Source organism: Gossypium hirsutum, chromosome A01 (genome assembly GCF_007990345.1).
Source record: "Gossypium hirsutum isolate 1008001.06 chromosome A01, Gossypium_hirsutum_v2.1, whole genome shotgun sequence".
NCBI lineage: Eukaryota > Viridiplantae > Streptophyta > Magnoliopsida > Malvales > Malvaceae > Gossypium > Gossypium hirsutum.
The window spans coordinates 1,223,851-1,277,961 of NC_053424.1; the positions used below are offsets into that span (position 1 = coordinate 1,223,851).

At 31.1% G+C, this 54,111-nt stretch overlaps 6 protein-coding genes across 7 annotated transcripts; 3 read left to right on the plus strand and 3 right to left on the minus strand.

The window, feature by feature from the left end:
• Positions 1-9,244: 9,244 nt before the first annotated feature.
• LOC107900978 (monosaccharide-sensing protein 2) lies at positions 9,245-13,757 on the minus strand. The gene is made up of 6 exons (XM_016826784.2): positions 13,334-13,757; positions 13,094-13,206; positions 11,611-12,177; positions 10,454-11,394; positions 9,897-10,084; positions 9,245-9,797 (listed from the first exon to the last, which is right to left on the minus strand). The coding sequence occupies exons 2-6, from the start codon at positions 13,170-13,172 to the stop codon at positions 9,368-9,370; spliced, it is 2,205 nt and encodes a 734-aa protein (XP_016682273.1). The 5' UTR covers positions 13,173-13,206; positions 13,334-13,757; the 3' UTR covers positions 9,245-9,367.
• A 1,077-nt stretch (positions 13,758-14,834) lies between these two features.
• On the minus strand, positions 14,835-18,742 carry LOC107900977 (uncharacterized). Its single transcript, XM_016826783.2, has 4 exons — positions 18,310-18,742; positions 16,681-17,312; positions 15,858-16,055; positions 14,835-15,143 (listed from the first exon to the last, which is right to left on the minus strand). The coding sequence occupies exons 1-4, from the start codon at positions 18,572-18,574 to the stop codon at positions 15,099-15,101; spliced, it is 1,140 nt and encodes a 379-aa protein (XP_016682272.2). The 5' UTR covers positions 18,575-18,742; the 3' UTR covers positions 14,835-15,098.
• A 1,949-nt stretch (positions 18,743-20,691) lies between these two features.
• LOC107900975 (glutamate--tRNA ligase, chloroplastic/mitochondrial) lies at positions 20,692-25,608 on the plus strand. The gene is made up of 13 exons (XM_016826782.2): positions 20,692-20,955; positions 21,057-21,175; positions 21,313-21,434; positions 21,716-21,898; positions 22,104-22,222; positions 22,330-22,378; positions 22,498-22,599; positions 22,749-22,851; positions 23,043-23,106; positions 23,523-23,637; positions 23,724-23,824; positions 24,454-24,610; positions 25,084-25,608. Exons 1-13 carry the CDS (start codon positions 20,738-20,740, stop codon positions 25,312-25,314), a joined length of 1,683 nt encoding a protein of 560 aa, XP_016682271.2. The 5' UTR covers positions 20,692-20,737; the 3' UTR covers positions 25,315-25,608.
• A 5,002-nt stretch (positions 25,609-30,610) lies between these two features.
• Positions 30,611-34,199, plus strand: LOC107900974 (3-hydroxy-3-methylglutaryl-coenzyme A reductase 1-like). Its single transcript, XM_016826781.2, has 4 exons — positions 30,611-31,726; positions 31,825-32,006; positions 32,420-32,766; positions 33,658-34,199. Exons 1-4 carry the CDS (start codon positions 30,741-30,743, stop codon positions 33,898-33,900), a joined length of 1,758 nt encoding a protein of 585 aa, XP_016682270.1. The 5' UTR covers positions 30,611-30,740; the 3' UTR covers positions 33,901-34,199.
• An 853-nt stretch (positions 34,200-35,052) lies between these two features.
• Positions 35,053-39,349, plus strand: LOC107900973 (histone deacetylase 19). Of its 2 annotated transcripts, none has more exons than XM_016826779.2 (8): positions 35,053-35,260; positions 35,388-35,956; positions 36,625-37,065; positions 37,774-38,004; positions 38,448-38,518; positions 38,615-38,669; positions 38,803-38,877; positions 39,003-39,349. In XM_016826779.2, exons 2-8 carry the CDS (start codon positions 35,429-35,431, stop codon positions 39,099-39,101), a joined length of 1,500 nt encoding a protein of 499 aa, XP_016682268.1. In that variant the 5' UTR covers positions 35,053-35,260; positions 35,388-35,428; the 3' UTR covers positions 39,102-39,349. The 2 variants fall into 2 exon arrangements, with proteins under 2 accessions (XP_016682268.1, XP_016682269.1); XM_016826780.2 differs by having other exon boundaries at positions 35,099-35,260; positions 35,385-35,956.
• Positions 39,350-40,161: 812 nt separating this feature from the next.
• Positions 40,162-48,031, minus strand: LOC107900972 (katanin p80 WD40 repeat-containing subunit B1 homolog KTN80.4). Its single transcript, XM_016826778.2, is given in 21 exon segments — positions 40,162-40,716; positions 41,395-41,463; positions 41,545-41,661; positions 41,870-41,982; positions 42,093-42,167; positions 42,285-42,422; positions 42,523-42,641; positions 42,717-42,776; positions 43,630-44,135; positions 44,235-44,304; positions 44,616-44,829; positions 44,935-45,078; positions 45,183-45,257; positions 45,412-45,482; positions 45,660-45,762; positions 46,326-46,486; positions 46,489-46,551; positions 46,674-46,791; positions 47,077-47,207; positions 47,355-47,521; positions 47,644-48,031. Coding segments are annotated over 20 exon segments (2,439 nt in total). The 5' UTR covers positions 47,383-47,521; positions 47,644-48,031; the 3' UTR covers positions 40,162-40,652.
• Positions 48,032-54,111: the final 6,080 nt, after the last annotated feature.

Consider the following 54,111-nt stretch of genomic DNA (forward strand, 5'->3'; position numbering starts at 1 on the left):
CTTCAAATAACCTTATAAATTTCATTTTATACCTATTTTAAACAAGTTTCAACTCTTAATATTCAATATAAAACATCAATTCTACAATTTAAACAATTTAATCCCTACTATAACAAAACTTATATCTATCTTTACAATTCAATCCTTTTCCCACTTCTAACTTGAATTTCTATCAATTAAACCAATAATTCTTTCATTCACTCAACTTAATCAACCCCTCAAAATTCAATAACTTTCTAAATTTCAACAAAATTCAAATAGTATTTCTTCCTAAGATTCCATAGACACCAAAATTACAAGAAAAAGGATTAAATTGACTTACCACTTAAAGCTTCAACCTTAAAACCCTATTTTTCCTTTCTTTTTCTTTCCCTTTTTCTTTCTTTCTTTCCCTGTTCTGTTTCGTCCTTCTTTCTTTCCTTTTTCTTTATTTTATTTCTTTATTCTTTTATTATTTCTTTTATTATATTATTAACTATTATATTATTATAATTATTAATTTCTTAAATAATAAGTAAATAAATTTATTTACATACATTTGTACCAATTATAATAATACAAATGTATTTATACTTACCACACACTTGTCACATAAGGCTTATTTGCTAATTTAGTCCTTTGACTTTTCTATAGTTAATAATTAAACCTTCACACTTTATTCAATTTAGTCCATATACTTAATTAACCCTAATTAAACTAAATTTACTTAATTAAAAATCTAATTAACCTCTCACTTAACTTCGTAAATATTTCTAATAAATATTTATGAATCTAATTTCCAGAATCGAAGACCCAAAAACTCACTTTTCCAATGACCTTAAAATTTGGGTCATTACATAATTTATATGTCGTATTTGGTGGCTCATCCACATATATATGTTTCTGAAGGGTTATAGCATTTTGATATTGCAGCTAGTCTGCATATATTCTGTAAAGTGACAAATGATCACTTAGCGGTCTGTAGGGCTAGATGGGTATTTAATACCCTAATTGGTGTATAGGGATGGTCGGAGATAGTGTGTAGCAAATAGGGGTAAGATCTGAATCTGTATTTATTATGCATTTGAATCTGTGACTGATATGCATCTGAATATGTATCTGTTATGCATCGATGTCTATATCATCTTCGTAATCTGTTAAGCATGTGTATCTAATTTATTGTATGTAATGAGTTACACACTGGGCTTGTAAGCTCAATTTCTGTTTGTTTGGTTCTCAGGTAATCCTCAACCATAGGACGAATCGGTGTGATGGAAACTCAATTTTACATATTTGCTTTGCATTTCTTTAAATTTTGTCTAGTTTAATTTATTTTCGTTTCATTGGACTATTTTAGACTTTTGGAACTATTTTTAATTCCGATTTTATTTTTATTTTACATTTAGAATAGTTTAAATGTTTCTAGATGATACCAAACCTATCTACAAATGTTGGATTTCAAAATCAGATCGTTTCCAAAACTTTATTTAACTAAGAAATTCCACGCAAAACAAAGTAATTTTATAAGTGATCGTCGGCAAAACTAATAAATTATTTAAAATGAAGTTTTCCTCAAATAAACTGGAGTTTTATTCACTTCATGTTAGCTTTATAAGTTTTGCAAAATGGTTTCTAGATTTTTGAATGAGTTGGTAACATCTATAGATATGGTCATAACGCCTAGGCTGGGCTTAGGGTTACAAACTCCATATAATGTAGAGTGATATAAACATGCAGAAAAGAAATGGTTCTCGAATCATAAAAATACAAACCAAAATTCAGAGCTACTCGTCAATGACTTTTGATTTCAGCTTCCTTCTCAACGAATACAAGTCGACGTTAGATACAGATTGACATAAAACATATAGAACAACCAATAATAAACAAATTCCCAATCAATTATCAATTTATACAAAATTTTTACTTTTTTCTATTTAGCCTCTAAAATCAAGACTAACATAACTTTGAATTTAAAGTTGTGGGTTGAAATTCAATTTCATTATTACTCATTAGGGACCTCCTATTTCTTATTCCTACTTCCAATTTTACATTTTATTCAATCTTTCCCAAATATACAAAACTATCAATTAAGCTTTACAATTTAGTCCTTTTTCTTAAACTAAACTTAATTTCTATCAATTTAACACCTAAAACTTCAAGAAATCAACAATGACAATTTTCTAAACCTTCAGCAGTTTTACAAATTGGTACATGGGCTAGCTACATCAAGCTCCCATGATCTCAAAAAAAATTACAAGAAAAGGACTTAGAAATGCTTACCAATTAGGGACCGAATTGATTGAGCTTAAAAAGTGGTTTTTTTAAAGTTTTTAGGCTTTGGACGGCAAGGAAGAAGAAAGATGACCAAATTTCCACTAAGGTTATATATTTATCCTTTAATCAAATCCTTAATTATCTAATTAACTTAATTTAATCATACTTTATTAACTTAATCTATCATTAATCAAAATAAGTGGATTCTTCCATCATAAAGCACTACCTCATATTTCAAAATTGTTTAATTGCCATTTTGGACCTTTGGTTAACTACAATTTAATTCCTCAAGCCCATTTCTAATTAAAAATCTATAACTATTGAACTTTTATAATTTAGTACCGATATGATGGTATTGCTTTTTTTTTTAAATGTTTGTTAAGAATTTCACACACTCAAATATCAATTTTTAATTTAGATTTCTAAGTTGTCTTATATATTCTCTAAATACAAGTATCATTGTACTAATATCACTTTGAAACACTATATATGTACTCTTGAGATATATGAAATATTTAGTATTTAAAAGTTTTGAGGAAAAATATTTAAAATATTAATTGACCTTAATTAATATTCAAAATTTTGTATAGTGCACGTGCTTAAAATAAGTATACTATTCATAACATTTGTTTTCTTTAAAACACATCAACGATCACCCATAACGTCTTCAAGTGAAACAAAGAGAAGTAAATTTAAACCACCAATAATAGTGATAAACATGGCTATCAAAAATGTTGAGAGAAGTTATATATATTTTTGTTGTGTATGGCTATTAGACACTAGACTAGTCAACGGCCCCTTAAATTCGCCAAAAATATCTCATTTTCAACTCTTTAAATTTTGCCTTGTTTTCATCCTTAAGCACCAATAAAAATATATCTTACTCTTTTCCTTAACCTTTTCAAAAAAATATAAAAGATGGCAAAGGTTCCTTTTGTTGTGTTCTCATTGGCTTTGGTGCTCTCAATCCAATTCGTAGTGGGACATGACGAGAAGGCTTTAGATGAGGCAGCATCCTCAGAAGCCGAAGATGCACTTTTGAGTTCAGGGGTAGCTAAACTCGTTGAAAACTTTAAAAGCTCTGCTGGAGATGATTCTCAGAGTGTGGATGGGCCAACTTCTAGCTTAGCTGATGAGATTGCAGCTGCTCCAGAATCGGATGTAGAAGTTGCTACTGAATATGCCGATGGGCCAACTTCTGGCTTAGCTGATGAGATTGCAGCTTCTCCAGAATCGGAAGTAGAAGATGCTACTGAATCTGCCGGCGGGAGGAAGCGTAAAATGGCATAGTGGACCCTGATAATGTTTAGAAAGCAACATAGACCCAATTTTTTTTAAAGAGGTGGCTAAAGCCATTAAAAATAATATAAACAATGCAAAAATAATAATAAAAGCAACATCCATAGTTTTTGTAAAATATGTCATGCAGTAATTTACTTTTAAAAATAAAAAAGTTACTTTCACATTTGTTCGCACATTTTTTGTCACTTCTTTTCTCAATTATATACACGTTCCCAATAGATATATTTATTTTTCATTTTAATAAAGTAGATGACATTTTATTTTAAGCAATTAATATTCTTAAATTTACAAAATAATCTTTTAATTCCTCTTTTATACAATTCAATTTATGCTTTATCGTGCTTATTTCGTCATTAATTTATCAATTCAACATACAATATAACATATACCAACTTAATTTCATAACAATTTCATATATCAGGTAAGTCATGCAATTTTCTATTCTATTCAGTTTAGTCTTTGTTTTGATATTTAATATAAATCATATCAATTTAGCTCAAGCAATCATCAATAACGCACCTCCAACTCCATATAATGTAGAGTGATATAAACATGTAGAAAAGAAATGGTTCTCGAATCATAGAAATGCAAACCAAAATTCTGAGCTACTCGTTAATGAGTTTGAATTTTCCTTTCCTTCTCAACGAATCCAAGCCGACGTTAGATATGGATTGACATAAAACATATAGAACTATCAGTAATCAACCAATTCCCAATCAATTATCAATTTATACAAAATTTTTAATTTATTGAATTTAGTCCCTAAAATTGAAACTAACATACTTTAAATTTAGAGTTGTGGATGGAAATTCAATTTCATTATTACTCATTAGTGACCCCCTATTTCTTATTCCTACTTCCGGCTTTAAATTTTATTTAATTTTTTCCTAATATAAAAAACTATCAATTAAGATTTACAATTTAGTCCTTTTCTTAAACTAAACTTAATTTCTATCAATTTAACACCAAAAACTTCAAGAAATCAACAATGACAATTTTCTAAAACTTCAACAGTTTTACAAATTGGTAAATCAAGCTCCCACGACCTCAAAAAAAATTACAAGAAAAAGACTTGGACATGCTTACCAAATAGGGACTGAATTGATTGAGCTTCAAAATTGGTTTTTTTTAGGTTTTTAGGCTTTGGATGACAGAGAAGAAGAAAGATGAACAATTTTCCACTAAGGTTTTATATTTATACTTTAATCAAATCCTTAATCATCTAATTAACCAAATTTAATCAAAATTTATTAACTTAATCTATCATTAATCAAAATAAGTGGATTCTTCCATCACAAAGCACTAACTCATATTTCAAAATGGTTTAATTTCCATTTTGGACCTTTGGTTAATTACAATTTAAGTCCTCAAGCCCATTTCTAATTAAAAATCTATGGCAATTGGGCTTTAATAATTTAGTACCGATATGATGGTATTTTTTTTTTCACAACATGTGTTAAGAATTTGTCACAAACTCAAATACAAGTCTCATTGTACTAATATCACTTTGAAAAACTATAACTATCACTCTTGAGATATATGAAATAATTAGTATTTAAAAGTCGAGGAAAATATTTTAAAAGATTAAATATTCAAAATTTTGTATAGTGTAGGTGCTTTAAATAAGTATTCTATTCATAACATTTTTTTCTTTAAAACACATCAACGATCATCCTCAACATCTTTGAGTATAATAATTTTAGCTTGAATTAGCTCCATAGCTCATCGATTTTGCAAAATTAAGGTGAGATTCTAACTTTTTATGATTAAACTAAGTGAGTTGTTATTTCAATTCGAGATTTAAATGATTTAATCAAGATCTATATATATTACTTGATTTTAAGTTGATTTTTGGCTTGAAAATGGTAGATCTCGTATTTCTTAGCTAAGCTTTGGTTTTAAAGTGATTTCTAACTCATTTTTATCTAGTTAAAAGGTATTTGATCTTAATTTAAGCAATCCTTACTGAATTTAAGCAAATTGAATGTTTTCCCCTTTTTTAAAATTACATAAGCTTGATTTTTTCGAAAAAATTAGATTGGTTTAATTGGGTAAAATTGATGGTTTAGATCTGTAATTAGATTATATTTAGGATGTCTGGAATCAAAATTAAGGTTTAGAAACTAGAGTTGAGTGGTGAAATCGCATTTCAGGAAAACTAGCTAGTTTTCAATAAGCATGATAGATGAGTTGTGGTATTTATTTTTTTATATGATTTAAATGTGTTTGAGGCTGTTTATAATGTTTTTGTAATGTATTTAATGTGAATGCAAACTGTCAGACTCGTTGGGAGGTTCTACAAGCAAGGACAAAGGCAAACAATGGCTTATTTGAGCTTTTGCCATTATAGTCAAGGTAGTAAGGTGAGTGGTTTGGTGTGCGACAATTAAGCACAAATCAAAGTGTTAAAGGGGAGCTTAGGTAGCCTAATCACCTATACTAAGTTCAATGAGTAAGTGTTTCTTCTTAATCTAATGATGATTTGCAAATGATCCGTAAATGTGATATGTTATGTGATGTATATTGAGATGACAATGAAAATGTTATGTGTTTATGATTGAATATGACATGAGACTTGAAAATGTGATATGAACATGAGTTGTGTGATATGTGACAGTGTGCATAAAATAGTAAGTATACATGTTTAAGTGGATGTGTTGGGAGGGTATATTTTGTTGTGTTGGGAGGGTATATTTTGTTGTGTTTGGTGGGTGATAGCTTTATGCTACACATTATATTGGTCGTATTTGGAAATTCGATTATCCAATGTAATATATTTTGTATATATACTTCATGATCACATTGTGCCAACATATCAATGAGAACGCCATGAATTACGCTTGATTGCTTACCATGACTAATTGTGATAGTATGCTTTCCTTTAACTTTGAATATTGTGACTACTTGTGGAAATATTTGATCACTCACTGAGCTTGAAAAAGCTCACACTCTTTTATGTTTAACAACACAAGGATATAGCTGAAACGAGGAGGAGAAGTGAGCTACCAAGTCATCCAAAGCAAGGCAATTTACCTTGAGTATGTTTTATGTGCTTCCAACTCAATAAGGAAGGCAATGTGGGACTTATTTTAGAGGGTTTTAGACTTTGAATTGTTAATGGTTTGTAATTGGACATTAATAAGTCTTTAATCGGTTTGATTTAGAGTTTTTATTACTGCTTCAGATAGATGATTGAATAGTAGATTATGAATGGTTGATGAATTGTATGAGTAATTGTTGGACTAACTAATAAGCATAGTTTGAAGAGTCGTTGGTTATTAAGGTAAGTTTTATATATTTTATGTGAAATTTGGAAATTAATCATGAGTCTAGTATGCATGAAATATAAAATTGGACAAATTACGTAAATAGTAGGTGGCCTGTGAACTAATTAAATGATGATGATTTTATGAAGAGATGCATGACGTTTTAATGAATCTGCCTAAACAAGATTATATGTATTATTACCCTACTTTACTATTTTCAACCTTATAAAATGATGTTTTCCAACATTTTACTACATTACGATTTAGATCTAATCATTTGTTTTTAAATAAAATGGTTTCTAAAACCCTTTCAAATATAACCTTTTAAATACCCTGTCACTTGCATTAATGTTCAATTGAAGCTTTTAGTATATTTGCTTGTTAAAATTCAATTTACAAATTATGCAATTGAGATCCCACTTTGTTTAAATAATTGATTATTGTACATGTTGGTCTATGTGAAAATAGAATGTCAATAAAATAGAATGTCAATAAAATAGAATGTCAATAATGGCAATGTATCGCAAAGAAAAGAAAGAAAAATATAACACATAAATTTTACATGAAAACCCTTTTGGAAAAAAATCACGGGCAAAAGAGAAGAAAATTTACTATGTCAAATTCAAATAATACAAAAGGAGAGACGACTACATCTATATATAGGTTTGTAAAACCATATTCTAATAAAAGTCAAATAAAAGTAATGCAGTAAGGTTAAAACACCTTATTCTAATCAACATCAAATAAAGATAGTATACTTCTATATGGATTTCACTTGTGCAGCTTGTACCGTGTATAGCTATTAGGCGTCGGACTAGTCTACGGCCCTTAAATTCGCCCAAAATATCTCATTTTAAGCTCTTTCAATTTCATCTCATTTTCATCCTTAAGCTTCAATAAAAAAATATCTTACTTTTTTTCTTAAACATTTTTAGAAAATAAAAAAGTTGGCAAAGGTTTCTTTCATTGTGTTCTCATTGGCTTTGGTGCTATCGATCCAATTTGTAGTAGGACAAGACGAGAAGGCTTTTGATGAGGCAGCATCCTCGGAAGCCGAAGAGGTACTTTTGAGTTTAGGGGTGCTAAACCCGTTGAAAACTTTAAAAGCTCTGCTGGAGATGATTCCCAGAGCGTGGAGGGGCCAACTTCCGCCTTAGCTGATGTAGATTTTGATGAAATTGCAGCTTCTCCAAAATCCAAAGTGGAAGTTGCCAGCGGGTTGAAGAAGAAAATGGCATGGTAGACCCCCGGTGATGCTTAGAAAGCAACATCAGACCGAAATTTTAAGAAAAAGGTGGCTAAAGTCGTTCAAAATAATAAAAAAAAAACAACGCAAAAGACAATGCTAACATAGAAAATGAGAAGAATTAGTGAAGGGATGATACAGCATATTACCATAAGCAAATTACCATAAATATGTAAACTAATCGCAATAAGCAACCTTAGGCAATGTACGTAATTGAATAAAAGAAACACATGCAATGTGTGTATATATTTATATATTATAAGGGCAACGAAATTTTCTCAAACGCCAAAACAAAACTAATTGTTAAACAAGAAATTCAATCAAAAACAATAAATTGAAAGTTTAATTGAAAAGAAATTAGACTTTCTGAAAATTTTGCATATAGAAATATATTTGTATCTTCAAATTAACTAAGAGACATTTCAAGTCCTTTGTCGAAAGCTTTTTGGCCATATGAAAACTTTGATTCCTAAAAGGGTATAACAATTATAATAATATTATAGATTCTATAATGTTTGCTAATATTAATTATAGGTGAAAATATCTCTTCAATCTCTTTTAATTTCGAAATTGAGTAAATTAGTCCCTCCAAAAAACACTAAAGTAATTTAGTCCCTATTAATTTCAAAAGTAAGCAACTAAAAACAATTAATCAGGACATTAATATTTTTCATCAATTGTATATAATTTAGCTTTGTACAATAATAAATTTAGCTCTCAAAATTTATGCATTCTATCAATTTGATCCTAATTTAACAAATTTATCCTGCAACATTTGTGCAAATGTGGAGTCTGAATTTGTTAAAATTTTTAGAATTAATGTCAAAATTACAAAATATATAAACATCAAAAGCTAAATTTGTTACTATACTAATCAAAATATATACAATTGACGAAAGATATTAACGCCGTGATTAATTATCCTTAATTACTCACTTTTGAAATTGATCGGGATTAAATTGCTCCAATATTTTTAAAACCAATTTGCTCAATTTCGAAATTGAGAATGAGTACATATGTCTTTTTACCTTAATTGTATACAAAACATTAAAAAATTACATGTATTATTATAATTTTTACATTTGTCAAGTTCAAAGATGAAATTTTACAAAATACAAAAACTAAAAATAACCAAATTATAATATAAAAACTAAATACTCAGCTTCCACACAGAGAATAACAGTAGAATTTAACCAATTTTATATCATTATCAATATTTTTTTTTCCTGTTCTGCCTAAATCAAATCAAAAGACTATTTGCAGACACCTAATAAAAAAATTTGAACACACATATATTCCTTCAAGATGTTCTTTTTGCACCAACAGAGAAGACATCCATAATGACTTCAAGAGGCATGCCTTTGGTTTCAGGAACTTTGACAAAGACGAACACCCACGATACGGCACATACAACGGCGTACATGCCGAAGAGGCCACCAAGACCGATAGATTTGAGCAGTACGGGGAGTGAATATGTGACAATGATGTTGCAAATCCAGGAGATAAGAAAGCATACAGCAATGCAAATGCCACGAACACGCGTTGGGAAGATCTCGCTGCAGAGTATGTTTGGGATTGGACCAAACCCCATAACAAAGAAAAAGAAGCAGAGCACGACACTAATGGTTGATAATGCAGCGTTCGTGACGTTCCCCATTTTAACGATGGCTCCGATGACTAATACGAGGAGAGATATTATCAGGAGTGGGATCGTAGTGAGTAGCAAACTCCTGCATGCACAGGAAGCAAAGAACAAACGTTGATAGAGCTTCAACATGAACTCGGATATATGATACTCCAAATACACGGAAAAAAAAATTTCAATCTACCTTCGACCAGCAATATCCATAAGCCGCATTGCAACAGCTATACTTGGAAGCATCAACAAAATTGTAATACCACTTATAAGCAGTGACGCAGAAGCTGAACTGATTCCCATGTTGGAAAGAAGAAATACGACTCCGGCCTGCTTGAGAATTTGCGGAGTGTAGTATAGAACACCGTTTATACCCGAGAACTGCATTTGAAAAACGAAGGATCGTAAAGAGTAGGAAAATAACTTTGCAACAGTACTATACCCCAATCACATTAGTGCATCAGCTTCAACAGAGGGTAATAAGAGATCGCAGGAGTTTGGTCAAAAAATCAAGAAGGCCTACTCTTCGAACAGTAAAGCAAAAACCCTATACCGTAACAGTAATATTCTTTGAAAACAGTAAAGCAGGCAGTAATGCAGCCATAAGGAAATGATTTTAAGATGAGAAACAAGAACTTTATAAAAATACTTCATAATTCAGCAAGCACAAGCTGGAAAGCTTATACGAACTGTTTCCGGAAATGGAACAAGCAGATTAATAGAAGATTATGGTAAGGCTTTCGACATTACCTGCTGAAGTATTTGAATTCCCACCCCTACCAGTAAAGCATGCTTGACTCCGGGTTCAAAGAGATCACTCCAACTTGGACCCTGCGCAGTTTCAGTTGGATGGATCATAGCTGGTCCAACCGGATGCTCCTTCATAAGCTCCTTGGAAAAAAGAGCCGGCTGACTCACTAAAGCAACAGCCTTGACATACTTGCTGTCCGAAGGGGCAACAGCACCAGACAAAGAAACTAGTGATCCACGTATAGATCCAGGGGTACCCTCTTGGCGCAAATAAATTCTTTTAAATCCCTCTTCTTTTTCTTGGCTTTCTTTTTTGGACCATTTCCAAACCAGTTGCCAACCACCACCGATCCCTGTGCTACCAACCAGTTCTCCATCATTTCCTTGCATTAAACTAATTAGTCTCAAGTTTGCAAAGCTTCCTTGTGCAGGTGGAACAATGCCTGTCTCCACAGTGGTTGTCTGCCGAGAAATCAAAGGACTATGCAAGTTGTCATCAGAATCACCAGCAGCAGCATCAGACAGATAGTCCTCGCCCTCTCTAATGACACTCTCATCCTCATCCCACTCTTCATGTCTAGCTTGATTACCTCCCACACTGAACATGCTGCCAAAGTGTGGAAACAGCACGCTTTGCATGCTTCCTGTTTCGGATAGCTTGGCATGGATATTTCCAAAGAGAGTGACAACAGGATCCACAGGAACAAGGGCACTCTGGCTAGCTATGCTTCCATGCCGAGACACAAGACCAAGGGTACTACGTCCAGTAACCGGCCTGGCTACCCATGAAAGACCTGGTTCTGGTCCATATAGCTTGATTTGATCTCTATCAGCCGATATATCAGGGTCCTCAATGTCTTCATTGGCTGGACCGACTATGTACTCCTCTATTGATGTTTCACCTCCAACACCGAGCCCCTCAGCTAGCAAAGCCATCTCAGCTGTTCATCTAAATACTATCAGTACAATCTAAATATGCATCATCATTCATCAAATAGATAAAAAGAGCACATATTCTTTCGAAAAATACCTATTTTTTTTGAGTTCTGGCAAGCACAAATGAACAGAGCACAAACACAAACACAATACAGGTGGCAAGTACAATGTGCATACTGAAAAAAATGAAAACTTGAAAGAGTGAATGCTAATGAACTAACCGGTAACGTCTTCCCTGTCACGGAGCCTCTGCAAAACCTTTATTGCCTCACACATTCGCCCTTTACTTACTAGCCATCTCGGTGACTCAGGCAAGAAGAACACAGTTAATGCAAAATATACAAGGGAAGGAATAGAAAGAACTCCAAGCATCAATCGCCAATTCGGTATTGTTGATAACGACATTCCAAAAACCATGCAATATGAAAGAAACATTCCAATGGAACCAGTAAATTGTGGAAGGGTATTCAACAACCCCCTTATTTCTGGTGGTGCTGTCTCAGATATATAAACCGGGACCAGTGTTACAGCCAAACCAACTCCAAAGCCATCCATAAGTCTTCCCAGAAGTAGGATATAAACATTAGGAGACCATATCATTACGATACCGCTAAGAAAGTAAAAGACCGATGAGATTATTAGCAATAGCCGGCGGCCAAGCCAATCCGATATGTATCCTGAGCATGTAGTAATGCAGGTGGCTCCAATAAGAGACATTGCAATAATCAAGCCTTCTATAGTTGGTTCACTTTCCAATTTGAACTCTCTCTTAACATATAAAACAGCACCTGCAGAAAAAAAAGAAAATGACAAAGAGGGTATATATATAAGCGTGTGTATATATATATGTATTGTATGTATATATATAATCCAAATTTAATCATAAAATGAAGTTTGCCATAGATATTTGATAGATAAAAAGGTAAAAGTAGCATAGAGGTCATTGTATTAGGATTAAGACTGTATTTTATCCCCTCTGCTCAAAAAAATGGATAAATTAACTCCTATACATTAATCAAATCAAAGAGCAAACTAGTCTTTTTCATAAAAAATTTCATCTATTTCTACTTTTAAAAAATCAGTCCATGTATGTCAGAATGAGGTATACGTGGCATGTCACGTGTAACTATCTAGTTATTCACACCAATTTTTAACACCAAAAGAGAATGAAATTTTTAACAAAGAGAACCAGTTTGTTATTTGATCTATTATGTAAGGATTAATTTATCATTTTTAAGTAAAGAGGATAAAATGTAATCTAAATCTTAATATAGGGATCTTCATGATACTTTTACCTAGATAAAAAAGATTATTTTAGACCAAATGGTTGGAACTTTTCAATGTTGGACTACATGTATATGACCTATGTTGCTTTGACACTGTTATTTATTGGCATTGACGTGATATACAAGTATTAAGAGTCAAATTATATTGCGTGCTCTCTATTTAAAAAAAATAAATTAATCCCTGTACATTACAGTTTTTACTATTAAAAACTGGAGAATAAGGTACAAATGGCACCCATCAATAATTTTCTGGTTATTTTGTCATTCAGAAATGGATAAAATTTAAATAAAAAAATAGACTTTGCTCTTTGATTAAATATAGAGGGACTAATTTGTTTTTTTTAGTAGAGGACTATGTTACTTTTATCTAGTTTATACCACTCTGAAATTAGTGAAGAACTGAAAAGGAGTAAATTACCTGCAATGGTGGCGGTATCCCATCCTTGCAAAAAGTTACCAATAGCTGCTGCAACAGCTACAAGCACAGGTCCACCCATTATTACTGAAAAAGTGAGCACTAAATCAAGTACCCTGAAAGTTAAACAAAGAAAAACCCAAATCAAAGATCAAAAACCGATTCAAGCTAGTTATCAAAGATTCCATACAGAACCATCAAAAGAAAAAAAAAAGCAAATTAAAAAAACAAGGGTCAAATTACCTATGGTAGCAAAAGCAGATATAGAAATGACCAATAAAGCTTCTTCACTGCAAATTCCCATAAACATTTGGCAACAAAGAAAAAAAAAAAAGAAGAGCTTATTATTGGGGCTTTTGAAACTAAGCCACCTGCCCTTTTACACTTCTCTCGTTATCTAGCACGTATTCGAATGAAACGTATCTTTCCTTGGGTCTCCATCGAAATTTTGTAAAAAAACACAAACAAACAAACCAAAAAGGAGAACATTATAAATTATAATTGCATAATTAGCTCCCCAGTCTTTTCAAGTTCCTTTGTTTTGATTGGGTGAAAGAAAATTAAATCATAAGGTGGAGAGAAAAGAAGAAAAGAACTTTGATGGGAAAATTATTAGTGGGAAAACTAATTGTTTAATTAATGGAGGAGCGAGGTTGAAGAATATGCCGTGTTGGATTGACTCATTGACTGTGTCTTTGTTTTCTTAAGATATTAAAGAAAAAATAAACAATGATATTTTGAATCAAAATATAAAGTTGGGTTAATATATATTTTATCACTCGTGACTTGTATATTAATTTTCTTTTTAGATTTAATTGGTATTTAAACTTTAAATTTTAATTTTGTAAATATTTTAGTAGTAATATGTTGACATGATTCTAAAGATCAATAATATGATAGCGATAGTTTCTGTTTTGAAACATTGAATATTTTTGAATAATTTATAGAAAATTAAAAATATAAAAATATTTCAAAATGAATCTAGAGAATTGATTGTCTAAATATTTTTAAATTTGGAGAATAATTTGTTCAAATTCATTCCTGACATACTTTTAATAATTTTATATATTTTTAATTTTTCATAAATATTATATTTTTATATTATTATGAATTAATAATATATATTTATGAAATATACAAATTGAGCTTGTGACTTTCGCATGCTAAGTATTAAAAATTTAAAATTATAATAAATATAAATTTAATAAAAGAAATTTAACGATTTTAACAATTAAATGTATAAAATGTACATCCTTCAAACATATTTTAACTTAAAGAAAACTTATGTAAGGTTTTGAATAATTTATGTTTTATTGATTTTTTATACAATCATATCTGCACACCCAAATTTGTAAAATATATTATATTTTATTTTTAAAATTATAAACCCTATTACCCAAAAAAAAACACAATTATTAAACCCTAGCATATTATATTCAAATCTTAAATTTATAATAATTTTTAAATTTTCATTCTTTTTTAAATATCCATTTTTTATTAATTATTTGGAGTCTAAATCCCTTTAAAAGTAATAAACAACATAAATTAATAATTTGATATTTTCAAAATAAAAAATAATGTCTTTTAAATGGATTTCATTTGGATTTTTCAATTTTAGAATGAAGTTTGTTTGGTTTAGATTTCTAAAAAATTAAGTAAACCAATTTTTTTTTAAATTAAATCAATAGTCATAAATATTTAAAAAGAAAATTACTAGATTTTTCTATGACTTGACATCAAATGATATAAAAAAAATATACATTAAACACGAATATCAAATACAAATACAAGAACCTCTTAAAGTATCATCAACCTACAACAACCAGCATGGACTACTGTAAATTATAAAATTTGTAGAACCAAAACAAGAAAGATTTTTACATTTTAATATTTATAGACATTTTCAATTTTTTATGAGATTTAATTTAGCTTCATCTATAAGTAAATGTGTCATTTAAGTTTCACTAAGATGTAAATAAAATTACAAACTTATTTAAATCCTCTGTTGCTATACACCTTCCAAAACTGTAGTTTCACGAGCTATAGAAACTTCCTGCAAAATAAATAGAGTATTATTATGACAAATATGACTTGATCTATCCATTTCACATGTCATAGTCATGTTTAAGAAGTTATCTTATACCATGTACTAATAATTTATATGATATAATAAATTTATCATATTATACGCTTTAAAAGTAAAATAAACATGTTATAATAACATGAATAACAAAATTTTAAGCTCTGATACTATATATCAAGTTAAATATTCTATATAAAATCAATTAGCAATAGGTAAAGTGACTCAACTTGAATATAAAGACACAAGCAATCTTGGGCACTCAACTTGAATATAAAATTATAGACAATAGATAGGGGCTTTGTCTCCCTTTGTTTAAATGAAAGAATAATACTTCTAATCATTTATCATTATTTATAATTCAATTCAAGTCCTTTTACAGTAAAATTTTAAAATTTGACCTCTCAAATTTTTATAATTTTATTTTAACCCCAATATTAAATTCCAAACTTTGTCCCTTACCATAGACAATCTAGAGTTCAATTAATGCAGGATAGCACTATTCTTGACAATTGGTAAGTACGATATATCATGAAATTGAATCATATTTCTGTACGTTGTTAGTGAAACAAAAAACTTCACAAACAAATTTAGGTAGCAGTCATGTCTCATTGTAATTATTATTTTATTTGTCTAAGAACATATGATAACGCATACACGCATACATAAGTTGTAAATAAAACTTACTTTCAACTTCCCCTCACTTGAGAAGCAAAATCTTGATGTAATAGCATATCCTTGATCATAAAGCCACCCCACCTCACCGCAAGTTTCACCTCCACTGTCCTTTAAGGAGCACCATAATTGTTTAGGGAGCAATATGAGATTGCTTCCATCTCTTATTGACTTCATTACCCCATTATCTTTGAGCTCTTCAAGACAGTTCTGAAGTTTTTAAAAACAAGTTCACAATTAACAGTGATCAGACTATATAACAATCTATTCGTCAAAATCTTGTATATGTTACTCCGACTCTCCATTTTTCTTGAAATACTTATATAGATGCATACCCACACGTCAATATGAGATAATGATATGACCCTCTAGGGACCCTTTCAATAAATAAAAAAAGTGAAATTGAACATAACCATATTGGACATATAGCTTTATACAGCAATTACACTCAAATCCGAGTAACATAGCCCGTAGGAATATACACAATAAACTTCTCTTGGTGACAATGTCAAAAAAAACTGTTCTGAAGCTATAATTCTTAGAAAATCATCTATTTAATATTCACTCATCATTACTCAGTTTCGAATAAAGGGAGATCCGAATAAAGGGAGAATGCCAAGCTAATGTTCACTCATCTATTTAGTATTCATATTCAAAACCCGTACCCAATGCACATTCTGATAAGGGCATAAGGCTATAATCTTCCAAGACATACACGTACCTAACGCTCACATCCAACAAGGTTATAGATAAAACAAAAGGATATTAAAAGCATAATTTGAATCTAAAAAATCAAAAAAAAAAGCTTAAAAAGTGAAGGAATGTTTACACTCACATCACCAGAACTATCAAAACTGGCAACAGCATTAGACCCTTTCCATACACCACCAACATCAGAGGCATTTGTAGCAGCTCTTGAGGCAAAAGCAGAATCACGAATAGCACATCCACCAAGTTGATCACCGTTCCTAAATGGACCATACCATTGTTCGCAAAAGACCCTAACATTTTGTAACACGAACTTTGTACCACCGACTCGAAAAACCTGAATAATCCTCACACGAGACTCCCTATCTCGAGGATTAATCAAGCAATGCTCCAACTCCAACAGATTTTTATCTGCAACTGACCAGATAGCAGTGTAACATCCACTAGAATGATATGCAAAGGCAGAAACTTCATTGTCCACACCCCCAATGTTCTTCTCTTCGATGCTATATCGTGTTGCAGCATCGGCTTCACATCCAACGGTTGGGAGTAGTTTTATAGTTTTGTAAGTCATGGTGTTCTCCACTGGATCAGCAAGGGTAGGGCATTGAGTTTGCCAATCATAAACCTTGACTTCCCATTCCCTGTAAGCTTCAGGTACTACAGATTCAGGAAGTTCAATTGGTTTCCCTTCAATGGTGAAATCAGCTCCAAATCCATCCCATTCACCTGATACATTCTTAGCAAATTCTGACCAAGCTTCACAAATGAAAGAACAATATCAATTTTTCGCTCACAATTTACAATCTACAACACTAACATTACATTCATTGTGTCTTCTGGCCTATATTGCTCCGAATCTTCATTTTTCTTGGAGTATTCATATATGACACCTACACCTGATACATGTTCGGACATAGGCATAATATATAATCCTTTAATCATAGAGTTGAGACCCTGTTCATTAATTTTCTATCCATCATTTCTATTGGATGGTAATAGAGGAAAGCTCAGCTTCAAGAATCCTCCAAAAATACGAAAAACTTAAAGAATCCTCCAAAAATACGAAAAACTTAGGGAAAGAAACCATTACCATATTGGATAAATACTCATGTTGAACACGGTTGAGGGGTCAGTCAGACCCTCAACAAATCCGGTAGTTTCTCCAACCAAAGTTTTATCCCCTGACTCTACCAAAAGCCTTGTGGATTAACAGAGCACCTCATAGTGCCTAAACAGATAAAATTGTGAAAACTAAAGAGTTTGTGCACGGTTGGACTCGAGCCAATGGCCTATATGCTCATGAAGGAGAATGCTACCACTTGAGCTCGCTTTTTTTATTGAGAGTCCAACCTCAATAAGTATGGTATCGTCCCTGACAAAATTGTCTCTCCACTCTATCGAGAATCTTGACGAGTCCACGAAGTGGAACGTCTCGAATGCCTGAACAGGAGAAACCATGGCAAATTAAAGAATTCGTACATGGTTGAACTCGACTTCATGACTTTTATGGAAAATACCCCACCGCCTGAGTTAATTATATCCGACACTTATAATATAGCTTCCAAGTTCCAACTAATACTTAAAATAAGTTATTGAAATAATGAACTTGTTCAATAGAAAAAGGGAACCAAAAGGAGAAAAAAAACAGCAAAGTTTCTAAACTGGGTTTCATTTTGATGGGGTCATACATTAAATTAAGCATAAAAATAATGAAAAACAATAAATTAAAGGAACAAATAAATAACAAACTTACTATCATCAGCAGCAGCATCTGTGGTGAAATCGGAGTTGTGAACCTCAACATCAGAAACAACAGTCTTCGCTAAGCAAGATGGGGTAAATTTTCCACCATTTCTACTCTGATGAACGTACGGAGGGTCCGAAAATGAATGAAAATTGATCCTCGAATGGAGTTGCTGATGATTTACTGCTAAATTCCCATGCTTTGGCAACGAGAAAGCTAAGCAATTAACGGCTCTGTTATGGGATATTAAAGTGCTTGGTGCTGATAATGCCATTTTCAACCTTTTGATGATCCTTGATTGATGAACCCTTTTATTATTACCTTATCTTCAGCTTAGTCTCAGAACATCAATGGCTTGCTAGTTCAAAACGATGATACGAAATCTCAGCCATTGCAATTAATACATACAGGGACCTGGGCTTATAACTGAAAAATTAAAGCTGAGGTTCCATTATGGGGTAAGTTTTTGTAGGCCATTAATTTTCCTTAATATTAGCCCAATAGTAAAGCAGCCCAATCATTGACTTCATTCAACAATAGTTAAATAATAAAGGTTAAATTTTTCTATTAGTCCTTGTACTTTTCGAATTGGTCAATTTTAGTCCATTTACTTTTCAAATTTTGAAATTTTAGTCTTGACCCTAATAGTAGCAGTTAAATATGTTTGGTTAAATTCAATTACTAGTCATGTACTATTCATATAGTTGTAGATTTAGTCCCTCTTCTCCAATTGAATTACTCTAAGCCCCTATACTTTTTGAATTTTAAAATTCAGTCTTAACGCAAGTTAATCCATTAATTGGATTTTTAGTGAGTAATATGTAGAAATAATAAGCTAACATGACATTACAAATATAATAATATATTTGGCACATCAAATTTTGAAAATAACAAAACTTTACTTAATGAATTTAACTATTATTGTTTAGTGAGGACTAAAATTTTAAAATTTAAAAAGTATAATGATTAAAAATAACTAAATAAAAGTATAGAGATCAAATTCACAACTTTTTCTAAGTACAAGGAGTAATAGCAAAATGAAACCAATAATAAATAATATTTTAGAAAATCATAAACTAGTTCAACTGATTAAACACTTTTTTTTTTGTATTCTAATTTTTGGTTTTTTACCATTCACAATAGCACCTGTCAAATTGATAAGATTAATTATTTTTATTTATGCTCTTAATCCAATTTGGTTCTAACATCATTACTTTTTTACTTGTATAATAATTTATAAATATAATATTATGAATTTATATCTAATGCACTGATAGTGTATAATTCGAAATATAATTAGTGAATCAAATAATAATTAAACATATAATAAATACATTGTTTAACAAAAGTGAAGTTATATGTTTAATTATAGTTTATTTTTTAAAATAATATTATTTATTATCATAAAATATTAGTTCAAATTAAAAGTAATTTACTTTAATTAAGGTTTATCGAGCGATATTTATTAAATAATTTATAAGTTAAATATGTGTAGATGGATAATAACTAATTTTTAATTAATGCTGAGCTTAATAAAAAATAAAAGTAACAGTTATATGTTAGAGTCATCATCCTCAAATATAATATTAATATATATATTATTTAAAATTACTCTCATTATTCTTTTTTAACACGATTAATAATATTTAAATTAAATTTCATAATAATCTATATTTATTACTTAAACATATTTTGTATATTGTATTAATAGAAAACTACATAAATGATCACCTAATTATTAGAAAGTTTCTTGTTAGGTCATCTAACTTTAAAATTTTATAAAATGATCACCCAATTTATTAATTTATTTTTTTTAGTCTAAAACCATAAACTATTAAAATGTTAAGAGTTTGTTGACTCATGGCATGTATTTTTTTAACTAAAATAATGGTTAAAAAAATACATATCATCGAGTTAACGGACGAGTCAACAAATCATTAGCATTTTAACAATTTTAGACTAAAAATAAATAAATTGATAAGTCAAGTGACTATTTATGTAGCTTAGCCATTTTTAATTAGTAATAACTGAATTTAATTTTTTTAATTTTTGTAGAATATAATAATTGCGAATTAAGATAAAAATTATAAAGTAAGAAGAGTTGAATTGACTGTTAAACCACCTTTTAAATCCTATTTCTTAAGCGAGGGAATCGTAATCGTAGACGGGAAGTATAGTGAATAGGTGGACGGTCACGATCATCGTATATATATTTATTCAAAAGTTGAAAAAAAAAATTCACTTATTAAATTCACCCGTCAAAAAAAAAATCACCCGGTTAATTTATCGTAGCCGTTCATCTCTCATGAAATAGACTTAATCAACGGCTGAAAGTGCAAGCCTGTAAACACCAGCTTAATTATATCAGACTCCTATCCTAAGTCCTGTCCTACTATTTTTTTTAGTTTCTATTCGTTCTCCATTTTTCCTTTCAAAAATGGCGGCACTCGTTGCAGGGACGCCATGGATGAGAATCAGAGTAATCCCTGAATTCGCTTCTCCGTTCATTTTCCGGCGCCATTTCCGTCGAAATTTCTCTGTGCGTGCTTCAATTGACAGTGATGCACCGGTCAGAGTCCGTTTCGCTCCTTCTCCGACCGGCAATCTCCACGTCGGCGGAGCCCGAACTGCTCTTTTCAACTACTTATTCGCTAGGTTTTTCTCTTATTTTGCACGTAGTATATTATTTTCGGGTGTAAAACTTTGTCAATTTTGTTGATTTCTGTTTCTGTTTCTGGTTTTTTTCTTGTCTTAAGATCGAAAGGAGGAAAATTTGTGCTGAGAATCGAGGATACTGATTTGGAGAGGTCGACGCGGGAATCGGAGGAGGCTGTGCTTCGAGATTTAGCTTGGCTTGGTCTTGACTGGGATGAAGGTACTGTTTATACGTGCTTATCATTGTCTTTCTGGTTTAGTTAATTTGATTTGAAATTTATTGCTTCAATTTCACATGTATGGTGCCATGGTGTTTTTCACTTTTAGCGTTAATTGATTCTATCTCTTGCATTGTAGGCCCTGGTGTGGGTGGGGACTATGGTCCTTATCGACAATCTGAAAGAAATTCTATGTACAAACAATATGCTGAGAAGCTCTTAGAATCTGGTCATGTTTATCGTTGTTTCTGTTCCAATGAGGTAATCGAATTCAACTATAAAGGTTACATTACATGAATTTGGTCCTAAGTTAGTAGTAAGACATTTCAAATGGGAGATATTTGAACTTTTGAATTGCCTTTTCTTCTTTGGTTTCATCTGATTGCCTGTTGAAATTGGAAGAAAACTATTCCTTTGGAGACAAGAAAGTAAATTTTGTGTCCAGGAAAATATAACCTTTGATCCAATAGAACTATGATTCTGCATTTTGAAGTATGGTCGGTTTTAACAGTCAACTTATGAGTTCTTTCGTAATCCTATAGGAACTTGAGAAAATGAAGGAAATTGCGGAGCTAAAGAAACTTCCACCTGTATACTCGGGGAAGTGGGCTACTGCAGCAGATGGAGAAGTAGAAGAAGAGCTAGCAAAGGGAACCCCATATACATATCGATTTCGAGTTCCCAAGGAAGGGAGCTTGAAAATTAATGACCTTATTCGAGGCGAAGTAAGTTCAATTGATTGAAGTATTTCTCCCCTAACAGCCTTGTGACCGGCAAACTGCAAATTGTTCTGTTAATTTGAGCATTTTTGGCTCAAAGTATCATCATGTTTAAGTTTCAGCAGTGCCTAAACTAGTAACAACAGGATGTATAAGACATAACTGTAATTTTCTTTTATAGGCACTAATTTTGTTTGATAGTGTCATGAAGGTTAGCTGGAAATTGGACACAGTTGGGGATTTTGTTATAATGAGGAGCAATGGTCAACCTGTTTACAACTTTTGTGTTACAGTCGATGATGCTACCATGGCTATTTCACATGTTATAAGGTAATGGGGAAAGTCTAATTTTTTTACCATTTTGCTAGATATAGTATATGTTTTGTTTGTGGCTTTTGGGTCATTTCTTCTCACACTCTCATATACTGGCATTTCAGAGCGGAAGAGCATTTACCTAATACTCTAAGGCAAGCCTTGATTTACAAGGTGATTTTAAAAGGCATCTATTATCTTTTTTGTTACCATTTGGTGACTTTTAGAGTTTCTGATTTCTTTCAACAAAATGAGGAAGCTGATCTTTGGATTTAAAAATTATTTTGCCACAGGCTTTGGGATTCCCAATGCCGTCCTTTGCCCATGTTTCATTGATTCTTGCACCTGATAGGAGCAAATTGTCAAAACGCCATGGTGCAACTTCAGTTGGTCAGGTAGGTAGTTATCTTCATGCTACCTTGTTTCGTGGCAAATGTAACAAAATAATTGTATTATCTCCTCTAATTTCCATGGGTCCTACAATTTTATCTTTTTAAATTGAGGATTGAAACTTCCCATGTTTAACAAAATTACTCTGTTCCAGTACAGAGATATGGGTTATCTGCCTCAGGCGACGGTGAATTACTTGGCACTTCTAGGTTGGGGTGATGGAACTGAAAATGAATTTTTCACCATTGATCAACTTGGTTAGTTTTTCCTTTGACTTCATTTGATCCATATGCACCTCTATTCTAAGTCCTAACCAATTTATCATCCCTCCTCCCCATCTATGAAAAGAGAGCATAAGAAATAGAATGAGAAAATGGAAAATTATAATCAGCTTTGACAGATAATATTTGGATGATTGTAATTTGAATATTTATTATGCAATTCACAGTTGAAAAATTCTCAATTGGTCGCGTTAACAAAAGTGGCGCTGTTTTTGACTCTACCAAGTTAAGGTGACTTCTCTGTGCTTTGATACTGTAGGCTTTATGGTCATATTTTCCATGTAATACTGTAATTTATCCATCTTGTACTCTTGTTCTTTGAAGAAGTGACATTGTACCTATTATTAGGTTGTTTGGTTGGTTCTTAGGGGTAGTTTATCCTTGGTTTGTTATTGGGATCCTTGCTCGTTGGACTTTGAAGTTCAATTTCTTTTCCTTTTTTGTTACTTTGGGCGAGAATACTTGATTGTTTATATATGCAAGTCCTAAGCTTGATCAAGTGATAACTCCAATGAATTTTACAATTTTCTGCGACTTTAGCTTACAGCTCTATACAAGAACTAAAACTAGAATTATCTGTTTCTTGTCTGCTAAAAGTTGCCACATTTATATTGTTTTCTAATTTATTTCTTCCTTGTAAACTAAAGGTGGATGAATGGTCAGCACTTAAGAGCGATTCCCTTTGAGGAGTTGTCCCAGCTTATTGGTGAGCACTGGAAGAGTACTGGGCTTCTCACAGAGTCAGAAGGGCCATTTGTAGATGTATGTTTCCTTTTAACAAATTTTGGAAGAATTCTATTTTTGCTCTAGATTATGATAAATAATGGTATGTAAATATGTACAAACAGGATGCAGTTCAGCTGCTTAAGGATGGGATCGACTTGGTAACTGATTCGGGTACAGCACTCTCTAACTTGCTGTCTTACCCTGTACATGCTACATTGACGAGGTGATTATCAAATTCTTACCCTTAAGTTCTCTTCTTTATTACACAATTCAGTATGTTTTCCAACTTTGATAATTGTTTATGATGGAATTTTGGTTATGCTTGTGCATTCTAACCAGTCTCAAATGTCAGGACAGCCTTAAGTGTAGATATTAGTACTATATTCAATTTATGGATAATAATAGTGGAAGTGCTTTGAAGTAGTGTGTAGACCACTAGAAATTTAGAACCGTGCTTTGAAGTTATGCTTATGCTTTCTCCAATTTTCAATTCACTGGTTTTATTTAGCGCTAACTGTTAACAGATTAATATATCCTGTCACAAATTTTGGGACTTTGGGATGTTTAGAATCTGAAAAATACCATAATATTCTATACTGCTCTGACAAGTATCCATGTCCAATGCATAACTGAATATGGGTACGGAAATACAATCCTCTAACTTCATGGAAATACTTCAAAAAGATTGAACATACCCATATTGCCCACATGCCCATATACGATTGTCATACTCAAGTCCAAGTAACTTAGATAATAGGCAAATTCTACAGCTGTTACAATAGATTAAAAAATGGGGTTTGGTTTATGTCAAAGAATCCTATCGTTATGTCGTTTAAATTTTTGTCTCTGCAGCCCTGAAGGTAGACCCATTGTCGAAGATAAGCTTTCTGAAGTTTCTGCCCACCTCTTAGCTGCTTATGATAGTGGTGAACTCTTTGGTGCATTGGAAGAAGGCCCTGCTGGCTGGCAGAAATGGGTAAAGGGCTTTGGCAAAACACTGAAGCGCAAGGTGAGCTTCTAATCTCATACATTACCTTTATGGGATCTTGAATTTTCCTTTTCTTGGCCTACTTGAAATTAGGGGTATAATTGAGTTGAGCTCTAGCTTGAGCTTGACTCGGAATTCGATGCTTGAAGCTTGGCTTGGGCTTGAGCTTGATTGAGTTTCACCTTTAAAGCTTAAGCTCGATTCCTAACTCAATTTCAAGCTCAATTATTTGTGTTTGAGCTTAAGTTCAATTTGAATTTTTTCAGTACTTATTAAAAATAAAAAAGATTGATTGGACTCATGAGTTACTCGAGTCAATTATCAGGATACTTGAATCTGGTTGTTCGATGACAGTGGCTAGCTGGATTTAAGCTTTCTTCAAGCTGAACCCTAATAATTTGCAAATAAAGATGTCTCATTTACATCCATACTTCAAATTATAATCCATGCATGGTACTAAACTTACATATCCGAGGCTGTAACTCTCATGGCAGGGGAAGTCATTGTTCATGCCGCTGAGGGTTTTATTAACAGGAAAACTCCATGGCCCTGATATGGGTTCTAGTGTAATCCTAATCTATAAAGCTGGAAACCATGGCATTGTCTCGCCTCAAGCTGGGTTCGTGACATTGAAAGAAAGGTTTGAAATATTGAGACAACTCGATTGGGAAGCTCTCAACCAGGATCACCCTGCTTTGGAATCGGCGGCTACCATATCAAATTGAAAAAAAAAAAAAGTGACAGGTTCATTTAAAGTTTTTTTTTTTGGCAATATAATAATTGCTTATCCCTTTTTGTGTTGTTGAAGTCATTGATGAGATTTAGTTTAGTGTAATAATGGTTTGGTGTTTATGAATGTGATGAACATTTAGTTAGTGTTAAAACTTTTTTTACTTTTGAATCATGTGGAAATGTTTCAAAGCTGCCCGGAATTAACTTTTCTTTGGGGACATTATGGTATTTTTACTCAATTGAGTAGAGAGGCCTAATTATGAACTTCATCATCTACTTTACGGAAATTGAGAAATTAGTCCCTTAACTTTAATTTATTAGAATTTTATTCTCATACTTTACAAAATCTGAAAAGCTAGTTTAGTTGTTGGTTAATCCATGAACTCGAACCGTTGAATTTTGCCTGCTTATATGTTACGTATATATGACTGAAGCGGTGATTTTTACTAATTTCTTGCTTATAAAATCATCGAGCCGCTTATTTTTATGTTAGCGATTTGATGGCAAAAACTAATTGGTTATTGGATTGGACTAACTTCTCAATTTTTGTAAATCAGAATCAACTTTTGATAAATTAAAGCGAATAATTTTTCGATTTTCATAAAGTAGAGGGAAAAACTTACAAAGTAAGTCGGTAGAAGTCCAAATTTGACTCAAATTGAGGCTTGAAATAGATATTGCAGTACAAATAATAATTAGCGCACTTATCATCTTAAGTGTGCGTATATATATTTTTTATTTTAAATGTGTAAAATTGAATTAAAATTATATTTTTATGTATATAATTGTATTAAATTATATTAGTTCAGGTGTAATTTTGAAATGTCCCCGTTTAAGTGTAGGTAACACTGAATAAGCATAGAAATTGTAATAGTGTAATATATGACATAAGCATGAATAATGGTTACGTACACAATGAAATAAACACGAGATATATTAAATATGATTAATATACGTATTAAATTCGATATGCATAATGATTTATCACTTATTTTGTGTTTAAGAAAATGGGATAAAAATTATTATTTAGTCTTTGATTTTCACAATTTATTCAATTTGGTTTTCTTGTCTACATTAGTCTTGAAATTTTAATTTTTTCCAATTTGGTCTTTGAATTTATTTTTTATTCAACTATGATGATGGGATGTTCTAATATTATGTTACGTAATCATCTAAAAATTAAAATTTACAACATTTTAAGTAATGATGTAACACAATGCCCAAATACAATATTATCATACATTAATATTATTCAAATTTAAAGATCAAATTAAAAAAATTATCAAAATCTATTTGTTTCATATAAAATATTTTACAGAAAATATTTTTTCTTATTTTTCGGTGTTTGACTGCATAAAGTAATTTTATTTTACTGAAAAATGCTTTGCTTTTTATGTAAAATGTTTTGCAAAATTATTGCTAGTTGTCTGCATACTTCAATTATTAAGGATGGTGTTGGACCACCTTCTAACTTCAAACTTTTCACATTGTATAATTAAGCATTTTTTCAATGATTGCATTTTTTTTCTTTATTGATTAATTAGCAAATAATTAATTTTGGCTTTACTCCTCATTTCAATTGGAAAAAAGGTTATGTGAAAATTGAAAATTGAAACAATTTTTTTATTTCAATATAATTTTAATTATGCAATTGGATATGTTTTAGGATTATATTTTTATGAACAATATTATTGTAGCATGTAATTGTTTAATTTATGTATTTGGTTATTTTTATAGATATGTTACAAATTTTATACATATTGCTTAAATTTAGTTTTTTAGATTATTATAAAAAAGTTAATGTTATTTATTGATTTAATTAATTAATAATTAAATATTATTTTCTAAATCAATTACGAAAGAAAAATCCTTTTTCCAATTGGTAATGTGATTTTTTAATTGAAATTAGCTTATGGAAAATTTATCAAATAATAAAAAATATTTTACTTATAATCGTTTTAGCATAAAAAATATCAATTTTTTAGAAAATCAGTTTATTTTTTAATATAATTTTTTGTAAAATATTTTACATGAAAAGAAGCGAAAAAATAAAATGAAAATTACTAATTTGGATATGAAATGTTACTTAAAGAAAAGGATAAACTCTACTTGATGTCACTAAACTAGTACTAAGTTACGTTTGGATCATTTAATTTTAAACTGTTACAAAATGGTCACTAGAATATTCAAAAATTTCCATTTAAGTCATTGAATTAATCAATAGTTTTTATTGAAGTCACTAAATTGTTGAGGTTTTTTTAAGTTCGACTAGCGAGCTCCAAGCAATGATTCGACAATTAGTACAATAGATCAATACTCATTGATGAGCAAAAGAACATACTTTAAATCTAAGTCGATTTGACAATCAATGTCAAATATAAGAGAATAAAATCATTTGGATTTCGATTCACAAATTTATAACTTTCAAAAATGTTTATGAATAAAATTAAACTATAAAAGAGAATGAGAATAATAGCTTTGGGTTAGTGCAAATAGTACAAACAGAAAATATTATACAATAACGATTTTAATAGTTTAGTGACATACATGAAAATTTTAAAATAATTTAATAATTTTTTTGTATTTTTTTAAGTTGAATAAAAACTTAAACTTATTAATATAATTTACTCTAAAAAAGTTAAAAATTACCATATCAAGTGAGACATGTGGACATGGCTTTGCATTGTTTTTTAAACATTTTCTAATATTAGAATTTCGTCCTTTTTCTTACCAAGCAAACTGTCATCATAATAAAGATTCCCATAAGATTAGTAAGTACACTTGTTGTTGTTATATTAATTATTAGAAATTTCTAAGGATATCTTTTTATTTAAAAAAAAAAGAATTTTCTAAGGGTCGAATAAAAGGTGTGGCTAATTAGATTTGTCTAAAAATAATATTTAAATTTGTCAAATAAAGAATCTCTACAGGTTATAGTACTAGTGATTAGACTTATGGCTATTATTTATATTCGCATAATGAATATTTTAGTTATTAATATTTATATTTTTTTGACAATTCGATTTTTATTTTTTTGAAATAAATTTTATTATAAATATTTTAAAAAGAGTTAGATTTGGCCTAACCTTTTAAAATGAATCGAATGCTTGTTTTTTAATGTAAATATTGATAAGACATTAAATTTTTAAACATGGTAGTCCGTAAGACAATCAATGTATACTTTATGCAAACTTTTTTAAAATTTTATGAACTTTTGTATTTTTTTTAATACTTTCAGAAGTTTTAAATGTTAAATGTTCAAATTAGAGGCATACATTTTAAAAGTTGTTCGCATAAGAGAAACTTTTCGAAATAGTCATACAATAGCCTAACTTACACAAAAATACTTAAATAAGAGTTTTTCACGCACTTCAAGTCCAGTTTGTAGTAAAAATTAGATGATTATTAATGTGTTTAGAATAAACACAATAGTTGAATCAGATATTTCTTGAAAAGAAAAGAAAATAATAAAAATATCATTTGAAATCTGATATAAGACATTTGAGAATACCTTATTTGACTATCTTAAGTGGTTTGGCCTTCATTTGAGCACTTTTGTAAAGATTATACCCTTATATTACCATTTTGAAATGTACGACCATTATGTGAGCAATTTCTAAAAGGTTGAGTCCCAATTTGACCATTTAACTATTTTTAAATTATTTGCTAACATAACATATAAGATAAATAGAGTAATGCCAACATAAAGTATACGTGAATTGCTATCCGGGTTGTCAGGTGAACATCATTAAAAATTTTACCATGTCATGTTAAAAAAAACGATTCGACTTTTTATTAAAGGCTAATGGCCAAATTCAACTCAAAAAAAGAACAAGGGTCACATTGATAAAAGATGTAAAATTTGAGAGCTAAATTTATTATTATGCCATTTATATTTAAGCTATACTTAATTTTTTTTATTGCATCAATATCAATTAGAAATTATTAAAAATTTTATTTTATTATTTTGGAAAAATTAAAAAAAATGAGAATGTAAATGTTATTTAACATAAAAATTTAAATATTTTTATTAATAATGTTTAAAATTTAAAATTATTAATTTATAAAATTACTTATTTCACTTATAATTTTCCACAGCTTATCCAACTATCAATAAAAGTACAGTTGTCAAAATTAAATTGAACCAGCTGAATTAGAAATTAACATGCTCGTCGATTCAACTAATACTATATCATAGAAAAAAAGAATAAATTAAAAAAATTAAATTAATTAAAAATTATTTAAATTGAATTGAAACTAATTTAAATATTTAATTTTATCGTTATAAATTAAAAATTTGAATGTTTATGTTGCCATTATTATTATTTTTGGTCGAATCAATTGAATCGTTGATAAGACGATTGATTGATTTAGTTATTTATATGATTTTCACAACATTGGAATGAAGTGTCCTACAATATTAAGATATTAGGAGTTAGACTTGTCCCTATTATACTGATGAGTCTTGTTATATTATAATAAATTCTCTTGTGGAGTTTTATGTAATAAATTAATTCGATATTAATTTAATTAAATAAATTAAATAAATTATTTAAAAAATATATTTTAAAAGGGTAATGAATGTTATAATGATGTTTTTGTTTTTATTTTATAGAAATGTAAAATAAAATAGCTAAAATTCATTAATTAAATAAAAAAAGTCTATTATTAAATGATTTAATTTTGAATTTTATCCATCTATTTTTCAAAAGTTAACAGGTTAGTATCTCTACTTTAATTTGTTAAAATTTGATTCTTATTACTTTATAAAAATTGAAAATGTTAGTACGATTGGATAACCTTGTTAATAGTCATCAAATCGATGACCTACACATCAAAAGTTCAACAATATATGGGCAAGAAATTAGTAAAAAATAACCACTTCAACAAATTAATTCAATAAATTAGCAAAAATCGACCTATTTACCAATAATTGAATTAATTTCTCATCTTTGTAAATAAGAGGATCAAATTATGTAAAATTAAAGTATAAATTCTAACTTCTCAGTTTTAATAAAGTATAGGGATGGAATTCTGAATTAAACCTTTTTAAATCAAATAAGTAAATGGATTAAATTCTAGAAATTAAAAACAAAAAGTTAAATTTCAAAAGTATGAAAAATAAAAGGACTAAGTGCATAATTAGACCTTGTTGTCTTCAACACCCAAACTAAAAACCATGCACTTGCAAAAAAAGACAGCCTTCATACGCTCTCACCCATATCTCTTCACTACTGGACACGTGTCCTCCCAAAACAATGCTATAAAGAAATAGTTTTCCCTACTTTTTCCCTCAATTCAGTTTCTCCTTAGAACGTAGCGGAACTGTCTCGCACCCTCTCGTTTTCACATTTTCCTATTTTATGCTCTCATCCTCCTCCCTGCCTTCCGCCGTCGGCTTCGTTCACCACTGCCATTAATGGAGACCCACCGGCGATCTTCGACTAATTCCGTTCGATCTCACAAGCCGGCAAGGCCAATTGCTTTGGAAGATGATTCCACCAAAGCTTCTGACGCATTGCCACTTCCTTTGTATTTAACGAATGCTGTGTTCTTCACTCTCTTTTTCTCGGCGGTTTATTTCCTTCTTTGCCGTTGGCGGGAAAAGATCCGATCCTCTACGCCTCTCCATGTCGTCACCTTTTCCGAGATCGTTGCGATTCTTGCTTCCGTTGCGTCGTTTATTTACCTTTTGGGGTTCTTTGGTATCGATTTCGTTCAATCTTTGGTTCTCCGGCCATCGGCTGACGTTTGGGCTACTGAAGATGATGAAGTGGAAAGTGAAGTTTTGCTTCGTAATGAAGATGCTCGTCACGTTACTTGTGGACAAGCACTTGATCGGTCAATTCGATCTTTGCAACCTCCGGCACCTATTGTAACTGCTGAGAAAGTGTTCGATGAAATGCCTGTGACAGTTATGACCGAGGAAGACGAAGAAATAATTAGATCCGTTGTGAGTGGAATGACTCCTTCATATTCTTTGGAATCTAAATTAGGTGATTGCAAGAGAGCAGCTGCGATCAGGCGTGAGGCTTTGCAGAGAATAACAGGGAAGTCATTATCAGGATTGCCCTTGGATGGTTTTGATTATGAGTCGATATTGGGACAGTGTTGTGAGATGCCGGTTGGGTACGTGCAGATTCCCGTGGGCATTGCTGGGCCTTTGTTGCTTAATGGAAGAGAATACTCGGTTCCCATGGCAACCACCGAAGGATGCTTGGTAGCTAGCACTAATAGAGGCTGTAAGGCTATTCATTTGTCTGGTGGAGCTACAAGTGTTTTATTGAGAGATGGGATGACTAGAGCTCCTGTTGTGAGGTTCGATACCGCAAAAAGGGCGGCTGATCTGAAGTTGTATTTGGAAGATCCTGAAAATTTCGAGACCTTGGCTTGTGTTTTTAACAGGTTTTTTTTCCCTCGAATTCTTGGTTTAATAATTTGTATTCAAGTTAATACTGTTACTTGTTTGTCTAAGAGTTTTGGGTATTTTTGAGTTATTGCAGATCAAGCAGATTTGCTAGGCTTCAAAGCATCAAATGTGCAATTGCAGGGAAGAATCTGTATTTAAGATTCTCATGCTTTACTGGTGATGCTATGGGGATGAACATGGTTTCCAAGGGAGTTCAAAACGTTTTAGATTTCCTTCAAACCGATTTCCCTGACATGGATGTCATTGGCATCTCGGGTGAGTCTCTTTTTAATGGATTTATAATTATGTTGCGGTTAAAATGTGCCTACAGTTCCTGTACTTTTCAAAAATTAGGAATTTGGTCCTGCTTTTCAGATTTTAAAAACTATTATTATTTTGGTTAAATTTCTTGCTATTACATTTTGAAATAAAAAAACACTCATTTGGTAGCTATATAATAAGAAAAGATGTTGTAATTAACCTGAATTTAACAAAAAAAATATTATTAATAGACTTGAATTTGAAATATGAAAAGTAAGAATAATTTCCTGAAAATACAAGTTCAGGGACTAAATTCCTAATTTTCAAAAAGTACAGGGAGTATAGGCATATTTTAACCCTATGTTCCTCATCATTTTCATTGTTTGAGCTTAAGATCGTTGAATTTTATTGATTTATGATGGATATAGGAAACTTCTGTTCCGACAAAAAGCCAGCTTCAGTAAATTGGATTGAAGGCCGAGGCAAATCTGTCGTCTGTGAGGCCATCATTAATGGTGATGTAGTGAGGAAGGTCTTGAAGACAAGTGTAGAATCTCTCGTGGAGCTTAACATGCTTAAGAACCTTACTGGTTCTGCCATGGCTGGAGCTCTGGGTGGATTTAATGCTCATGCCAGTAACATTGTCACTGCTGTCTATATAGCTACTGGCCAAGATCCTGCCCAAAATGTCGAGAGCTCTCATTGCATCACCATGATGGAAGCTGTTAATGGCGGCAAGGACCTTCATGTCTCTGTCACAATGCCTTCCATTGAGGTAATTGATTGTGTTGCTCGGGTTTTCACTATCAAAATTATCAGGCATACTAAAAATATCTTACAACTTATGCCCCGATAAATGACCCTCTAAGTACGCTCTAAATGCATCTAACACGAGAATGAGATATTAAATGCATTGACATGAGTACAGGACATGATCCTCAAGTACACTCGAGTAAATTAGTCATTCTCCTAGAAAAGTGAGCTATTTAGTATTTGTTCATTGAAACGGTTAATGATGGTAAGGTTGAACAACTTGTCGAAGTGAAAAAATGATCAAACTACTTTTTAACTGTTATTGTCTTTTTTAAGGGTTAAATTACTTTTTTGGGTTTGAACTTGGCTACCATTTTAAGGGTTAAATTACTTTTTTGGGTTTGAACTTGGCTGCCATTCTCATGTTGGGGCTTAAAGTTTTTTTGGTCTAAATCAGTTTTTGAACTTGACAATTGTTCCATATTTGACCTAATTCTTTTTTCAAGTTAGTTTCTAATATTTTCTTCGAAACCTTAAAGTTCAAGTCTCAATATGGGAAAAACTACCAAGTTCAAGGACAAATTTGGATAAAAAAAAGGTTCATGACTCAATGTGAGAATAATTACCTAGTTCAAAGATTAATTTGGATAAAAAAAGGTTGAAGCCCTAGTTTGAGGACAGTAACCTGGTTTAGGTCTGAATATGGGAACAAGACCAAAAAAAGCTCAAGCTTCAATATAAGAATTGTTGCCGCGGATCCAAATAATGATTTAACACTCTTTAGTTTATGGTACAAGAATTAGTCAGCTCCAACTTTTAGAATTTTCCAAAACAGGTAAATCTTGGAAAAAAAGGTTAAGATATCCGTATCTTGCCTAATAATTTTATATTGTTATATGATTTATCTTCATAGGTTGGCACTGTTGGTGGTGGAACTCGGCTTGCATCACAATCAGCTTGTTTGAACCTTCTTGGTGTCAAGGGTGCAAGCAAAGAATCCCCTGGAGCAAACTCAATACTCCTTGCTACTATCGTAGCCGGTGCTGTCCTTGCCGGCGAGCTGTCACTGATGTCAGCACTTGCTGCCGGGCAACTAGTGAAAAGCCATATGAAGTACAATAGGTCTAGCAAGGATGTTTCCAAGGTTTCTTCCTAAATTTGATGAAAAAAATGACCTTGGTGTCTGTCAAAGCCTGAAAAATTTGGTGTAAAGTTGGAAGCTGAAAGAGAGACATCATCATCTCTTACTAATAAGCTAAGTAGACTTCCCATCTATTTGTAATTTACTTCTATTTATTTTTGTATTTTTTTTTTCTTAAGTAAGTCAATGTAATCTGAGGTCTTAGATTTGTGTAAAATGACAGGATTGTTATTAGCATTTTCTTTCTTTTCATTTCTCTTGGTTGAGAAATGAGAAATGAGTTAATTGCACACATCCCTAAATTATGACTTTTATTTTAATTTTTTAATTTTTTAATTTTTATTCTAAATTATGTCATATAAAAATTTGATGTCTGATTAAATTAATAATTTTAGTAACAGAATTTTATTGAAAATATAATTAGAATGTATTAAAATTTGAGTACTAATTTAAAATAAGGATTATAGTTTAGAGTTGTTAGGCATAATTTGAGAAGTTGGGTGTAAATTCAGAAATATTTATAGATTATGTTAATTTAATTTTAAATTCAGAAATATTTATAAATTATGTTAATTTAATTTTAATTTTTTTTAAGATTAACTTTCAACATTTACATTTTTTTTATATTGAGCATTAATTTAAAAAAATAGAAATCATTATTGTGAATTTTATTTTTTAGGTTTTTAAGTGAAAGGGTCATAAAGAAAAATAAAATTACAAAAAGAAATACGCAATATGTAAATGTTGAGAGTTAGATTTTTTAGAATCAAGATTAAATTGATACAATGAATAAAATTTCTGGATTAAAGTTACTATCATGTCAATTTTAAAAACTACCACTATTAGTCACTCATTTTATAAGTTTTCATAGTTGAGTGACAACAAAAAAATTAATAATTGGATGATTATTTTATAACTTTCAATAGGTAAGTTAAAAAAAATCTACTCATAATTGGGTAACTATTAGTATAATTTATCTAAAAAATTGCAAGAGTATGTCATTGTGTTTCTAAATTAACAAAATGTGATAAAAAATCAATTCAATTTTATAATTATCAAGTCGAGATAGAATTATCAATTTAAGATTAAAATAATCAATCCAAATTAATAAAAGAAAAATCAAATTCAATTAAAATACGATTTAAACCAAACCTAAAAATTCATATTTCCATTTAACTCAGTTATCCGGTCTTGAATTTCGATTACACGTAATGAACCCTAAAATCCACATGGAATATAACCCAATAAAAAAATCCTAATTGATTAGCTTATATTATGTTTTTCTTCCTACATTTCAATAGCTGAAAGCCTTGGTTTTGAAGCAGAGAAGAGCAAAAAAAGCTTTTTCAAGCTCTTTTCCTTTTCCCTTCTAAAGGTAAAAAACACATTGTTTCTTTTCTGGGTTTTCTTTTATATGTTTGATTTCGAAATATTGACTTTATTTTGAATAAATATGCGACCTTTTTTTGTTAAATCTAATTAGGGTTTTTTTATTAAAGCAGGGGGAGAAAGTTGGAAACAAAGAGCCTAAGCTTATAATTTGATGGATACCGGAGGGAATTCATTACCCTCGGGACCCGACGGTGTGAAGAGGAAAGTGTCGTATTTTTACGATCCGGAGGTCGGCAATTACTATTACGGCCAAGGTCATCCTATGAAACCTCATAGAATCCGAATGACGCATGCCCTTTTAGCACACTATGGATTGCTTCAAAATATGCAAGTTTACAAGCCATTACCTGCTCGAGAAAGAGACCTTTGCCGTTTCCATGCCGATGATTATGTGAATTTTCTTCGCAGTATAACGCCGGAAACACAGCAAGATCAACTCCGGCAGCTTAAGCGGTTTAATGTCGGTGAGGATTGTCCGGTTTTTGATGGCCTTTTCTCGTTTTGTCAAACGTATGCAGGTGGATCTGTTGGTGGTGCTGTTAAATTAAACCATAATATTTGTGATATTGCGATTAATTGGGCTGGTGGCTTGCATCATGCGAAGAAATGTGAAGCTTCTGGGTTTTGTTATGTTAATGATATTGTTCTTGCTATATTGGAACTTCTTAAGCAGCATCAGGTATGTGTTTTTAATACTTTAGTTCTTCATTAGCTTTGTTTGGAACTTTAAGAAATAGTTAAGATATTGCGAGCTAGTGCTAGCACTTTGGTTGGGGATAGATGCATCCAAAGTCCATGGAGGTGGTAGTGGTTTTCAAGATTATATATCCATAGTGAAGTGGGATTATACATCCATAGTGAAGTGGGGTGGATTGTGGAGCACAGCATGCTAACTCTCAGTGGTGATGGGTTTTGCAACATCTGCCCCCCACCCCGCACCATTGCCATCTCTACCCAGTCCTCCATTGAAGGATCAGGCAGAAGGTAGAAAAGCTTAAAACAAAGCCACTTATCCGATTTTTCTAGCTTTCTTTTAGAACTTTCTTCTTCATCTTTGAGAGGCGACTGTGTCTTTGTCCCACACTGGGAAAACAATAGGAAATAGATAAGCCATTGCGCACTAGTGCTAGCACTTATTGACAACCGGGAACCCTCGAAGAATGATAAAAAGTTGCTATAGTAGGCATGAAATAATAAACATATACATATTAATTGACCCGGATGAATTGTTTAAGTTTTCAATTCATACATTTCATCCAGATTGTAAAGATTTATGTTTTTGCACTGGTAATAACTTGATGTTGTATAGTTTGTTATCAATAATGCTTTTCCTTCTCCTTGTTGCAGCGTGTTCTATATGTTGATATCGATATCCACCATGGAGACGGTGTGGAGGAGGCATTTTATACAAGTGACAGGGTCATGACTGTTTCTTTTCATAAATTTGGCGATTATTTCCCTGGCACGGGGGATATACGTGATATTGGATATTCAAAAGGGAAATACTATTCCCTTAATGTTCCTTTGGATGATGGGATCGATGACGAGAGTTACCATTTCTTGTTTAAGCCAATTATTGGTAAAGTTATGGAAGTTTTTAAGCCTGGTGCAGTTGTCCTTCAATGTGGTGCTGACTCCCTATCTGGAGATCGGTTGGGGTGTTTCAATCTTTCAATCAAGGGTCATGCTGAATGTGTTAAATTTATGAGATCTTTCAATGTTCCATTGCTACTATTAGGTGGTGGTGGTTATACCATTCGGAATGTTGCTCGTTGTTGGTGCTATGAGGTAACTTATCTTTCACAATTTCATTGAATTAATATATACTAATTGGTTTAAGCAATTCGGTTTGCTATTGTTATCTAATGTTAATATATTGTAAAGGTGGGTAAAAGTATCATGGAGACCCTTGAATTAGGAGTTGATTGCATTTTAACCCTCTACTATGTGTTAGATCAAAGAGCAAATTGGTCCTTTTATTGAAATCTTCATTTTTACAGTTAAAAACTGATCCCTGTACGCCAGCACAAGGTGGTTATTTCGTTAGCCACAGCCCACATCAGGTTTTAACAGTTAAATTCTTAACAAAATGGAGTGGATTGCTCTTTGATCTAACATAAAAAGATTAATTTGCCCATTTTTTGAGTAAATGGGATAAAATGCAACCTGACTCCTATTATAGGGGCTTCCATGGTGTTTTTACTGGTAAATGTGAGTTTTAAGGTAGTAAACATTTTCATTAAAGATATACGGCACTTGTGTGTAATTTACCGAATAATAGTTGTCCTTTTCGTTTATCGAGTAATGTATACACTTCAGAAGAACTTTTATTGTTTTTGTGCAACTAAATGCTCCTCTTTATTCTTTTTTGGTAATGCCTCTGTCATATATTTCATCAACACTTCAAGTTGTTTCTTTTTCGATTTTGACTGTATTATGGTTGTGATCTTAAACTTAGAGGAACTATTTGTAATAATGATTTCTCAATGTAAGCAGACTGGAGTTGCACTCGGAACGGAAGTTGACGACCAGCTGCCTCAACATGAATATTATGAATATTTCGGTCCGGATTATACACTTCATGTTGCCCCTAGTAACATGGAAAACAAGAACACACGCCAATTACTTGAAGAAATACGTAATAATCTACTCGACAATCTCTCAAAGCTTCAGCATGCACCAAGTGTCCAATTTCAAGAAAGACCACCTGACACTGAGCTTCCCGAGGTGTGTTCCACAGCTTTTTTATGTTATTTCTTATCATGTTTTAGTAGCTTCCTTTTGCATCTGGTATCTATCGGGGAAGTATATCATGTTTCCCACTCTCAGTTTTCAATCTTCTCCATATTTGGCATTTCACATTTTAATAGTATTGTTGGAGCAGAAGTCATTTTTTGCCTCTTTTCTGCCCCTCTAATGCAACTGGGTGGTAGTTTACATTGATACATTTCTTCTTATGTTACTGGGGCCCGGGTACAAATGTCAGATTCGGATATATTCAATTGTGTCCAAGTTTTAACATGTATTTGGAGGATCTTTTAAACATCATATCTTTATACCCATGTCCGGACAAGCATCGAGCACGAGTACATAGAGAAAAGTGGAGAGTTAGAGTAACATAGCACTTCATACATTTACTAGAAGTTACATTATCTATTGATTATATTCAGGCCGATGAAGATCAAGATGATGCAGATGAAAGATGTGACCCGGATTCAGACATGGAGGTTGATGAGAAGCGGTATTTTTCTCTCTTTTTAAAAACTTTTTCGGATATTTTACATCCGAACCTGTTTCTGATTGCATTTTATTTTCATCTTTCCCATTCATTATGTAGGCCAATCCCTAGCAGAGTAAAGAGAGAAGCAATTGAACCCGAGAGAAAAGATTCGGTATGCCTTATGCTATAAATGTTAGATTTTTTCCGCGATTGCGAGACTTAATGGATTTGCATCACAATTCTTGTTTTAAAAATTTGCTAGTTTGAATGGAACTTTTTTTCATTCTGGCTTTATATTCTCTCAGGAGGCTCCGAAAGGCACTGCAGAGCAAGCTAGAGGATTCGACAACATGGCAACAAATGAGACCCTAAGTACAAAGGTGATATAAACACACTTGCATTTGTATTGTCTATATAAATTATAACACGACCTGATTCCGATAATGGTATTGGAACACTTAAAATGCCATGTTAATGTTGTCTTTTTCCTTTTCTATTTTTGCAGTCTGTAGATGTCAGGCCTATGGCTATCGATGAACCAACTGTGAAAGTTGAGCAAGAAACATCGAACAAAGCATCTGATCCAATATACCCGAAGTCTTAAATCGAAACCTTTCAAATAGGTACTGGAGGTAACTTGCATGTATTAGCAACACTGTAACATTATAGCCCCCCTTTTGTTTGTTGTTCAGTGTAATCTGTAGAAGCCATGAAAAACCTAGCTTTCCTTTTTAAGTTTTTATTTGAAGGTAACCCTGTATTTCATTTGATACTAAATTTATTATTTGCAACAAATTTATATGAACATGCTATTAGAATCTGCTCCATTTATATATAAGTTTTGTTATTTTATATTTTAGGGATAAATCAAATTTATACATAAATTTTGGTTCAATCGTACATTTATACTCATGAAACTTGAATTGTGGTTCGTATTTTAAAGAAATAAATATGTACATTTATTTTCATATATGATTAATATAATTGTTTGCATATGTGATATATCAATATAAAATGACGTTAATTTGATAATATTGTTAATGATTTCATGTATGAAATTGTTTTAATATTTATTCTTCTATTTAAAAATTAATTTAATTTTAAACATGTAATGAGTCTAAATGTTCCTCATATATTGCCGTGTAAGTTCCAGATTCCGATAGACTTGCAAATTATTTGCTTTACTTGAATTTAAGCTCAAGCTGTTCAATTAGATAATTATTTAATCGAATCTAAGCTAATCTTTCTTGCTTTACTTGAATTTAAGCTCAAGTTGTTCAATTAGATAATTATTTTTTCACTAAACACCAAATAACTTAAGTGGATAAATTATATTAATAATTCTCTAGCTATTAGTAAATTTTTTCTTCACATAAGTGATAAAAATTATCAAATTACACATGTAAATATTAAAAATTATTTTTAAAAAAAATTAAGATTAAATTGATATAATGTATATAGTTCAAGACTAGTAATGCCAATTTTGAAAGCTACAACCATTAACTGACAAAAAATACAATTGAATAGTTAAATAATTATTTTATAACATTTTATAATCTGAGTGATAAAAAAATTTACTGATACTTAAACTTTTTAAGAAAATTGAACAAATTTGTCTTTAATTTTCGTTCCATATTCAAAATAAATCAAGCAAAAACTCCTCATGCACCAATGGAAAGCTCAACATTCTTTTATTTCTGGGTTTTCAACAGATTAAAACATAAACCCCAAATATATGCATTCCCATGTCTGATATATACTATTTATCCTTATATAATACATCTGATAGAAAACAAAAATAGATATTAGTCATTGAAGGCATTAAGATACAACTGGATGCGCAAACATATTTTGTGTTCTAACACAAGATCGGTATACTCACCGAGCAGTGCATACAAACCGACAGAAAAACTATGCAGCAATCCAGCAGGAAAGTGTTGACCTAATTAGTCTATCGTCTTCATTTTTCAGTCATTGCAGATTTGCAGTTGAATCAGCTTAGCAGTTAAATGTACAAGGTAAAGCAGGACTTACAGAATATGTATCAAAGTAGTGGTCGGTGCTTGATAAGGCATTTCAGTGCCTAAACTTGAAGGATTTAATCCGTAAAAGCACAGAATAAACTTAGTGAACGCATTCAATGTGTTGATTACGGTCATGATACTTCTTGAAGTGCTAGATTCAATTCCTGGGCAGATTTTGCAACTGATCCCCCTCTTCTATGGAGAAAAACAAAAGAAAACAAAAAGAATAAATGAAAAAAGATCTCCAGAGCAAGTATATGGCAAAGTACCGTGGAGGCACCTATACTAGGTGTGAAATTGCTTTTTGCCCCATTTACTCCAAAAAGGGGCAAATTCGTCTTTGTATATTAGATTAAAGAGCAAATTAATATTTTCTGTTAAAAATTTTACCCATTTATACTGTTAAAAACTGGCATAGCTAACAGAATAACTAAACAATAACACGTGGCATGCCACATGAACCTCATGCTGACGTACAGGGACCAATTTTTTATAGCAAAACTGGATGAATTTTTTAACAAAATAATCAATTTAGACTAAAGAGCAAAACTAATATTTTCTGTCAAAATTTTTATCCATTTTTACTGTTAAAAACTGGCATGTCTAATAAAATAACTAAACAATGACACGTGACGTGCCACATCTACCTCATGTAGACGTTCAGGGACCAATTTTTAACAGCAAAATGGATTGAATTTTTTAACAAAAGAATCAATTTACTCTTTGATCTAATGTATATAGACTAATTTTCCCTTTTTTTGAGTAGAGGGGGTTAAATGCAATTTGGCTCCTAGTACAAGGGCCTCCATGATACTTTTACCCATACGGTTAAATCTATGGTGTTTATGCAGGTTTTATAAACGCCATACTCACCTAGTGAGAGTGGGAAGACATTGCTTTACTTTTTCGAGTTCTATAAAGCAGAGGTTACAACGCTCAAACCTAGGCCAATCAGCAGCATGAAATCTCAGTTAACTGAATATTTGAACACTAAATTTACAGTTTAGAAGCAAGTGGTCTGACCTTTGCTCTGCCTCAATGTCTACACCGGCAGGTGCCAAAGCTGATAATGTTGAATATATCATTGAACCAAATATCCGGACAAGCTTAAGCAGCATGTCAAGACAGATGCTCAAATGCCTATACAAAGGTCACATTTAAATATCGTAACTTCATCCAGATACCAGTAGTTACGATAATTTTAACTGCCTACTAAGTATTGAAGCTTAAAGCCACAGAGAAATACTGAAAACAATTGATGTTTCCAGAACAAATGGAAAACATAAAACCTGAGGTCAAGTGACTATAAAGTTGAATAAAAAATGCAAGATTATGACACTGTTCTTACCTGTCCATGTCACTTCCAAGGAGACCGGATAGAAGTGGCAGAAGAGAAGTGCAAATTTCCAATGTTACAATGTCTATTTTTTCAGTAACAATGCTCATCACATCAGCAAGCACCTGCATTTTCCATCATCAAAAGAAAAAGTGGCTCATCAATATATTCTGATTTACATAAAAGTTAGAACTTTGAAAATGAATGGATGTATTAATAAACATAAACTGCATACACCATGATCAGACATCTTTTCCATTGCACCGATTGCCCCCTTTATGTCATTCCTTTCCCAAAGTCGATGAACAACCTATATAACCAGCAATATTCTATGCAAACTTCAACACTGTAGATATCTTACTATGAAGTGACCAACTAAAGCATCCAAAAAATCCGTTAATATGACTTCAAGTTTTTCTACAATCACCTGTAACTTAGCTAAACGAGACTGCATGGAACCAATGAATTGATCATGCTGCTCCATTACATCTGCAACAGCATCCTCATCAGTGGCCGAAGGCATTTCTTTTTCCACAGAAGAAGAGCATCGTCTTCTTTGTTTATACTTCAAAAGTTAACATGAACGCATCATTAGTATTGACAGGGATTTTGAGAATATGGAGAAATAGGAAAGAAAGTGAATACAGACTTAGATATGCTTTTACCGCATCGAAAGAAGGCATGTTTGCCACAGATACATTCCGTGGAGAGGCAAACAAAGTAGGTCCATCAAAATTAGATCTCCTCCTTTTCTCCAAATTTAGGATTACTGAACGTGTTCTTCCTGAATAATGGATTAAAGATGTTGAGTGACAAGTTCACAGAATTGTGCATAACAACAAGCTATCAACTGATATACCTCCTTTTTGGCTTTCTAAAGGATACGCATCTCTATGTGATTTTTGCACTTGAGCATCATCTGAAACAAAGGATTAAAGTTAAGCAAGAATGGTTGCTCATTTCAACTTGAAAATGCAATAAAAGCCTACTCAAGCTAGACCAAATTTGAAAACCAAACAAATCCAGAATACATGAACTACGACAACATGCCCGCAAGCAGCATTTAGCAGAAACTGAAGTTCAAATCAGTTGTTCTTTTCAATCACGATGCATAACCACAGGTAATGCTATACATTAACATTCCTCAGGTTCAAATATGTTATCCAAAGGGTATAACGACCTAAAGAGAGATAAAGATACACATAAGAATATAGCCCAGCCTTAAAATGCATAGATATATAGTCAATTTAGAGACCAGAAGAACTAATTTAGAACCACAATTCTTTTGTTAACATAGATCCAATGTTCATGTGTGTATGCATGTCAGAGAGAGAGATACAGAGACTCTTAGAAGGTGAATTTCTTTAAGTTCTAAAGCAACTTCTAGGCTTAGCCATTTGGTTTAACTCATGTTCAAATTAAAATACCAAAGAGACTATATTTTTCAATATTCCCAAACATTTCATTTTCTTTATACAACCAGAAACTAGAGAAGTTATTATTAGAACTTTAGAAGGTTCTCATCATTGTTCTCTCCACCTCACTCTTTCAGTAGTTCCTGTTAAGTCTCAAGAAAAATCTAGTTGTTACCAAGCACAGTCCTTTACTAAAAGCATTTCAATATAAACATTGTCAGTCATAAACTAATTCAAGGACTAATGATGAAATTGGAGGTTAAGCAAACATATTATACAAAATATAAAATTCAGGGAAAAAAAGCAGCAGCTAAAATATTGAAGCAGAATGTTAAGTTACGAGTTTTAAAAATATACAATTTTCATCCCGGTAGCTTGAAGGCAATTCGACCACCGAGTTTGGTTCAGTCCTGACAGAGCCAATACACCTATCTTCCCTCACATTCATTTCTGCAGCAGGCATTCCGTTAATTGGACCTTTAACAGAAGGAAGAGTGCTCCTGTCTGAACCACTGCTGAATTCAACCCTAGAACCTGCATTCTCAGGCGGAGCAGAGATAGCTGGCCAGTCCAAGTCTTCCCTGCTATTTTGAAACTTCCGAAAACTAGATGTCTTTGATTGCAAAGAAAATGGCATTGTTCTTCCAGCAATACCAAGTTCTTTTCTCGAATCAGCTCCCTGCTCCAAAGTTCTCCCAACTATTCCAGCTTCTTTTCTTGATTCAGCAGCCGACTGACTTGATTCCAAACTTCTTCCAGTAATTCCAACTTCTCTTCTAGATTCAGTGACTTGCTCCAAACTTCTCTCAGATATTCCAACTTCTTTTCTTAATTCAGCAGCCTGCTCTGACCTCATATCATTTCTAGGAACAAGCACAGGTACAACATCAGACTTACTAAAAGTGGGAACAGTGACAGCTGAATTAGCCCTTGTAGAACTCCTCCTTGGAACTGTTACCGACCTCTGTTGAGCTGTCTTTCGAGCAGCGTTTAAATTGACCCGGTGAGGGGTACCAGGTGCATTTCCTGTGGCTTTAACCAGTACGTAAAAAACAAAATCAGGTAGACAAACAGGTAATGGTTGCACTGCCTCCCATCAGCACTTCCAGATATTTCATAACTTTTTGAAGACACAAAATAAGTAGAAGAGAACAGTGAAGCATATCTCCTATCCATCAATCCACTTTTGCCTTCTACTTTTGTCATTTTATTGGTCAAAAAGTTGAGTAGTTCAGAATGATGGATTTGACTTGTCTCTCCTAAGACCTTTTGGACTAATAACAAGAAAGAGAAAGTCTAGTAGAAATGCAAACAACGAAAAACTAGGATAAAATATAACGTACTTTTTGACTCCTTCGCAGGATCTGAGTTTTGTGAAATGGACAACCTTCCAAGGGATTTTGTTTCCTTCACTAAAGGATCAGGATTTTGTGAAACAGGTATACTAGCTTTTGTGGTATTCTCATTCAATACAGAGAGGTTTCCACCTGAATGAGATTTAGGTTCAGAATGACCATTTACACGTTTAGCATTACCAACTGCATATGGTTCTATGCGCTGTGCCAGTGATCAAAATTCAATATTAAAATGTTAACACAATGACTGCCATTAAAGAAAGATGGACCAATTAAATATTTTGAACTGTAGAAAGTTGAGCAATACCGAGATGTCTACAACCCATACTCCTACACAGCTTTGATTATATGAGCAGCCAAGAAGCTTTCCTTCATGAACATTAAGATCTGACAATCTAGACCATCCCACATCCACACCATCATAACATCTTATCGGTTCCCATGAGAAAACCTATAAGTTGGAAAAGAAAAATGAAGTGCAAACCGGACTAAGCATAAAGCATTCCCTGGTAAATATTCTAGACTACTGAAAGTTGAATTGATAAAAGACTTCACCTTCAGATTTTCATGCAATCCACAGAGTACAGTTCTTCCATCAGGATTGAAGGTCAAGCAACGGACACCTGCAGTCTAAAGTAGAAAAGAAAGCTTCATGCATAAACTTCTCCATAAAACAAAATAAATGATCCTAGATCTAAACATATGTAGAAGATCTTCTGATCTCAACATTAATCTCTAACTCTAGTAAGAGAATTAATAACAGCACCAAAGAAAATGGAAGTACCTCAGGCCCAGCTGAACCAATAAGCTCAAAGGTTTCAAGATCCCAAAACTTAACAGTCCGATCAGCTGAACCTGTGAAGCCAAGAGTATGTATGAAGAAAATCAGAACACACAAGAAGGATTTACAACCTCCTTGGACATCATAACAGATCTTACACTAAGAATTAAGTTTTAGACAACATCATAGAATAACATCTCAAGTCAATGAGGAATATGCAGTAGCTATTCTAATAGAAGGTAATAACCAACCTGTAGCCAGCAAAAACTCATGTGGATGGAAATCTAAGCACTGAATTTGACCTTCATGATCCTTGAATTGATGCAACAATTTTCCAGCAGTCAAATCCCAGACCTGTTGATACACAGGACATGGAAAAGATCATTTTAACATGTGTATTTAAATCTGTTTACATGGTAAAAATGTTTTATCAAATGGTACTGACAGTAAGCAACCTACATGCCAATCTGACAATTATACCATTTAAAACAATGAAATAGCCTGCAGAAATCAAACCCAAATAGCAGTAAACCAACAACACATCTATGGGTCCATTCAAAGTCATTTAACGGTTTTAACAGTAAACAAGGGTGCTAATGACAACCACGTAATTAAAGTTGGTTGACTCAGTGAATCAAAAACAATTTGAGATGAAACAAGGTTATTGGTTTATCCAACACCCTCAACTTCGCATAGCCTGACTCTGGACTCCACAATCTCAATTCCAATTCCAGAGAAACAAGAGTAATAGCAACAAGACAGACCACCAAAAGAAATGAAACCCTTCCATTGTTCATTCACCCTACCATAACCACAGAAAGAAAAAGGAACACAGAAGAGTAACAAATGTCTACAAACAAAGGATCATGTTAGAACAAAATAATTTAAATGATGAACCAAAGTACGGCAACTCCAACCTTCACAATGTTGTCCTCACCACCGGATACAACCCATCGACCATCTGGTGTGAACCTGATTGCATTGACTCCTCGAGTATGACCCTTGTAAGTGTGGATGCACCCTTTCTTTCTGATATCCCATATCTTTAGATTTGTATCAAGAGAGCCAGATGCAAAAACTCGCCAAAGGGGTGGAAGTCCACAGAAATGCAATTGGATCTATGACCAGTCAGAGTCCGAACAACTAGAAAAGTATCAGATTGCAAAACAGAAAATCAATATAACATAGTTAAGGCCAACATTTAACATGCAGCAACATGTATATTTTAAGGAAAAAAAAAGGTCTACAGAATTGGAAAAACATACTTTTTGCCTCCTCCAAATCCCATAGCTTAATGGTACCACTTGCAGCACCTGCAGCTACCAAAACTTCCGAGGAATCAAAGGTCACTGAATCTATCCCACTTGTGTGTCCCGATAAACTCTGGTAGATGATTCAAACACAACAACAATGGAACAAGAATTCATCGATCTCCAAAATGAAATTTTATCAAAGGTAGAACAGTTTAGTCCTTTTCTCGATAATTGACAGTAATTTAATCCTATTGTTTGCTGCATCCTACATTCGTTTTCCCCCTTAGGCTAGTGAGCATATAACAAACTGAAGCATGCCAATGACAATGAAAACACTACTAAGATCACTGCAAAAAGGGTATTTGAAACAAATTTAATAATAAGCATTGAGCAAATGCTAAGAGAGAGAACTGACCAGTATGGCATTCGGTTTACCGATAGCCCAAAGATTAACCTTGTGATCTTCCCCTCCAGTCACAAGAACCCTCGACGATTTTCTTCCAATCTTTAGGCAATTCACACTTGAAGAATGTGCCACAAATTCTTCTATTTATTACATTTGTTAAGGACACCATAAGAAAAAAGAACACAAGAAAACTACAAATGCATATAAAACTAAAGAGATCCAAGAGCAAGTAAATCAATTGGAAACAAATTTTAATTAATAAAAAACCTTTAAAAAAAATAGGATACGTAGCTTGTAAGCGCGTTTGGTACTCATGGCAGGAACGAACTATAAAATAAAACCCTAAAAATGGCTATAGCAAACATTCAAATGAAAAAAAATAATAAAAATCAAATGAACGTTGCCGTAGATCTCATCCTCATTTCATTTCATTAATTCAACCATTTTTCCACCACTGCAAAATCGACAGTTTTCACTGTTAGATCGGAAACAACATTAACTAAAGCATATACATATACAAAAACTTAAACAAAAAGAAAGGAGCAAATGACATTTTACCAGAAACCAAACACTTACATGAAATACAACAGTTTTGAGAGATTGCTTCAGTGTTTAATCTTCCTTTCTTGGGTTTCCTCCAAAATCTGTGTGTGTTTTTATATATATATATATATCAGAAGAAAAAGAAGAGTAGTAGTAAAATGCAAGAAATGCACACACAAAAAAATAAAAATAAAAGTCGATTTTGAAATTATGAATAAGTAAGAAGAATTTGATTTTTTTTCTTGTTTGATTTTTCAAACCCAGTTTTTCTCCTAACAAATTTTTCTTAATTAAAAACCCAAATCTTTAACCTAAAAACCAAACTCTAACAAACAAGATTTTTCCAGATAAATAAAATCAATAAAATGATTAAGAAAATATAGAAAGAAGGAAGCGAAGGGGCCGCTTTCAGGTTTCACTGCCGTTGCTCCTTTTTAATTTTCAATTCTATTTAACTGATTAATAGGGTTAATGTTACAAAACGTCCCCGATTTATTTCTTAAATTTTAAAGTAATCCCTAAATTTCAAAATATTTTGTTCCTTACGCTAGCTTAATTGGCAATTTAGGCATTAAATGATTTGAAATCTAACCTGAAATATATTTAAAACATGTTAATCAATTTGTAAAGATGTGTTAAAATACTTTAATTGAATTGTAAGCATATGTATAGTTATTGTATAGACAGTTTAGACATTACAGGTAGGCACGAGTCTTGCCCCCATTAGTTAAATGGTGAAATATCCATTTAGCCCCTCCTATAATATTAATCATTCAAATTGAATTCTTTAACTTTTGAATGAATGAAAATTTTGTATTTTTAGCCTTCAAAAAAATATTAATGTAATTTAAACATTTTAACACAAAATTTTATAATTTTATCTCGTCCCCCTCCAAATAAAATTTTTGGCTTCGCCCAGGTGTGCCAATAAAACTTAAGAAGGCTATTTATTTCTTCTTCTTTTTAACATGTTAAATCCAAGTTCTGTATGCAATAGTCACACACGTATTTTCAAATTGTTCCATGTACTTTAAATATGTTTATATCAATTTTGACTGAATATTTAATGCCCAAACTAACAGCTAGACAGGTGAAATGACTTAATTGTTACAATATAAATACTTTTAGGATTCAATTAAAATATTTTAAAATATTTGGACCAATTTAAAACCTAAGACATAATTTGAGGATGTATAGTATATTATTCCTAATTAATAAGGTTTCTTCGGAATGTTAATTGTATTTTTTTCGCTTAAATTAACTAAAAGGGGAGTGCGAAGTAAAAAGGAGGGAAATTAAGAAAAATTAAAATGGAAAGTAAAATAAAAATTACAAGAAAAACCTCTCTTTTTTAGTTTGCTAGAATTTGATGAAAAATTAATCAAATTTGATAATTCAATACTTGATATATAACTAATTAGCAAAAATCAACAATACAATAATTAAAATTATATATGAACTTTGATTTAATGAATAATTTGATACTTAAATTTTGATTTGATGTAATTATACACGTAAAACTTTAATTGTGAGTCAAATATATACAAAACACTTAAATCGAACCTATTTCAGCTAAGAAACTCTCTAAACATTATTTTTCGATTTATTTTAATTGATTAAATCAAATAAAATCTAATTTAAAAAATAAATTATATATTTTATTTGTATTAATGATACCTAATCCAATTATCACACCTAACCTTATTCGATTTTCATACTCAAAAACAAAACCCCAACAGACATAATCGTTAATATATCAATTAATTTCATTTCAATTATTTCAAGTTTTATATAAATTTTTTTTAAAAAATTAAAATAAAATCGAATTGACCCAATTTATCTGATAATAACCATAACTATTTTCAAAAGTAAATTTACAAGAATTATTATTTTTTAATTTTGTTTTACTGATTTAATAAAAGAAAATAATTTATAATTAGGAAAATATAAATGGGTCAAAAAGAAAAAGGTTTCACTTATACATCAAATTGAATGCTTTTGAAATTTTAAGAGGTTTAATTTGTCGTTTTATAAAGTTAATGCAAAAATTTATAATGAAATTAATTATAACATATATTATTATTTATTAATTAAATTGTTAAAAAAAACTATATAAAGCTATATAAATTCATTAAAAAAACTTGGACTGAATTGCTATATGTAAACTTGTACAATTGATAACTTTATAAATAATATAAATATTTTTTATTTTTCATTGCATGTCATTAATGCAATAAAATTTTTATTTTATCATAATTATTCACTAAAATTTAAAAATAATTAATTTTTGAAAATTTTCAACAGTCGTGTTACCTGATTTTAAATTTTGTTTTTTTTAGCTTTAGTTAAACAAAGGGTTAATTTAATTTTTTACCCCTAAATTTAGTAATTGAGTCCATTTTAGTATCTTTATTTTTTTCATTATAGTATTTAAACTTAAAAATTATTAAAGCATGATGACATGGCATAATATTATAGTGTCACGCTATTAAATTTTTCGTAAAAATTAAATTCACGGGACTAAATGAACATAATTTTAAATGAGATTTAATTATCAAGTTCTATAATAAAAATTATATTTTAACCTTTTAAAAAATTAATTATTCAAATAAAACTATTTAACACTTTTTTTTTAGATTTGCTATTCCAAAAAAATCTTTATAACTTTATTTTGACGGTGACAGAATTTATGATTTCGTCTCATCCAAATAAATTGAGAATATCATAACGCAAGTATAATTAAATTCATGTTCATAACTTTAATTATATAGACAATAAAATATTTGAATGTTATTTTCAAATTCAATAAAATTTGTGAGGTTATTCGAATATTTTCCAATTACTTTTCAAGAATTCATTAGATCTCACAAATATTCTTTTAAGACATATAAAAAAAATATTTAATCTTTTTAATTAAAAATAACACGTATGGGATTTATCATTGTAAACAAACCAAAAACCAACTCTTTTGTATCATTATTTTTGTGAACAGTCACATTGCTGCATGTGCAAAAATCCCCTGATGTTTTTTTTTCTTTTGCATAATAATTTTATGAACCTCATTTTACTCATTCATTTAATTTTTCTTACTTTTAAATATTAAATTTATATTTTTATCAAATCACATTGAAATGAAAGGAAATTTTAACATTTTTAATTATTTTTAAATTTTAAAAATAAAAAATATAAAAACTATATTTGAAAAATAAAAATAATTCAAATTATTTAAAATTTATAAAACAAATATTTTTAATATTTTTAAAATTTAAAAAAACCGATTAAATGATTATGTGTCATATACGTGACAATTCACATGTATGTCATATCAATAAAATTAATAAATGTTAATTTTTTTCATCCGTTTTAGAGTGATTTGACAAAAAATGTAAGTTCAAATATTAAATGAGACAGAAATTTTGAATTGAAGACTAAAATGAATTCTTCGTAAAGTTTGAGGACAAAAAAGGTCATTATGCATTTCTTTTTCTATCATTATTACTCATGAAAAATACATAAAAATTAAATAAAGTTTTATTTTAAATGCTAAAAAGTAAGGCATTGAAGATCATGATATTTTAGTTTCTAACTCTAGTATTTTTCTAGATTTTTTTTATGTATTATCTAGAATCACCCATAAATTTTTTTTAATTTGTAAATAAGAGTAAAAACGCACTTGAACCTGCGCCTTCTTACATTGATAACAATATCGACGTCAATCAAGTTAAATAACTTTTTCAAAATAATATTTATTACTTTATAAAAACAATAGATTTTTTGGTAATTTCATAACTTGGTTGGAAGCTAGCTGATGGTTAACAGCAATTTAGTGAAACATTTAAATGTATAGTATAAATATAGATATAAAAGTATAGATTAAACTAAAAATTCTATCACACGCGTATGCGTTTGAAAATTATGTATTTAGAATATAGGGATGTAAATATCATGCCATATGCAAATTTTTTATTTGGTTTAAAAAAAAGATTAAAACATCATTGAATAACATATCTTATTTTAATTACGAAGTGAAATTTTCGTAATTTACCTAATCAAGTTAGTGCTTAGTTGACTTATGATACTAATTCAATTAAGAGTTTAAATAATAGTATAAATATACAATTAATAAAGATAATAAAGTGTGCATAGTAAAATTAAAATAAAATTTTAATTTCGTGATAAATTTAAAATTTTATAATTAGAGTTGTTCAAATCTTTTTACATACATATTTTTTATTATTTAAAAAAACATTTAAAAATTTTAAATAGTATAATTTATTTTAAATATAAAAAAATATTTTTATAATTTTTCTAATTGAATTGATATAGATTATTTCAATCACATCAACTTAATCTAATATTTAAATAATAATAAATATAGATTTTCTTTTCAATAAAATGCTGGTGGGGCTTTATTGCAAAGAACTAAAAGCGCATTTACAACAAAAAATAACCAGAAAAAGTCGATCCCTTTATCCAAGGGATCCCACCGACATAAGTCATCAAGCCAGGAGCAAAAGGCAGTAAAGAGACGGTTGAGACCAGATAAACCGGAGTAGCAAAAACAAAGAAAATCCCGCGAGCAGCGGTGATCGAGGTAGCCACCAGTGGAGCTTCCTCCACCCAATACCCATCCTTCAGAGGGGACGTACCATCATCAGCCACCGCATGCGCAGCCCTATTAAATGAAATTTGACACGTATATCTGTTAAAAATTATATTTAAATATCAATTATATTATACATGTATATCAGTTATTCCTATTAAATGAAATTTGACATGTTAATACATGCATGATTTGCATATTTATGTATTCATTTTCGTGTGTTCTGTAATTATGGAAAGCTGAAAAGACTGCATTAGATGCTACTTCCCAACAATGCAAATGCATGTGCAAAACATAAAAATATGAATTGTATATTTTAAGCAATCTCATTCAAATGATTTAACAACATTATGGTCCATTCTTTCATGATCTGCTTAAAAAGCACATCAATGGCGGTCGGTCTCATTTTCTCCCTCCATCCACCATCACTTTCACTCAAATCTCAAAATCCTAGGATAAAATTAAAATATTCGGGATTTTAATATTTTGATTTGAATTAAGGATGAGTAAAAGTTAGTTTAATTGATGGTTTTTGGTTGAGTCAATTATGATGGTTAAGACAAGTGGTTAAACTTGAATATTAAGTTATGTGAATGAGTTTTCAATTATAATTTTGAAATATTTCATAAGCTCTAAATGTATGTTTAAGGGCAATGTTTTCATAATTTGATAGTGGTTGTTTAGTTAGGTTATCGATTTGTCGGTTTAGTCAGTTCGATTAAAAAATTTTAAATAAATTGTTCAATAGTCGATTCAATCATGTTCTTAATCGGTTCAATCGATCTGTAGTGATTCTCGATCCAATTGATTAAATTCTATTCATTGGACTAATAACCCAGCTAGTGGTTTCAATCAGATTCAAACATCATTGTTCAGAGTCGAAAAAATTGTTATCTTGGAATAGAGCATGAAAAATTTACGAATATACAAACGGGGTTAACATTAGTTACAAAATGAATATTGAACTATTCAAAAGTTTTGATTTGAGTCATTAGGCTATTATGTTTTTTTTTAAGTTCGATTAATGAGCTCCAAGTGATAATTTGATGATCAGTATAGTGGATCAATACCTATCGACAAGTAGAAAAATATAGCTTTGATCCTAGTCAGTATGATGATTAGTGTCGAAAATTAGATAAGAAAGTTATTTGAATTCTAGTACATAGATTCGTAACATTAAAAGTTGTTTCATGACAAAAATAAACTAAACTATAAAAGAGAAGAGGAATGAGAGCGTTTTATTGGTGTAAGCGGTGCAAATATAAAAAATCATACAACAATAATTTTAACAGGCTAATAATTTAAATCAAAACTTTCAAATATTTAAATGACCATTTAGTAATATTCTAAAGTTAAATGACTAAAATATAAACTTAATGATAGTTTAGTAACCATAGGCAAAGTTTATCCAAAAATACAAACATAATCACAATGCATACAATGCAAGAATTGGGAGAACAAACTACCAACTAATAAAAAGCGCTGTCGTTTAAGCACCACATCTTCATGCATTGTCTCCATCTTCCTTAAAATAAGGGTAAACTATATAGATAGTCATCCAACTATTTAAAAATTTCATTTTAGGCACTTAAAATAAAAAGTTTGTAAATTAAGCACCCACATTACATAGTTCAATCATTTTGGTCACTCCCGTTAAAATCACCAATGACAAACTAACATGGTAGTAAAAAAATTTGGTATAATAAAAAATTTAGCCTTCACTTACATATTATATCAATTTAGTCATAATTTTTTTAAAAAACTAACCCTCAAAATTTACGAACAATCTCAATTTAATCCTAATTCTAAAAATTCAAAGGGATATATAAAAATGCACAAATATTTAAAAAATATATAAGAATTTCTATTTTGTTTGAAAATATTTGTGCATTTTTATA

Bases quoted from the DNA above. Each gene is read 5' to 3' on its own strand.
- LOC107900978 (XM_016826784.2), bottom strand. From the start codon at position 13,172: ATGGGTGGACCTGTGCTTGTAGCTGTTGCAGCAGCTATTGGTAACTTT. The intron at 12,178-13,093 runs GTAATTTACTCC...TTTTTTCTGCAG, and splicing joins GGATACCGCCACCATTGCAG to GTGCTGTTTTATATGTTAAG. The intron at 11,395-11,610 runs GTTAGTTCATTA...TTAGATGAACAG, and splicing joins TGACAGGGAAGACGTTACCG to CTGAGATGGCTTTGCTAGCT.
- LOC107900977 (XM_016826783.2), bottom strand. From the start codon at position 18,574: ATGGCATTATCAGCACCAAGCACTTTAATATCCCATAACAGAGCCGTT. The intron at 17,313-18,309 runs GTAAGTTTGTTA...TCATTTGTGAAG, and splicing joins AGATGCTGCTGCTGATGATA to CTTGGTCAGAATTTGCTAAG. The intron at 15,144-15,857 runs GTAAGTTTTATT...TTTATTTTGCAG, and splicing joins CAAGTGAGGGGAAGTTGAAA to GAAGTTTCTATAGCTCGTGA.
- LOC107900975 (XM_016826782.2), top strand. From the start codon at position 20,738: ATGGCGGCACTCGTTGCAGGGACGCCATGGATGAGAATCAGAGTAATC. The intron at 22,223-22,329 runs GTAATGGGGAAA...CTGGCATTTCAG, and splicing joins GCTATTTCACATGTTATAAG to AGCGGAAGAGCATTTACCTA. The intron at 22,600-22,748 runs GTAGGTAGTTAT...ACTCTGTTCCAG, and splicing joins GTGCAACTTCAGTTGGTCAG to TACAGAGATATGGGTTATCT.
- LOC107900974 (XM_016826781.2), top strand. From the start codon at position 30,741: ATGGAGACCCACCGGCGATCTTCGACTAATTCCGTTCGATCTCACAAG. The intron at 32,007-32,419 runs GTGAGTCTCTTT...TGATGGATATAG, and splicing joins GGATGTCATTGGCATCTCGG to GAAACTTCTGTTCCGACAAA. The intron at 32,767-33,657 runs GTAATTGATTGT...TTATCTTCATAG, and splicing joins TCACAATGCCTTCCATTGAG to GTTGGCACTGTTGGTGGTGG.
- LOC107900973 (XM_016826779.2), top strand. From the start codon at position 35,429: ATGGATACCGGAGGGAATTCATTACCCTCGGGACCCGACGGTGTGAAG. The intron at 35,957-36,624 runs GTATGTGTTTTT...TCCTTGTTGCAG, and splicing joins AACTTCTTAAGCAGCATCAG to CGTGTTCTATATGTTGATAT. The intron at 38,670-38,802 runs GTATGCCTTATG...ATATTCTCTCAG, and splicing joins AACCCGAGAGAAAAGATTCG to GAGGCTCCGAAAGGCACTGC.